General features: G+C 45.5%; 1 protein-coding gene across 1 annotated transcript; it reads left to right on the top strand.

The window, feature by feature from the left end:
- Window positions 1-20462: 20462 nt before the first annotated feature.
- On the top strand, window positions 20463-57569 carry LOC146190577 (phospholipid-transporting ATPase ABCA3-like). The gene is made up of 19 exons (XM_084600196.1): window positions 20463-20652; window positions 22902-23080; window positions 25266-25394; window positions 26813-26930; window positions 27637-27785; window positions 33189-33399; window positions 37935-38187; window positions 38953-39011; window positions 41765-41929; window positions 43576-44026; window positions 46419-46876; window positions 47618-47743; window positions 49104-49346; window positions 51187-51433; window positions 53748-53973; window positions 54767-54954; window positions 55449-55622; window positions 56721-56934; window positions 57378-57569. Exons 1-19 carry the CDS (start codon window positions 20463-20465, stop codon window positions 57567-57569), a joined length of 3972 nt encoding a protein of 1323 aa, XP_084456322.1.
- The last annotated feature ends 6358 nt before the right edge of the window (window positions 57570-63927 follow it).

Below are 63927 nucleotides of genomic sequence, written 5' to 3'. Positions count from 1 at the left end.
TGCAAACCGTTCTGACTGGCTGATTCTGATCACCCTCCCCATTATGAAAGGAGAGACCCGAGTTGGCAGCTCCTGCCCGTGGCATAGGGGTAACGTGAATTCAACTGACATGGCAGGCTGATTTTTTTATCAGGAGACCGTAGCTACGCCTCTTCACGGCAGTTACGCCTCTTCACGGCGTAGCTGCGGTCACCAGCGGTCTCGCTTTGGCTGTAGTAGTATTGCTTTCGCAATAAAATTTAGAACTTCGCTCAAGCTAACTCAGCGGGCTGTTTCATTTCTTTGTTTTCCAGACTTCGAAGCTCAGTGGGCAGACTGGAGTCACGGATGGTTGTGGGTAATAAAAGTCAGAGCCCCAGCGTTGAAAGAGGAAACACAACTCTTCCCAACAAATGTGGCGTTGACGACAGCTGCAGAGTTGGAAGGCTGAGGCTCCTAACAACCACACCCCATCGAAGAGAAAAAAAAGGAAGATATCTGTGCTCACTTATTTTACAAATGGCATCCTTGCAGAACGTACAGACGCCTTTAGGACGCCCATCATGACACTGGCCAAACGTTCGATCGTTTCGTCATGCCAGCTTCAGGCTCGGCACTGGCCTCTGGCTGCGTTCCTCCGCCTCATTCAAATTCCTCGAGGAAGCCACCATGGCGTATAAAGAATGAGATTTCTCTTTCTTTAACTTCCTGGGGAGAAATGACGATAACAGTGCGGGACAAAGCTGCGGCTGAGCTTCTGGAGCTTGGAGTTTGCAAAACTAGCGCCAGACGCTAAGCCGAAAGATAAAAAATACCCCACGACGACACGAAAAAAAAAAAAATGTGCTTGTACTTGGACGAACATTATTTCTTTTTCTTCTGTCTCTTTATGCGCACATACACGCACACAAGCATGACACTCACATTTCATTCTATTCGCTTTTAGTGTCACTTTCTGGCCGCATAACATAAAAAATGATTCCTGAGAAAAGCAGGAACGTTCGGAAAAGAGAAAAACAAAACTGTGTCGAAACATTTGTGAAGCTGGCCCGTCCGTTTCGCTATTACTACGAATACGAGCGTTGAATGAAACTGTGTGGACATCTGGTTAACTTTGGTTTACGGAGTTTAACGTTCTAAAGCGACTAAGGTTGTGAGATACCCAGTAGTGGTGAGCTACGGAAATTTGAACCAGCATAGGTTCTTCAACTTGAACTGACATCGCACAGAACACGGGCACCGTGCTTTCCGATTCCATCAAAAAACGGCCGCCGCGACCGGGACTCGATGCCGCATCCTTGGGCACAGCAGTTGACAACCTTAACCACTACACCATCGTGGCTGTGCCTGTAAAAACATCTGGAGACCGATTCGCTCCATTCATGTTTACAACGGTGTTTTCCCGTTACGACGCCATATCAGCTGTTAGGAGTCGTAATACGCTTATCAATTAAAACTTATTACTGGGCTAGTTAGTGCATAGTTGTTGCGCTATTAACCTTTCCTTTATGTGAATACGCTTCTCAAGTCCAAACGGAAGATTTTTTTTTTGTTTTTTTCCTTCTTCTAGTGGGTCTCCCCTATGAAGCAAAGATTCAAGGGGAATTGAACTAGCCGCGGGCAAAAGAGTGCGCAATTTCGAGGCAAGCCTGCCTGGCACGAGTGAAAAAAAAGTCATTGTGAGGGCAAGAGCTAGCGTTTGTTACCATAAAACATGAAATACAGCCATTGACAAAACTTGCACAGTTTTTTTTCTTTTTCTTTTTGTAAAAAAGCTTATCTGGTGTGGTCTATCGCGTTGCCACTGTAGCAATCATGTTTCCACAAGCTGGTGTTGTCAGCGTTCAAAATTCCGCCTAACGTTTGTCCTTTTGCAACATGATCCCTTACGTGCGATCTGACATCTACACCTAGGAGGTCGTGCATACATAAGATCACGTCTCACATGTTTAGCTGAGAGGCATAGTCCCTCCCATCGTTCCAAGTAAGGCAAACAAAGTAGGCGCAAAAGGTATGCGTGCGTGCAGTCTCCTCGTGCATCGAGAGCGTTCAAATTTAAGCGGCATGGTTTCATGGCGCTCCAGTGCAGCACTTCTACGCTTACGCACACCCATATATAGTAGGAAAAAAAAAATTTAATGCAGTTGCTAAATAGAGGCTGCGATCTGCAGCGTCTTTACTGCGGGGCTCCCCAAGCTCATCAGTCATTTTAACTACGATTTGAATGTTTGACTATATCAAATTAAGAATATATTTGATTAATTCATATTTGTTGTAGTTATTAGCTTCTTGTTGACAACTACTTTTTTGTCGAGGGGATTTCTGTGTTATGGTCACAGCAGACATAAGCTATTTGCGACTATAGTAAGTTTTATATTGTGCAAAATGGCACACCAGTGCATTTATATGTCCGAACTACATCCGTCGCTCCCACTGCTCGTTGTGAGAGACGCCTCTCGGAAGTATTCGCAGGGCTGCAAAAACGGCTCCGAGAAAGTCATCTTCTGACAGGTCGGTTATTTCTCATTATCTGAGTAGCATGCGCATAACATTTTATACAGCCTACAGGCTAAATCCCTAGTGGTCCGAAGTAGCAGAAGTATGAGGCCTTGCATGGAAAAAGTAATATCACGAAAAATTGATTGATTAATTAATTAATAATTATTGTTTAATAATTCATTAGTTATTTTATTATGTAACTAACTAATTGATTGATTGATTGATTGATTGATTGATTGATTGATTGATTGATTGATTGATTGATTGATTGATTGATTGATTGATTGATTGATTGATTGATTGATTGATTGATTGTATTTGACTTTTTGTCTTTCTTTTTCTTTTTGACCTTCTGAAACTTAGCACATACCTATTAGGGGGATTGGACAATGTGTAGTCACATATACATGAAAATTTCCACAGGCGATTACGACAAAAATAATAGCGCCGACCGGCAATTTCGAAAACGACGAGCATTTACAGTAAAAAAAAGAACTTAAATTTCCGTAGCAAAAGAAGATATCGAAGGAATTAAAAACAGCAATTCAACGTATACCGGCTGCAATTATGTAATCATGGAGAATCCCGCATATTGAAACCAATGCAAATAATTTGGCACTCGCACCTAACAATAGTAATACCGATACCGCCATCGCCCCTGGAACTTTTTCTGCGCAGCTGGCACCATATTGGGGTGACGCTACGTGAAAATATTATGGGGCAAGAATCAGTGCTAGCCACGCGCATGAGCACGTTCCAGCGCGACCGCACAAGAAGGAAGAAGCCGTTGTCGCCTATTCGCATCGTTAATTCTCTGCTCCTGTTTTAAAGGTCCCTGGTTTCTCAGGTGAGAGTTACGTGGCTCTGCTGTATAGGGTAGCACCAATATCTTGGCCCACGAACAGGGGCGCAGGTAGACTCATGGGTCATACTGAACTATAGAGGTTTGGAAGCATTCATTTTTCAGTGCTCGCATCGCAGTATACGTTTATGCAGTACCAACGAAATCATGGCAGTATGGTGTAGTGAGTGTTTGCCGAATTTTGAGGTTCTAATACAGTTCTTCTTAATTAACTTTATATGTATTACTTTTTCTCCTTGGCTCTCGATACCCGGTGGCCTAGCTTTCCCTAGACTTTATCACATGCGCAGACACACGCCTTATAGGGTTCTAGCGTGTTCTTCGGACGCCTTCATGCTGAAGCACAACAACACTGGCAGCTGAAATCAGTGACATCGCCCGACGTATTACCTTCATCAACTTCCTTTCCATATATTCCTTGCCCCTAGCAGGTTAAGCCTAACAACTTACTCTCCGTAGGGAAGGGTGTACTGCCAACGTCTGATAGGATCAGAACAGCCATTCATTCAGTGCAGCGTTAGGTGGCTTCTCTGACACTGTCATGGCTGTTGCTTTGAAGAGCCTCAACCAAGGCTCTGAAGTAGACACTTCCATGTCCGAATAATTCCCAGGAATAAAGCAATGGTGATAACATTTTATAATGACGTTCATAGAACCACTTGTGGGCCATCATACTCTAAGAAGAACACGCGCATTCGTGATTTGTCGAACAACATCTTGAAACTGCGCTCTTCCTTAACTAGCCTGATGCATGGATGATGCATGGATCTTCCTGGTGCATGGATTCAGTATGGTTATGCTTGGTCCGTAAAATGGTGAGGGAAAGCAACCTCCAGGTTGTTTTGCCGTGTGCATGAGAATGTCATGTGAACATCCCCCCGCTGTTAGACGGTCACCATTGTCAGCCAGTATACGCCCTCCTTATCTCATTGTTAGCTACACCTTCTTTTCATCGATTCATTACGCCACCGCTGTCCGCCTCGTAACGCAGTTTATTTTAGTACTAAAAATGCTTAAAGATAGGTATGGCTAGAAGTCTTGATACTTAAACCCTAACGTCTGTCTGGGCCAGTCATTTTTCATATAACTCAACAATAATGGCCCGCGTATAGCTATGCAATGTAGAACTCAACAAATTCGATGAATGGCCCCGAATCGAAACAAATGTTTCTTCAACAACGACTGCGGAGAAACCATTGCAGCTTTCCTACACATCAGTAAGGCAGTACTCAAGTTTCCTCTAAGGAGCTATTGCTCTCGTATACTCCGCTCTCTGGCTCGCATTTGATATATTTCACTAATTTTCAATATTGCCTTTCTTTTCTTCCTTATAACCTCCGCAGAGGCCACATTAAGGAAATTACTTTCAGTGTTCAACAGTTCCAGCCCTAGTTCCTTGCGGTGGGGTCTGCTATTTTCTAGCTGAATTGGTCGATTGTCAGTCTACCACACTTATCAGCCGGCGTCATATCCAAATACATTAGATTAACTTGTCAGTAAAAAAACATGAAATTTGTTTTTCCTTTCTGACATAAAAAAAAAAATGCCAAAGCTGCATTTCAAACCATAGTACGGCGACGGCTTTTCGACACAACGAGCCCAGTACGCTTCGCGCAAAATCTCGCCAGAGTAGGGGGTTCTTCTTCCACGCAGTCGTGACGACGTTCTACCACCGTGTCCCCGAAGAAAGAATACAGTGCCTTCGAAGAGAAAACAGTTGTTCGAGCGGGAACTCTAACCGTTACCCTTTAGGTTGCATCCCCACGCGCTATACTTCTGGACAGCTGAGGAACGCTGCTTCAGTGCGTTAGCTCAGGGGCCTTACGCCTGCACCTCATACGGCAGGGAGCAACAACACACTGCAATGACCACTCAATGAAGGCGCACCCAGTGCGTTGCCATTGAACGGTCGTACATTACTGTGCAGCAACACTTACGTCACACTACGATGACTTGTTAACACTACACTTAGGTATACTATGCGGCACTACTAATTAGTAATTAAGACCGTTACTCAGCAACTATGGATAATGAACGCACGGTAGTGCCTTCGCAAAAACTCTACAGCGTAGCTCTCACCGACCATTTTCCTTTTCGGGCTGCAGTGGCTAGCCGAGACTCCATTTCCATTCCCGAATAATTCCAAGGAATAAAGCATTCCCAGGAATTCCCAGGAATAAGAGATTCAGGGAAGATAGAAAACTAGGAGAGAGATAGCTAGGTAGGAACGTAGTATACTTCTGGAGGTACGCATGTCAGCGAGTATAAGAAGGAAAACCGTCGGGACCATTTCTTGCCTCGTTTATTTTTTTTTTCTGCCTGTTTATGACAGCCTCCCACAGGTTTAACCCATATTTCTTCACTTCTTATTGCCCACGACCTTTCTTCCTTATCTTTATTCCCTGGCCATTTCTATCTGTGATCCTGAGCGGACTTCACCGTGAAGGCTGAGGATGGGCTCCTAATACATGCCGCAATATACGCAAGCTCTGCCCCAAAAAAATGCGGCTTGTGCGCTGTTTGTGATCTTGTTTCCACAGCGCCTACAGGCATTGTGCTCCATATCTTTCTGTCGCATAAAATAATTGATCAGTACGTAATCCGCTTCAGTCCTTCTTCACCACTAATCATAGGCACACGAAAGAGACTTTTCGTAAGGTAAAAAATTCAACGAGATTTTGTCTCATATTAGGCGCGTGCACTCACCACTTTCACCGCTTAGCCGCTTAGCTGCCCCGCAAAACGCGGCTCTATACCCAGCACCTTTCAAAGGCAAAACGTCCAATCTCCGTGTACAGAGTAGCTCAGCTTCTGTTCCCACGGAGAAAATCGGCGGCAGTCGCAGAAATTCGGCGTAGTGTAGAGGTTGTGCGCATGACTGGTACAAGGAATGGCAATAATTCAAGTCCTGGCATAGACACTTTTCCATTAGTGATTTATAAGGACACTCTGATGGCACGCATTGGTGACACGCTCTGATGACGCCTCATGTGGCAAGACATGAATACAGCGGCAAAGCTGTATCTGGTATGGTGTGCATGCTTGGACGAGGCCTGGCGGGTAGTGATATCTATATCAGGAAGCCTCAAGGAGGGCGGCTCGGAAGCTCAAAAAAACTGAGCTCCTACGCAGGCCACAAAGCTGGCTTTTGTGTCATGCGTGTGCCTACTGTGAACTCGGTGTGTTCTTGTCTATCATAAAGATTTTGGAAGGCAGCACGTCATTGACTGAAAGGAACTTCAAGACGCAAAACACATAAGGTAACAAAGGGAAACTCTCAAGTTAAAGGCAGCGTTTACGCACTCATTTTTTACCGGGCCATATGTCGAGCTTGGAAACCAACTCAATCATTGTTGACCTTCATTCCCTTGCTCCCTCCCACTACTCTCTACGCGCAGGCCATGGCATGCTTGCCCAACGTGTGGGCAGTGGTCTGGAGACGTCTGCACATCCAGACGTTGCTGCGCCATTCGGTGTTCTTCGTTTCCGAGCTGACATTCGTGATGCTCTGCTTCGGACTGGTGCTCAAGTACGACCAAGTGGACCCCAGCAACGTGAGGAAGCTGAACAAAAGGCAGGAGCTTCCCGAGCCTTCCGATTCTGCTTCTCTCACTCAGCCCAGCAAAACACAAAAATGGACCATGGTGTATGGTCCAGAGACCAATTACACCCGGCGTCTCGTCGATGAAATCCTCAGCAGCGTTGAGAGTAGGTGTTAAAACGGCTAAAAAAACAAAACTCCAATTTTATTGATCTTTTTTCTTTCTTTCAGCAGCACCACCATGCTTTATGTAATGTCCTTTCTAACGACTGCCTAGCACAAACGTGCAAGCTACAGATAGCGCCTTCAAATCAGATGCCGAATTATTGTCTAGCATCTTGCCTACCTACCTCGTTTTGTATTATAACTGTCGAATCGCACAACCCAAGTCAATCTGTGAGCAATCGTTCCTTTGCGTGCGACACTTTCACATTGGTAAATCCGGAAAACCAGTCAGCTGGCTTACAAACGGACGACAGCGTCCGCCAGTTTCCGTGCACAAATAAAGTTGTGCGCTACTCATATTACGTTTTAATGCTTAGAACCGCTTACAAATCTTGCGAAAACATATAAATACCTTATGCAATCAGGAGACAACCAAAACGCAGGCGTTACATCCTTACTTAATCTGTAGTGATCGCAAATCGTAACTAAAGCGAGAGGTGGAACGCTGGTTTCATGTGCGGCCAAAATCTTCCTTGCTTAGCCGATTTCTGCTACGAAACAAAGGAGTATTTCTTGAATTTCGAAGGATTCCGAGTTGCGCAATGTGCACAAAATAAAATATGTTATGAGCTTCTCTCGTGGTTTCAAGCCCCGTAAGAACAAGTGGTTGCGGCTAGACTGTAATCGAGGGGGCGAAATGTAGCAGACCAAGGTCAGAATGCCAGATCGGCGACCGATTACCATTCTGAACAAAAATCACCCCCCTCCCCCCCCCCCCCCGGCCTCCCGCATACCATTTTTGTCGCATTTGGCACCCTTTTGAGCAGTTCGCCCTCTCAATTGTTTAACTGAGTCTCCTCCAAGTATTTCGCAAGTTTAGGTTTCTATATTGCTCCGTATGCTGTAATCTTCTTACATCTCTTTTAAGACTGCCAAACTGGCTTCGCCAAAACTTTTTCTTTCCCTTCCAACATGAACCAGCCAGTATGACTGTACACTCTTCTTGGAGCCAAACTGGCGCTCGATGTTCGAAATATTGCAATAAGAAAAGCGTGCAAAGTAACGAAGCGTATTTCGTACATTGTCAGTTTCTTTATTCTTTCGCTAACGAAATTGCATTGTGATGTAGATCACCGGCGCAGTCAGTTCTGGAAGACCCGTCAATTCCCAAGCCAAGGCGGTGACGGGCAGTGGGCGATGAAAAACAACCAAGTCCGATCTATCAAGAAGAGTAGTGCCAAATCGATGGGAGGAAAAGCCCAGCCGTCGAAAAGCGCTGATGACGTTCCCGAGAAATGTCTGCAGGCAGTCTTCAACGAGCATGACCGAAGTAACATTCGTGAACAGTCTGTCCCCGTTATATGCGTCCAGTTTTGGGATACGGGACCAAGAGGTATCGGTGAAGACGGCAGCCTCTCCTACAGTCTTGTCTTCTACGTGCCCCCTGAACTGCTCCTGGAGCAAAGTTCACCTCCTGATGTGGGTGCCTATCTGGCCAGCTTCGTGATCCCCTCCGGCGGACCTCCTAACAATGACAGCCATCGCCACTTCGTGGGTGAGGATGAAAATTAACTCTTTTGGAGCTGTGTCAACGTTCTAGAGCGTTCTTTTTTGCCTTACTTCAGCGTGATTCGACGTTCTGGAGTCCTGGAATATAGCCCTGAGCTTTCAAAAGCGCAGTTAGCACAAAACGTGACAGCAATTGAAAAGCTAATTAAAATAATTTAATTACTTTGACAATCTTCTTATAATGATTATTTTTTGGGTTCAATAATTTAGTGTAGTAATGAATTACTTTAAGCTAGCTATTCTAGAGTAAAAGTAATGACATCCCCTCCAACTCTCGAAATTGCATTTACTGAAATACGATCTGGATCTGAGCTAGTTGGTTCATATTAAAGGTGGAACTACAGCCTAACAGAAAAACGCGTACAAGGAAGACAACAGGACACGTGAGGCTGACTAACAACTGATCTTTAATCAAGGGCGTAAAAGAATATTAAGGCGAAAGGGAGGAAAGAAAGGGTGTGTTTCGTGTTACCGCCCCTCACTCCCCCTCCCTTTCGCCTTTATATCCTTTTGCGCCCTTGATTAAAGATCACTTGATAGCCTCGTGTCTTTGTGTCTTCCTTGTGTGTGTGTTTTTTTCTGTTAGGTTGTAGTTCAATCATTACTGGGTAGTATCGCCAAAACTTCGTACGTCCGGCAAGGTGCCTATAAAGCATGAAATACATGAGACAATCCTAGGCTAGCGTAAATCATTGGCTAGGATGGACAGAATTGAGTAGAACTGTGTGTCTGTTGCCACCACGTACCTGTCTTCCGTAGTCGAGGCACTGCCTGCGCGTACCCGATGGCTAGGCAGAAGAGCACTACTTGCGACCATTTCTCAGTCAACAAGTTGTGAGCCGCCACAGGGCCGCCGAAGAGGCGGATGACGCGCAAAAGAGTTTAAAACTAGTATTAAGCACGCAAATGGGGTGGCTTATAGGACACACCACTGTGTCTGGTTTTACCCTTCACCACGGCGAAAAGTTAAATTTTTGGGCACATCTATGCAATGAATAATCAGATTCAGAGGCTTTATACGGTGGAGACGACTACAAGAAGTAGAGCGTTCAATTCGCCTTCGTCGCTCGTTTGCATCTTAAGAAGAATAAATGTAACCATTGTTTGATCACTATCTTATTTTGGGTAGTTTTGTTGGAGTTGGCTCAGCTTTGAATGGTCCGTTCTGAATAAAAGCAGAGGGTAGAAATAGTTGCATTGAACAAGTTTGACAGGTACGGCGCCTTTCCTTTCCTGTAAACCAATTATTAATAGTATTGTTTGAGGGAAGATGATAGAATGCGTCGCGTCTGAACGATGTTCGATGTTTTTCTCACTGAGTTTTTTTTTTTTTTTTTTTTTAGTTAGGAGTGTGCACAGAGACTAATAAGTAATTTAAGAGGAACTATGTTACCCTTCGTAAATAGTTATAAAGTGATGTCATCATTTTGGAGAGCAATATTTGCAATTGGAATTTACTTATATTCGGGCGATTCTTACGAAAGTAACCATAGTCTCGTAATTTACTTCCGTTTCAAAAGTAATTCTGCTATATATGGTTACCGCGGGGCATCAAAGGGCGTCTCTATTACTCTCGAGATTTCATTAAAGAATCAATTCGGTGCAAAGCGAAGGAAATAAATGAAAACAATGATTATACAGAATTATATCCTGTTAACTGAGTTCCACCACATCACCCACTCGGAAGTTTTTGTTTAAACAGAAAATGACCAGTTGTGACGTCAGCACCTTTAACTGTTGGAAGTCTCTGTTGCAAACATTTTTAAATATCTAAGTTAGCAGCTACGGATCTTTATCATGCGCAGTCCTTCTGAAAACTTCTTAGCGTACTTGGCAATGACCTCACAGCGGCAGATTCACATTTAAGGCAGCCGCCATGCTAAAAAAATGTCGCGTCATTGATGACCCTCCCTGCCATGTTGAATCTTGGAGAAGCATACATATATCCACTTATATTCTGCAGACCTCATACTTGATGTCCAGACAAAGATTGACCAAGCGCACATCGCACTGCAAGGCTTGCCTGAGTGCAGTGGTACGAGCACTGGACAGCACTGCGGAATACCTCTTTGCCGAGTGAGTGAATAAGTTGCGATTCCCTCTTTAGCGGATACGCTTTCCTCACTGGCAACACCTACTAACTGGCCACGTGACGTTGCTCTGTAAACGGCAAGTTTAAACACTTAATATCTTTTTTTTTTAAATAAACAATCAATAATGACTTGTACCCTGTTTATTTGCCGAATTGTAGTAATTAGCTAACCAGCAGATTACGCAATTTTTAGAGCAGATTCTATCAAGCACCGCAATACAACATTCCATTGCCACCTATGGCAGTGAGAGCGGCCTACTTCGAGTAGTGTGAGAGAGGTCGACTTACAGCGCGCAGATTGGCAGCATAGCAAGCAATGGGAAACAGCTTGAAGAACCATGAAGAAGCTACACTCCCATCCCTCCTAACTCCCTAATTACCCAAACAGCGGCCGAGAGCCATCTCTTCATTCAAATAAAGGCTTCATTCATTCATTCATTCATTCATTCATTCATTCATTCATTCATTCATTCATTCATTCATTCATTCTTATATAAACAATGGCAAGAGAATTTATAAGAGCAAAAAGCACCTTGTTTTGAAGATGTCGTTCCTGACCAACGGAGCACATCAGACAAAGCTGGGAGCGAGCTAGATTGCGTGATTTGTCTCTCCACTTGTATTTCTCAAACCAGCTTTGTTCCCTGTTCAGCTCGTGTACCGAGCAATGCCTCTGCAACCTCCCTTCATGGACGTCCCTCACTATCGCAACGGCTTTTTCTTCGCCCTGACTATCGCTTTCTGCCTGCCATTGGTTTGGAGAATCGGCGACATCACGGGCGAAATTAACTCAGGGCTCAAAGTAAGTGCTTCTGAAAGTCTCGACGGTTGCTTGCTACTCTTTGTGTTTGACGTAAGTCTCCTTGTCCTAAGGAAACATTAAACAGACTCGAGCAAGAGCAAATTGTTTGAACGTTTCCTTTGGACAACCTCATTATGCGCATGTCACGAAATCGGCGCCCATTTTCATCAAGTCGGTACGGCGCGAGGCCCGCGCGGCGTCGCGTGGAGAGCATGGAGAGAAAAGCCCCTTCCCCGCGCGGGAGAGCGCGTAGCTTTGTACGCGTTGCGTCACCCTCTTTCCCATTGCCCGGGGAGGACGGTGGTTCATCGGCCTGGAATGTGCCAGGCCCTTCGAGAAAGTTCTATGGGACCTGGCCAATGGCGACGCGCGGCTCGACGGGAGAAAGAGAGAGCGTTATAACCAGCGAAGCTAAGTGTGTGTGCGCGCTAGCTTTGGCGCGTGTTAACAGACAGACGCGGCGCGCCCTATTTAAAGCGACCGCGCTGCTTGTTGAGTCAGTCAGTCAGCTCGTCAGTGTTTTGCGACGTATTCGCCTGTGCTTCGACTGGGCTCCCGGGGATCACCTGCTGCTGGCAAGCCCACGGACTTTCAAGGGAGCGGCGCTCGTCTCGTATGGCGGCCACATCGTGACTCTTGAGGCGTCGGACTGCAACAGTGCCCGGTGAACAATTTGGTGTTTGTTTATGTACTCTCTCGTGTTTCATCTGTTGTAAAGCCTCTACGTTATTGGATACCTGTGTAATTGCATGCTTAGCGTTTGTATTCTGTGAACCTCTCGTCTATGTATTTCAAGTGATCTTGTGTATTCCTTTGTATCGTCTCTTGCTGTGCATAAATTGTGTTTTGTTTGTTACTTCTGACTCCGATCCTTACTCAGGTTTGAAACGGCGACCGCTGGGCACCAAACGACCACCCCCTTCTGTCACTACAAGGTAGCTGAATTCCGGCTGAGCTTGCCACGCAGGTCGAGGGCATCTCCTTTGCGACCGGAACAGCTACCCCCACTCACTCTAAGGGTGTCTGGGAGTGTGCGCACCGTTAAGGGCGCATCGTTAATAATACCCCCTTAATTATTAACGGGTGACAATAATTCTGGCGTCCGCGACAGGACGTTTGGTGCACTCAAGCTCAGAGGACGGAGAAAGAGTTGGAAGAGTTTACGAAGAGGTCGTAAACGGCGTAACAGCAGAGCGATAGCGAGAGGTACCGCGCTGAAGCGGTTGTGTAAGGTCCATTGAGAGTGCTATGTATTAGCATTAAGCAGTTCAGATTGGAGATGAATCTAAAGGAGATTATTGCGTTGGGCCTAGAGAAAGGTCTGAAAGGAGCTGAACTGCGGGAATGGGTGGACCGAAAAGAAAGGGAGGTTCTAGAACAGGCTAAGAAAGAAAGAGAAGAGGCTGAGAAAGAAAGAGAGAGGCAAAGAGAAGAACGAGAGAAAGAATGGCAAAGGAAACAAGCAGAGGCAAAGAGACAAGAAGAAGAAAGAGAGAAAGAATGGCTCAGGAAACGAGCAGAAAGAGAGAAAGAATGGCTCAGGAAGCAGGCAGAAAAAGAAAAAGAATTCTTAAAAGAGAGAGACATCCTTCTCAAAAAGCTGGCTGAGGTTCGGCGTTTGAAAGGTATTACCGAGCCTCCGGAGGTTACCTTTCCTTATATTAGGAAGTACAGTGAAATAACCGATTCGTTGACAGCCACCGGTGCTGTAAAAAATAGCTCCAGCAGCCAGAATGAGGTTATGGAACAGTCCGTTCCCGCGGCAGAAAGTTCAGAAAGAAAACACTTTTCCGGAGCTAAGATTTCTCAAGAAAGTGAGATTGTCCCCTCCAAATTGACAGGTTGCGGCGAAGCTGTGAAAGTAGTTATCGTGCCAGAAACCTCGGTGTTTTCAAAGCCTGAAGATGAAGAAGGGCAGGATTGTAGCTCCTCATTAAATGACACCATGGCTGAGTGCATGAGTGACCGGGATGAGGAGATTTCAAATTGCAGTGAGCACGAAAGCTGGGATAAAGGTGACAGTACAGATCCTAACCTTGAGGATTCAGGAAGGGAAGAAAGCGAAGACTGTACTGCAATGAAAGGATTCAAGAAACATTTTAAGGAAACTTTTAAGGAACGGGATGTAACTGCAAGTGAGGAGGATGAGGCTCCAGTTGCAAATGAGCTCTGCGTTAAGAAAGTACGACTGAAGGTCGTAAAGAAAAGAAAGAAAATGGAAAGAATTAAGGGAGAACAAAGCTCTCAAAATTACGTTCCTTTCAGACAACAATGTTCTGATCATGCGGGCCAAACTAGATCAAACGTTCCTCAGCCAAAGGTGCGAATAAAAGTGGAAACGAAAAGAAACAAATCCAAACCTGCCAAGTCAGGCAAAGTCAACAGGGAAATGTCTCATAGAAAAGGAAGGAAGAAGCGGCTGAACGACTGGATGCGCAAGCGCATGGAGAGCCGCCCAGACCGAGAAAGAATGAGACGGCCTGCTCGAAGCGCTGCTAGGCAAGGTAGCGTTAGATCTGGCCTAACTTCCGATCGGGAAGCAGAACTCAGGAGTAAAGACCGGAGCGAGAACAACTCGCAATGGAAAAGGCTCTATAGTAAACGGAAAAAGAGCCGAACCCGCGGGAGGAAGAAACGGCAGTGTCTAGTAAAAAGGAGAACTCGGTTACCTGAAAGTTGGAGAGGAACCGATACGTTCCAAGAAGGTGCATCCCGAGTGTGGAAATATAGGCGAAAGCATGCCTTAGGTTTGTGCGCTTCATATTTGAATAACTGTGTGTTTCTGTGTTGTTGATTCCTATGTGTATCCGAGAACAGTGTATTGTTATGTTGTGAATTTCATGGCATTGATGTGTGAATTTAGTAATGTGTTATTATAGTTTGTGTTTGTGACATTTGTGCAATATGCTTGATGTGAACATTTGCCCCATACAATTGTGAGCGCATGCATGTGCGCGCGATGTTCGTGGTTGTTGTGAATATTGTGGGACAATATTCTTTAAGGGAGGGGCAGTGTCACGAAATCGGCGCCCATTTTCATCAAGTCGGTACGGCGCGAGGCCCGCGCGGCGTCGCGTGGAGAGCATGGAGAGAAAAGCCCCTTCCCCGCGCGGGAGAGCGCGTAGCTTTGTACGCGTTGCGTCACCCTCTTTCCCATTGCCCGGGGAGGACGGTGGTTCATCGGCCTGGAATGTGCCAGGCCCTTCGAGAAAGTTCTATGGGACCTGGCCAATGGCGACGCGCGGCTCGACGGGAGAAAGAGAGAGCGTTATAACCAGCGAAGCTAAGTGTGTGTGCGCGCTAGCTTTGGCGCGTGTTAACAGACAGACGCGGCGCGCCCTATTTAAAGCGACCGCGCTGCTTGTTGAGTCAGTCAGTCAGCTCGTCAGTGTTTTGCGACGTATTCGCCTGTGCTTCGACTGGGCTCCCGGGGATCACCTGCTGCTGGCAAGCCCACGGACTTTCAAGGGAGCGGCGCTCGTCTCGTATGGCGGCCACATCGTGACTCTTGAGGCGTCGGACTGCAACAGTGCCCGGTGAACAATTTGGTGTTTGTTTATGTACTCTCTCGTGTTTCATCTGTTGTAAAGCCTCTACGTTATTGGATACCTGTGTAATTGCATGCTTAGCGTTTGTTATTCTGTGAACCTCTCGTCTGTTGTATTTCAAGTGATCTTGTGTGTTCCTTTGTATCGTCTCTTGCTGTGCATAAATTGTGTTTTGTTTGTTACTTCTGACTCCGATCCTTACTCTGGTTTGAACCGGCGACCGCTGGGCACCAAACGACCACCCCCTTCTGTCACTACAAGGTAGTTGAATACCGGCTGAGCTTGCCACGCAAGTCGAGGGCATCTCCTTTGCGACCGGAACAGCTACCCCCACTCACTCTAAGGGTGTCTGGGAGTGTGCGCACCGTTAAGGGCGCATCGTTAATAATACCCCCTTAATTATTAACGGGTGACAGCGCAAAAGCGTGAACTTCCTCAGGTATGAACCAAAAGTAACCGCATAGAGATTTTTAAGGCCACTTATGGTTACTTTCCAGCGTTACAATCACTCTGTCCCGCAAAATCACAAAGGCGCTACTCTAAATCCAAGGTTTTTAACTCTGCTATCACACTACTACCACAGTGACTAAACACAGAATGTCGATTTTAATTAAGTTAACTTGAGGCTCCGTAAGCCACACTGCGCTCCTTCGAGGAAAATTAGTTTCCAACACTTCATGCTGTACAGGTGGTTCGGGTTACCATGTTTCAAGGGGTTCAAAACTGAAAACCAGTGGTGTCCTGCACACGTAAAGACGTAGAAAAAGCTTTGAAGTTTCAAGTGCTAAAAGTTCCAAACAGTGTGTATGTAAGACGCAGCCAACTTGGGGATTTCGGTATAGTCGCCTCATAACACACATCCAACTGACCAATCAGCGCACAGCCATGTTATCTGCCAGCTGCCAGAGCAACTGCGAAGTCTGCTGTGAAATTTTCTGATTGGTCGTTGTGCTGACGGCGTCACATAGTCATGTGAACTGGCCCAGTGTTGATTGGTCGACGGGATGTGTGGCGTCATGAGACCACATGATGCTTCCCGACTACACTTTCTTCAGACACACAAAGAGGCATGCAAAAGTTGCAAAAACAAAGCAGACAAGGTTCACATGATCTCGACATGCCCAAGCGTAACGTAAACGCACCAGGAAGAAAGAACAGAGGTCTCCTGGGAGGCCCTGATGTTCAACTCGTACCCGAAAACACAGCTTTCTCTCATCCAAGGGGAGGAGCTGGCCGTTGCTCTAGCGGTGGTAGCCGGGTATCGAAGCAGCACGTCCCTTACCATTGTTACAGATTCGAGAGAATCGTGCCGTAACTAGATGAACGGCCGCATAGTCCGCGCCGCACTCAGGCTCCTCCAGAACGCGACCCCATCAAAAGTCACACACAACATCTACTGGGTGCCAGAACACACCGACATAGCGGGGAACGAACACGCCGATGAGGTAGCTCGAGGGTACACGAGCCGAGCTTCCTCCCAATCGGACGATCTACCCGAGCGAGTCGGCCCTACGTACTCAGACATTCTGAACTACTATAAGGGGGTACGGATCCGTTATCCGTCGCCTCATCGGGATCTAAAACAGCGAGAGGCAGTGTACTGGCGAAGACTGCGGACAGGAACATTCCCTAACCTGCATATTCTAAGCAAAATTTACCCGTCACAATATCGGGACACCTGCCCATGGTGTGGTAGCAAACCTTCATTATACAACATCACGTGGCAATGTAGAAATAACGATAGCTTTCGTAAAGACCCGAGTACGGAACAGTGGGAGAGCCGGGCAGCGAAGCTCAGCGGAGCACTGGAATAGGGGCACCGACTTTGCGAGAAGACGGAAGATGGACCTTTTCTGCTACTAGTACAATACCTTCCTAGAGAAATTAACGTATTTCCTATCCTATCCTATCATCCAACTGGCAGAAGACGCCGCCCGGACCCAAGAGCTCCGAGCCGCCGTTTAAGCGGATGGGTATCCCCATCCTAATTGGTTGGGAGATAGTTATTTCAAGCAATTGATTTCGAAATGTGGGCTGAGTAATATGGCATTAGCAAGACGAAAAACCAGCGTGTTTGGATGGTGCAGCAGCTGCGGTACAGCAGTGGTGCGGGGGATGCTCGGCACGCTCGATATGGTCGACATCTTCGGAGACTAGACCTTATAATGATGCTCGCCGACCAGCTAGAAGCCGATCGGCGATGTCGCAAGATCGGGGAAGTGCGGGTGACAAAGGCCTCGCAACAGCGAGAGCAGGGCCAGCGTCAGCGCTTGGAGGACGTACCTTTACTTTCATAACTGCCAGCTCGGACAAGGCTCGTGCTAAAGAGGCCACCTCCAGCGAGAGCAGAGGAAGCATCAGCGCGAAGCTGTAGCCGCAGGCTTACGCCAATTGTTTATCGACCCCTAACCCTATACTAGTTTAATCGATTCTTAATCATGAAATGCGTTTAAATCACATTATCGGTGGGCCGCGGTTAACCTTATCGCTTGAATGGAGGCACATACAGCGATAAACGAGCCGCTACCGGTTGCGAAGCAAAGAAGTAAGACGAAGCCAAACATTGCTGACACATTCCACCTGTCCCCTGTTCACACTATCTTTTTAGTCCTGTGGGAGTCGAGGTCAGTTCGGCACAATAAAGCGCAGTTAAGAGCTCGTCAATACTCCAGTTGCGAAACTTCCCATAGGGTCCATGTATCAAAAACCCACGGTTTCGATGGGTCAAAATGCCAGTGTATGGGAATAGTGGCTTCGCCCGTGGCGATTAAAGAAACCAGCGTCCAAGTTTAAAACTTTCAGATTGTTGATAAATGCGCAACCATCTGGAAAAAAAATTTGTTGAAAACTTGCAGTAGCTAAACTTCTTGGAGATAGAGCCGTAGAGTTACTTAGGATGGAAGAGAAGGAAAAAAGTGATTTCCAAAATTCAATGACTGCAATAGCAAAGCGCGTCTATTGACGGCTTCTAGATTGCGCGATGATTCATAAGCACCCAAAAAATGCATACAAAAACAAGTCACGTTTTGAAGTAGACTTTCACAAATGGTATGATTCAAAAGCTCAGAGCGCAGTTCTGTTCTGTAGCCGGAGCGGCACGCGAGCAATGGAGAGTGCTGCGTCCTCGCGGTGAACAGGAGCAATTATATTATAATAAGGACGCAATTACTTCGGACCAAGACGAATTTTGGTTTAACTACTAAGTATCTGAAAAACGTGTATAGCTTTTCTTTGTAGCCTTATGGCTGCGCTTAGGTGGATGTTAATGAGCAATTACTCCCATACTACAGTTATATACTCCATCTTGAGGGACTCCCTTATACACTGAATCAATATCTTTCTGCTTCGAATTATTGATCGATTCCCACTCGTTGTCAAGACGGCCAGCAGACCATATTGGTCAGCTCAGTTGGTGGAGCGACTTCTGCGAACAGGCGGTGGTCCTGTGTTCGAAGCCTGGACAAGGACGAAAATTTCTTTAACTAAGACGTTTCTGAGAAAGCAGTGTAGCTTTCCTTTATAGCCGATTAGCTATAATTCCTTCCATATTACATATAAGTACTCCACCTTGGGGGATTTCGCCTAAACACAGGACCATGCTCTATACTGCAGCAATGTTGACCGCAACCCATTCCGGAGGCAATGTAGCCATTTCTTCTATAAATGGTCACGCTCCTAGCTTGCTCGGGTGGTACTTAATCACTATAGCACTACCGCCTTCACGGTAAACTTGTCTTCCCATTGCACAAAGGGGTTTCTGCTTGCCGATGAAAACACAGCTTCTAAATTGTCGTCACCGTCCGGTAATAATGCTTCATTCTTAAAATGATTCACGAAATGCATTGTGCCCACAGGTGTGCAGTATGCGCCTACACGAAAAGTACTCACTGTTCGCTATGTCCCCTTCCTCTCCAGGAGTACCAGCGACTTATGGGCCTAACCTTAACCCAGTTCTGGACCGGCCACTTCTTGTCCGCCCTTATCGTGGCTCTAGTAGAAGGTGCCTGCGTCCTGATGGTGATGTACATCACAGTGAGTGACTTCCCACCTCCGAAGGACCTCCCCGGAAAGTCGCCCCGCTATTTGTGGCTCGCTTTAAAAGCAGACGAGGACGACCGTCCGGGGGACGAAGATGCGCCAAGCTCATCAGCGAGATACGAGGCCGCCAGCCTCGACTTCCTGGACGTACCATACTTGCAGAATGCGGACGTAACGCTGCTGATGGCCACATTCCTAGTTTTCCACGTTTCACACACCATGTTGGTGCTGCTCGTCACCTGTCTTGTGGCTTCAGGTATGCCCATCGTGCTCTTTGTTATGCTGCTAAGCAACCTGGTCTCTCCTCGAATTGAGGCCTCTGTGTGACATTTGGTAGCTGATGTTGTACCCAGGTTTACCCTGTTTGAAGACGCTTATGAAATTATATTTTGTTACCAAAATATCGAAACTGAGCTGCAAAAATGTCAGTAAAACTTGTTTCAGAACATTTATAACTTCATTTTCTCACGAATGCCAATCGAATCTTTCAGCAACGTTTTAAATCACTGAAATGGTTTAGTGTTGCAAAAAGGCTACCTTGCAGCACGCTATAGCTCTGCATTCAGTGAATATGTAATTAACAGACATAGAAAAACTACACTTTCTTTGTGCACGTTCATTCTAAAAATGCTACTGTGATTGCGTTAAAGACTCCGTTCACCATAAAATGTGACGTCGGTGTTGTCGGCGTGAGTGTTGTGTGCGAAAAGTGACGAGCATGGCGCTGACATGCGGCAGCTGGCAACTGACAAGAGAGCTCACTTATTGGATTTAATGCCTTTGTTTTTGTTTGTTTGTTTTTTTTGCAATAGCTACTAACTCGGGTCTTTCCTTTTGTATAGAAGGAAGATCAGCCTGCCAGTCTGATGAATGAATCGGCCTGCCAGGACTCTTGCATTCGAAGGCACCTTCATAAGGCTTGGTTAAAGCAGGCCTTCATATGTCGGGTGGTAGCCTACGCTATCGCGCCATACCCTTAGCAGCGGAGCTGAAGTTCTCCTATACTTTTTGTATATATATTGAACATCTTTCCATTGTGCTCTTGAAAAGCAATGACTCACGCCTGCACCATGCGAGCGGAATTTATAATAAAAAGAAGGAAAATTGTCCTGCAAAATTACGGAACAGAGGATTAACAAAACCATCACAGACAATAACGATAGTGAGTACATGACGCTAACACGCTCCTTACGCAACACAAAATCAGGCGTGACTCAGAGCTCGCAGGACATGTTGATATCACCAAGTTAGCTCAGAGTAGCGCACTGCTGGCACCGGTCGAAGTAAGATGGCCTTTTCTCCCCAGTTACGTAAAGCTAAGTAGGTTCACGCGTATTGTTTTACACTGTCTCGCAGCTCAATGGGCGATGTTGCTCGGCTTTGGGCTGTACTTCATCCTACCGATCTACGACGCCGACCGCTTCAGCTTCCTCTCGGAAGCTCCTCTCAGCGAATACCTCCTGGAGAGTAGGCTAAGCAAGCTCCGCAAGAGTGTCTATCCAAACTTCGCGACCGCTACTGTGATGAAGATCATTTCCATCTTTGCCGACTTTGACTGTGAGTGCATTATTTTCGCTTTTTCAGGAAAGATTTTTAATGTGAATGGTAGAGAAGTCTCGAAAGTGAGCACTTTCGCCAGAGAGAGAAAGGAGGGGGAATCTCAGTGGCTTTTGTTGCAGCTTTGCATTTCACACTCACACCTTTCGCACCTTAAAGAGTTATAGTACAGCGTGTCTCTTTGTGACGTCTACTCAGTTCAACACAATTGCTACCCTTTCTGAGTATTCGACCGTCCTAACCAGCAGCGTATACTGGGCGCTTTAATATGCAAACCATATTCGCGCTTTGAGCATCGCCGAATGCGCTTGAAGCATTTGACATGCATTGTCTTGCACGTCATGGGAGAGTAAAACTAAAAGAAAGAATAACCAGCTTTGCCGAATTGACTGCGACGGTATCATTTTCATAGCTTGCGCAGAATGACATTGGTTTTGCTTTATAATGGCAAAATTAATAGTTCGGAATATATTATCTTCGAAAATTTCCAGGGAACTCACCAATATGTGCTGAAATTCAAGGACTAGATTTCAAGCGTCATAGAAAGAAACCGAAATTGTGCAATCACGATGCAGAAGGCCTTATTATAAGCATTTCTTCAGTGACTGGAAATAATGGTGCAAACCTTTGATTCCAGCGCGAAATCCTCTCCTGCAACTCACATCTCGAATTGCTGGCCCTTTCTTGAACGTGTACGTTGGTTCCATCTCACCCTCCCGCCTAAAGGTTTATTCGCGAGTTGGTTCCATCTCAAACAAGCTTGTTCATTCGTGCTAGCTTTCCAAGTCATATTACAGCTGTTTCCTGTACTTCTGCACACCTTTCTTTCATCACTACAATTATTTCAATTTTAGATCTTGTAACGTGCGTAATTAGCTCTAACTAATAAGAATTGTTGTCCAACGCGGTAACTTAGGGGCTATGATGTAGCTTGCAGCCAAATACAGAACAGTCCTCAACTTACATCTCATATTTGCCACTCTTATATGGGCACATCTGAAGGAATGTTTCATTTACGAATAATTAACATAGAGTTTTGAGGTGAATCACCCGCGTTTTAATCATTTTTTTCTGCTCAGTAAGGATCTTCATCATGTGCAAAACAAGCGCCATTAAATCTTTCAGGATAAGACAACACTGACTTTTTAATAATCTAAAGAAACATATCGCCCCCAAGGTCGAATAGTGAATATCATGCTATACATATAACAAGATTTCAGCTGGATTCATTACCGCATAGTTACGCTTCATGACATTAAAGAACTGCTCGTATACGGTTAAGTGGAGAGAACCGGGTTAAGTCGAGAAATATGGGAGAGGCCTTCGCCCTGCAGTGGGTATAGTCAGGCTGATGATGATGATGATGACGTATACGGTGCGCAAAAAAAAATTCCTTTTGTAAAGCATTTGCTTTGAAAAATTATTTCGTCTAGACTTTCGGTGTAAAATCGTGTCATCTTTGTAACTAAATGCGATGCTCCCTCTCCTTGTGTGCTTAAACTGGCCATTTTCATTTCGCTTTCAGGCAATATCGGGTTGTTCTCCGACTAGCCACAGTCAGCGAGATAGGGGAAGGAATGCTCGAATTTCGTCTCGGTTCTTATCTTCCGACCGCCAAAATCTGCTTACTTGGACGCCGTGCTAAATATTGAAGTATCAAAGACCTAAGAAGGATATACAAGAGATGTGCATTGTATTGAGGTTAAGCACGAGCTTTTTCTTTTTTTTGTGGCGTCCGATTAAGAACGCACGTATAAAAATCTAAGCACGGCACAGCAGTTTGTCCGAAAAACTATTAACATTTAGCGCGTTGTGACGAGCTATTCACAGCCCTCGAACAATGATTCGACATCGATATTATCATTAGATTCACCCTCTTCGTTGTTGACATACCATTGCTCGCCACGTATGAAGCCGCCATTTACCGTTTCGTCGAGAGGCACTTCGTATACATCATGCCCCAACCTACGATACATTGCCTTAATTTATTATAAACATCAGTAACAGCAACGTCCAGACTATAGCGCGGAGCACACCTGTCTGCGAAACAACCAATGGAGCACTGAGACAGGTTCAACTTAATGCGCTATGACAGGTTCGTTCTCAATGACGTTTTTGCTTATCTGGGGATGTTAATGAGACGACGTTTCCCAAGGGTAATCAGAAGCCCACAGCTAACGCCGTCAATCTTGCACAGCTTCTTATGGGCTGTCTGTGCCTTTTCCCTGCCCTCAATTTCCTTGTTGCAGTGGATGGTGGCTGGAGCGTGGTCAACAGTTACGCTCTGCGATGCGACACCGTAAGAATCCTCGACGTTTGGATTGTAATAGGCACTGTTACGCTGGGGGCAGCCGGGCTCCTCGGATACCTGTCCAACGTGCTGCCCTGGACTACGGCCACGCCCGAGCACCTGCTCTTTCCTCTGCTGGTATGTACACCTTTCAATCCCTTTCAATCCACGTGCTTTGTTAAGCGGGAGACATATGCTGGACTGAGGGCATATGGAGGAAACGCAACGTTTAAAGACGTGGGAGATGCGAGGCAATGTCGGGCGTTTTAGAAGGCCCACTTCAGTGTGCACGCGTCAACGTTTCAAAAGGTGAGGTTTAAGAGAATTTTACCGCAGATAAGAGCAATAAGCACCCCGGTTGCCACAGCCCTAAATGAAAACGCTATAGTCACAGTAGATGCATTTTACGAGGCAAAAAACAATGAATATAGTGGCCGTCTATTAAAGTGGTCGCGTGCACAAGGTGTGCGAACAATTACAAACGAATTCTATTCATGCAACCAGGCATGTTTTAGCAACATACAGGGCCCTCTGTATGAAAGGGAGCAGTCAGCTTCATCAAAAATGGCTTTGATGTTAAGCGCCAGAGGCAATCCTAGTTGGCATACAGAAGAAGTATGCTTTTTATTCCTTACTGCTGGGTAATGATTAATGAATGATCAAATATATATATATATATATATATATATATATATATATATATATATATATATATATATATATATATATATATATATATATATATATATATATATATATATATATATATATACTAGCTACTAGCCCGGCAGACGCATTTTCGCAGTTCTTCGCTCGCAACGTTGGTGATGACGACAGCACAAACAACCCCGGGTTTTCAGAATAGCGTGGCCTTAAACGCTATCTCGCGTTTTATCATTCGATAATATCGTGTCTCCACAGCCGGAATCATCGCACATTTTGTACGCACCATGGCCAGGAACTATATATATCCATGACCAGGAACTATATATATATATATATAGTTCCTGGTCATGGTGCGTACAAAATGTGCGATGATTCCGGCTGTGGAGACACGATATTATCGAATGATAAAACGCGAGTGTGGTGTCGCCATCATCAATGTTGAGAGAGAAGAACTGCGAAAATGCTTCTGCCGGGTTAGTAGCTGGCAGTTCAGATGGCCGGGCAAGGATGGGTCGGCTGATGGATGCCGCGAGTCATCATGGCAAGGCCAACATGGCGAGAACTACCTACCGGGATTTCTGCTGTCTGAGACGAGGACGAGATGAGCATTGAACACAGGACTCTTTGGTCACGAGTCAGAATTGCCACCCTTCAACCACGCTTGCACGTTGGCTCAGCTTGCTTAAGACGTAGCTTTCTATCTGTGCCGAATTGCCTTGCACATAAAGTGGTAGCTCACGTCTGCATGCAAAACAATGTGTCTCAGATAACGGAGACACGAACTAAGGAATTAGTGATTGAATTAGTAGCAAAGTTCATCTGTACCTACGAAGAATCCAAAATGGAGCCCCAGCCAGATGCCATCAACGCTGTAGAGAGTTAAAACAAAAGCTCAAAGGTCGCAAATTTTTTTTCCTGTGTGCGTTATACTTTCTTCCCATTGAATATGACAGCGATAACTACGGTCCACATAAGACTGTCTTCATATCATACTTCATTTGATCGAATATTTCTCTCCCTACGAAAGAAAATGGAAGATGTTCTTTAGGCAATGTTGTCGCATAGCTCTTCTGTGTAGCAACCGTAATATGGGGCGGATGGCAGAGTGTTCAGCACCAAAACAATGTTTTCGCGGTTGTGGCCTCTTATTACCAACGCTATAAGAAATGTTTATTCATCACTGTTCTCAAGTACCCTTCAAAAAATAAAACGCCCAGTACTGAGAATTGAACACTGCTTTATTGCACGTCCTGTAGATACGGTTAGATTACATCCTCATCCGACACAGAGACATCGACGCTTATTTCTACGCTTGCACAACAGAGGCTGTTTCAAAGACATTTCGTCTCGAAACTGCGGAAGGAGATTTTTACGCATAGCAATCATGCAAAACTTGAACAACAGCCCATATCTGACTTGCAACCTGGCTGGCGTATATATTCTGGGACACGTTTTGGTGCATGTAGACGACCGTGTGTATATTTTTGTTTTGTGAGAGGCGTATGAGAGGAGTGTGAGCGGAATGCATTAAAATGGCCAATAGTACATAGTTTGGTGTTATGCGAGGACGTACTAATATTCACTGGACAGGATGTAAAATACTGAGTAAGCATCATATTACGTTTATTTCTACTAACCATTGGTTCTTTCCTCGCAGCCCAGCTACTGGAGTCCCAGCCGCATTCCGCAAAACTTGGAATCTCCGAAGGATGAACCACAAGTGAACGAGCGCTTCGAAGCGCCGCCGCAAACCCCGGTCATTGTACGATGCAGTAGTTTAGCAAAGGTACCGATTGAAAAGAGACTTTTATTTGCCTGTGTCACGTACCAGTAGTCAATGTTTGTAGGTTTTTCTCTTCTGGAGTTTTTGTCATTGGCACTACATGACAGTGCCAATGACTGAGTGATTGCCCTTTTCGCCTGTGGTTCCATATTTTACATTGCGGAGGGCATTACATTGCATTCCAATTTTTCGCACTGCATGAATTCACTTGAAGAAAACTGCCTGCAGCTTGCGCCTTATAGAAAGCCGCATTCAAAAACTTTCAACAGGCTAAAACCTATGTAGCAGGGGCTCATGGGAGAGGAAAAGTTGTAAACGTCAAGTAATTTATTCGTGAAACGCCACCAAGAACAATATGCCACTGTATCACATTATTCGCGGGCCTCCATTATGATATAAAGCAGACCTTATCCTTAGCATTTTTTTCCCCAAAAAAAATCTGTTTCGACGACTCGCTTTATCGACAGTTATGTGCGGGGACCAAAGTGTCCGTATTAAAGAGGCACGACTTATGTATATATGTACGTATTTATGTATGTATGTATGCATGCATGCATGTATGTATGTATGTATGTATGTATGTATGTATGTATGTATGTATGTATGTATGTATGTATGTATGTATGTATGTATGTATGTATGTATGTATGTATGTATGTATGTATGTATGTATGTATGTATGTATGTATGTATGTATGTATGTATGTATGTATGTATGTATGTATGTATGTATGTATGTATGTATGTATGTATGTATGTATGTATGTATGTATGTATGTATGTATGTATGTATGTATGTATGTATGTATGTATGTATGTACGTATGTACGTACATACCATGGTAGATGGCAAATAGAAAGATAAATGTCTGCTTGGAGAAAAAGATAGGAAAGAAGGCATCCTAACAGTGACTCGATAAAAACGAAAAGCAACAAAAATATATTTGTAAAACTTGTTACGGGCAGAAATGGCATACAAATAAACTCACAATTGAAAAACAAACCAAAATTGAAACAGAATCGGAGCTGGAATATAGTCTGAACTCGAATAAATTGGAGAATAAAAGTCAATGCAATGAGAATTGTAACAGAATGGCGAGCGAAAGCATAATAGATTGACGCACAATGTAAATGCAACTCGTTGTTCCTACTTTTTCACAAAAACTCGAGGTGTTGCGAAGCTCTAATATATACAATATATTGCCAGTGATCCAAACGTCAAACTGTTGACAATCAACTTCATTGTTTTTGTACTATGAAGAAACCCTATTTTTCCCTCACCTGCGACCGCCAGTCATACTGCTTCAGCTTTAGTTTGGAGATATATGTAATGTTTATATTGTAACTGTGCCAACCTTACGGGACATATCTGTTTATGACAAAGCTCACGCTGTTGTATACTCATTTTTCTTTTCTCCGCAGTACTTTGGAAGTGTAACTGCTCTAGATAGTGTCGACTTGACTATCCATTCGAAACAAGTTACTGTTCTACTCGGTCAGAATGGCGCCGGGAAAACTACGCTCATGAGCATACTCACAGGTAAGACAGGTGGTCGCCAACCATTCGTGTTACTAGTTTTGTGGTACCTTATGATATGTGAAGGCCATGTGTTTTATAACTGCGCTTCCACCTTGAAGATTAAATGCTTCGTTCTGAGTCTAAATATTGATTTTAGAGCTAAGCAGAGGACCTCAAGTCCTATCAGATGATTGCGTTCAGTTCCCAACTTTAGACAAACGACATGTTTACTACAGTTGAACGAAACACGAGGATGCACTGGTCAATGGCGCTTCAAGCAGGCGCTAATCAGGGATGGAGATTGTCATGATATATTTGTCATTCACATCAAAATGTCAAGCCACCTGTTAATGCATATAAGCAGCATTTTTAGGGAGATCATCATAATCACATTTCTTCCGTTCGCAGTCAGAATAAGACAGGGGCTCTGCACTGTCTTGGTAGCGGGAGTGCATCAGTGTGGCGGTTGCCCTATACGAAATTATTTCCAAACAGAGCGACTCGTTGAAGTTGTGAAAAGTGCAATAAAAGGAATGTTAAGTGAAATGATTCTATTAAAATATGTCCTAAGCGTGGTGTGTACTTGAGTCTGAAGCTTGTGACTGATTCTTCCGTTATTCGTTTCATCACCTGTTACCAGAACATTACATGGTGACGCTTATAATTCACTTCTAAAACAGTTAGATACTAGAAACACTCTTCTTCGTGTCCATTGTTCTTACTTCAGGATTACTTAGTCCGAGCAGTGGTACTGCGACTGTTGCTGGCTGGTATGTTAACACCGAGGCTGCACGACATGCAGTGGGTTTTTGCCCTCAGAAAGACGTCTTCTTTGAAGAGCTGACTGTAGAGGAGCACCTCCAGTACTTTGGATATGTGAGTAATATGAGCTGCCGTCTTCGTATTTCTCTAACTGCATCGCTCCTTTTACGATTGCTGCCATAGCCCGAGTGTACACGGGGTTGTTGTTAGTCTTTCACATCTTCAGAAATCCCGGAGAATGCTCAAAAATGATCGACACGACTTCAATAGAAGGCGGTGCACAAAACCACTAGAATACGTGAATTGAAAACTTTTGACACTGCTTTTCACTTCGACAGCGGTTAAAATACGTGTTTGTTACATGGTACAATATTACCACCCGGGCGCTTTATTAGCAAGGCCTCTCTTGCACAGCATTTACAGTGCGGCATGATGTCGAAACACGATCCTCGAAAAAAAGAATTAACAGCATGGAACGTGTGCACAGCATTTGAGAAAGGGGGGGGGGGAAGAGAGCAACTGCCACTTTTTCTTTTCACTAGACTCACTTCTAGTTAATATAATGTGTTACCTTTGTTGCTTAAATTTAACCTCAAGTCCCACAGGAATTGCTTTAAGCTTATAGATATACCAACAAAGCTTCCGGCTGCCATTACGGAAGTGCATGCTAATATGCCGTGCCATATGATTGTATGTTAACGTGCTTGGTATTTTGTACATACATCTAACAAAATATGAGGATGGAGGACGTCAAAGTTTCTTGTTTTGACTGCATAGTTTTTTCAGGCAGTACATAGAAAACAAATGTTCTTGTCAGAAATGCTAGCCATAGCAACAAGATGGCTAGTTTTCGGCATAAAAAAGGTGCTATCAGAGTCAGTATCACGAGTTGAAAACCCAGATGTCCAGACTCTATCATTCGGCTTGAAATTCCCCTTGCAAAGGACTCACCGAGGTTACCCTATCCGCAGTCCCAGATCCCTCTACTTTAACGCGTTTCTTCTAATGTAGCGCGCTTAACAACTAAAGTGACACAAGGATAATGGGCGGACTTCCAACCCTCTGCAAAAAGTATAATGAGAGAGAAAAAGAGGTATGAATGTGACAAGAAACATTCCCTGGGCCTTATGAAAGGTATGCCACCTGCGGCTATGAAAACAGCACTTTTAAATACTTTGATAGCATTACCAAAATTTCTAACATCAGTTTCTCAGCAATCTTTTTTGAGCAAGCAGCGAGGAATTTAACCTCATGTATTCAACCTCCCACTGAGATTCGTTTCCTCATATTTTACTGCGCACCCATTGCGTATATTTAACTAAGGTCGATTGTGTTTACATGGAAAGTTCAATATTAAATAAAACTGTCTTGGCACGAAACACAAAAGGTGCACAACAGCTACAGATATGTTTCTCTTGAAAGGACAGAAAAAACAGTCATCAGTATTTTTTTCCACATATATTATTAGAACAAATTTGTTATTTTAGCACGGATACGAACCTTGGAAAAACACTTATATCTTATTGTTGATAACATCAGCACAATTCATGATATTTAATGTAACTTTCGCTGGCTGAAAGAAGAAAGGCTCTACAAGCGACCTGTAAGCAATGGAATATGCTTCTGAGCTCAAACATAATACAGCTAGAGCCAGATGAGCAGCATGCCATCCTACCGTGCCATTAAGCACAACAGAAATCGCATATTAATAGTGTTTGAGTGATGGTAAGTCACTAGTTCATCTTTTTGAGGGGCCTACGAAAACGTGATATCTATATCACTGCAGCTAAGAGGAGTTGCTGACCCCACGAAAGCAACGAACGTGCTGCTAAAGAAGATGAACCTGAGGTCGAAAGCCTCCAATCTGCCTGATCAGCTTTCTGGTGGTCAACGGAGGAAGGTCAGCGTGTGTCTCGCCCTCCTGACATCCCCGCAGGTAAAAGTTGCGTGTATAGCAGGCTATAACCACGAATACGTTCATTCTTGTCATTGCTATTCAGCGTCATAAACTACGAGAGCAATGCCTTGGAATTACTGCAGCGTCATTAGCCTCGCCTGCTGGAGCACTCTGCAGTCTCTGATTCGGCGTCACCATAAATATGGCTTGCTTTTTTTACTTTCATTTTTACTTAAAGTGCAAGCCACTTCCTACATTGCTTTGGTCCATCGCATTCCTTTGCTGAGGTTCATAAGTGCCAACACTTTATTATTATTATTATTATTATTATTATTATTATTATTATTATTATTATTATTATTATTATTATTATTATTATTATTATTATTATTATTATTATTATTATTATTATTGTTGTTGTTGCGTGGAATCCCCAGTCGCGGTGTCTCAGTGTTTAAGACGCCCGACTACTGTACCCGGATTCAGACCCGAACGTCAGTGCCTGCGTTTCGATGGAAGGGAGACGGAGGGGCGTCCGCATGCGCTGCGATATAAGTGCAGAACCCCTGGTGGTCGAAATGTCCGGAGCCCTCCACTACGGCATCTATAGCCGTAATAGCTTTATGACGTTAAACCCCATGTACCAAGCCAATCCAAACTGCGTGGACTATATTCCAGCAGTGACTCACACAGATTGAAGGGCTTCTTGTAACTCCGTTTTCAAGCCTAGGAAGCTCTCACGACTGCATTCTACCAGCTCAGTTATCGTTAAGCACAACAACGGATCGCTATGCTTCCCTGCCCATCTGAATATTTATTCATTCATTTTTTTTAGTCTTTTTGTGGATATTTATTATTTATTTACAACAGTAAGAACGAAGGGCTGGGCATTACAGGAGGGTGAAGGGTCAATGTTTAAATCAAAACACCGACCAATTATAATTAATAAAATACAAACAGAATCAAGAACTATGTAAAACCAATAGTTCATCAAACAAACTCGGGCAGAGTTTAGCATATATCACAAGCAATAACGGAGCATAAACAAAGCAAAAGTTGCTAGCAGAATTAATTTATTAGTATTCACAACGCATACAGGGATCAGACACTCTACGATGCATTTTCTGTCTTTTAAATATGCTAATAACAAAAGACGACAGTTCGATATGGCTGATAATGCTGGATGTAACGCATTCCATTCACATTTTTGCCAGTTCAATCGCTGATCTCTGATATTTTAGTGTGCGGGCGAAAAGCGGGCAGAAGTACGTGATCAAGGTGAGCTGAGCAATGGGGAGCAGGAAAGGCACGACTAAAAGAGAATGGCTGGTTGCCATAGTTTAATGGAGGATGGCAACTGAGCAAATTTTCTACGCGTAGCAAGAAGCTGAAGATTCGGTGCTTGCTTCAGTAGTGCTGATATGCTTTGATGACGTAATTTAACGGTATGAATCTGGCTGTTTATTTTGCATTGCTTCTGGAGCATTTGTATATGCGACCCATGAGAAGGCTGCCGTATAATAGAGGCGTATTCAAGAGATTACACGACCAGCGCTGCGTGAGGGCTGTGCCTCGTTTTAACACTCGCAAGTGGTCTAACTTCTTTGTTAGTTATGCATTCTATGTTAGTTATGCATTCTTCTTTGTTAGTTATGACTTATGATCCACGTACAAGAAGAGAGTGAGAAGTCTGGGCTTAAACTGAACATTAAAAAGACAAAGATCATGGCGTCTTGCCCTATCAAGTCCTGGAGCATCAATGGACAAGAAGTGGAAGCTGTGACAGATCTTCTGTTCTTGGGCTCCAAGATTACCTCGGAAGGAGACTGCAGCCATGAAATTAGGAGACGCCTGCTTCTGGGAAAGAGAGCAATGGTTAGCCTTGACCGCCTAGTAAAGAGCAGAGACATTAGTCTGCCGGCCAAGATCCGTATAACTCGTGCTATGGTCTTTCCAGTTGTGATGTATGGATGCGAGAGCTGGACTGTGAAAAAGGCTGACCGCCGAAGAATTGACGCGTTTGAATTGTGGTGCTGGCGAAGACTCTTGAGAGTTCCTTGGACTGCCAGAAGATCAAATCAGTCGATATTGTCGACCATAAACCCTGACTGCTCATTGGAGGGTCAAGTTTTAAAGTTAAAGCTCAGCTACTTTGGTCATCTAATGAGAAGAGAGGAGTCGCTGGAGAAAGATTTGATGTTGGGAAAGGTTGAGGGTCGCCGGAGATGGGGTAGGCAGCGAACGCGTTGGTTAGATGGCATCCTCGAGGCACTGCAGATGAAGTTATGTGATGTTAGGAAGATAGTGAAAGACCGGAAAGCGTGGCGTGACATGGTCCATAGGGTCACGAAGAGTCGGACACGACTGAACGACTAAACTGAAACTGCATTCTATGTAAGAATCGCAAGTTAGATTGTATGACTGAAAACTAGTTCCAGGTGTTTCACACTTTAGGCAGATTCATATTCGCTATTACCTAATCTGCAAATATTTTGCGACGTTTCTGCTGCTCAGGAGAATTTTGCATTGTTATCCATCTGCCACGATGAGCATCATTCCGTTAGTTCTTGTAAATCAGACTGAGGTGCTAGAAAATCCACTGAGGTAGCTTTTTGCCTGTAATTTACGCAACTCAATTTACGAAACGGCGTATAGACGATTTGATATTAGAGGTTATGTCGTTTATATAAGCCAATAATAGCAATGGGTCTAATACTAAACCATGTGGTACATTCGCTATTACGCGAGTGGGTTTCGAAATGTATTTATAGATTTTGACCGACTGGTAACGATTGGTTAGAAACTGTCCAATTCATGTAGATGCTTTATCGGCTAGCTGTAAATTACGGATATTTAGTAGCAAGCGTTTGTGAACCAACACGGTCAAAAGCTTTTGAAAAGTCAATGAATGTAGTGTCCGTAAAAGTCGACATGTACCGGAATTGAAGATGGTCAGACACACGTTAATAAGGTTGCGAGTTGCATGACAGATTTTGTTGGAACCCGTGCCAGGTATTAAGTTGAATGTAAGCTCACGTGGTTTATGATATGGGTAAACAAAATATTATCTAGTAGTCAGCACCAGCTGCAAACTTGTATCAAGGTGCAAGTAAGCGAGTGGCATGTAGCTGTTTGGATCGGTGCTAAAACCTAATTTAATATAGGGATTATGTGTGCTTGTTTCCAGTCGACCAGAGCAAATTCGATAATGATTCGTGGGATGTTAATAACATAATTTTGATGCTAACAGAATTGGGGTGCTGGGGCATTTTTAAATTACCAGCTTGTCGATAGCGCTGTCAACGCCCTTTGCTGTGATAGTAATAGGTGCGAAATAAAACGAATTTTTGGGAGATATATAGATGATTTCAATGCTCATATGCAAGCTCCAAGCAGACTCAATTTTATGAAAACAAGCTTGCTTTTTCTTTTTTCTTTTTTGCGCAGTCAGTGAGCCTAAAATCAGGGGAAAAACACATTGCTTTAAGATGCTAATGAGTTTTCGACAATTGTGGAAGAGTGACATCTGAGAGGAGTTTGCCTTTAGTTTGTCATATGCCTGTGACCGCAAAAGTGTACGAATTTGAAGAAGTTTGCCTTGGTGGTGTCGTTCGCCGCAGTTATTGATTCTGGACGAGCCCACATCTGGTATGGATCCGGAGACGAAGAAGCAGTTATGGAAATTAATACAACGCTTCAAAGGCAAGAAGACCGTGCTCATCTCGACGCATGACATGGAGGAGGCAGATATCCTCGCGGACAGGATTATCGTCATGCACAACGGCAGGATTATCTGCAATGGATCACCAAGCTTCCTGAAGGCGGCTTGCGGTGAGACAGCCGCTTCCCGGGCTAATCATTTACAAATTTTTAACGACTCTTGTTGTGGGTTGTTTGCTATTTTGTTTTTTTGTGAATATTAGAAGCTACTTCATTATCACTTTGGAAGCTGTCTTTAAGAACGCGGAATTTTTTTTTTTTTTTTTTTTTTACGCCTTCTTTCCTGGAGTTTCTGAAACAAAGATCCCTCCGTTCATGGTGAGCCAGTGGTACTGAGGATACGAGCAAGCAACAAAAAATAATAATTCGCCCCGCCAGCCTGCCCCAATGGTTAGGGTACTCCACTACTGAAACCTGAGGAGGGGGGTTCGATCCCATCTAGATAGGATTTTTTTCGATTGAAGGAAAAAGCAAAGCACCCGTATACTGTGCGATGTCACTACGTGCTAAAGTGCCCCATGTGGACGAAGTTCCCGAAACCTTCCACTACGGCGTCTCTCTTAGGTTGAGACGTATTGGGGAGTTAAACCCTATAAAACCAAACGAAATAACATTCCGAACCTACCGCTTCTATTATCACTTTCAGCAGCCCTGTACAATCAAGGCATCTCCCGATGAGCGTCTGTCACGCCAAATATGCAGCAACAGCAATGAACCGGTTCAAGAATATTCAATAACCTCACCATGTGCTACCGGCACCTTCTCCGTCGCGGCTATGTTATATGTTCCATAATTTATAGCTAATCGGTGACTGTAAGGTATCTATAGGTACCTGTTGTGGGGAGCGGCGCGCAACCTTATTTTCTCTCCTCCTTTCATCTGTGCTCATTAACTAGCACATACTTGTATGCCCTATCACTCTCAATGGGAATATAAATTCGCCAGGTGTAACACACCTGCTGTTTCCGCTTTCTATGAGACCATCCTGTTTCACGCAGACCATCGATGGGCCTTGTTCCTATAATCAACGACTGAATACATGAAATGTATAGCCCCGCCAATTAACCTCGTGCTGCTTCTTAAATGCGACTCCTACGACACTTTATATCTTCTAGTTTATATTAGGGACAATAGTACATGCAATGATAGAAAGTTGCCTTCTGTCTTTTGATCGTGCACTTGACGTTTAATTCAACGTGAACCTTGCACAATGCACTAATGGCACTTAGTCGTCGTTTATGCGGTATACTACGATAGAAAATCCTGTCCCAAGAGTTATTCAAAGGCCCATAAAAGCCTAATTCGGCCTGAATGTAGTTTGCTTATTAATTATTTATCTCATGTATAGTGCTCATACATTGCTTGTGTTTATGCTTGTGTTTAGCGGGCACTATTGCCGCTCGTACAAATTGCGTCTCGTTCACAATCACGGTGGTGCCACTAGTTCGCAATATATTTTGTTGCATGCATAGTAATTCAGCCATTTGAATTAACTGTTTAATATCTGTTCTTCAACCGCTTGTGATTAAACAACTGAAAAGTGGTTCAACGAAGTTGTACAGCTTTTGGTCCTTTACCGAAACAATGAAAAAATTTCGCACTCAGCACAACAAACAGACCGTGAAAGGTGTCCTCGACTTTCTAACGCATTGAAACCTAACACGTGCATCACTTGCTTTAAATGCAGTCAAGATATAAAGGCTTCCTCAGAGCGACGATTTAGGAAATTGACATGGCTGTTATGAAAGAACGTCCACAAACGCATCGTGCAAATCAACGCGAACTATAATTTAGGCACTTAATATAGGCACTGTGCACATGAGCTGAAAAAAGGGAAAGAATAAAAATCAAATCTGCTCACAAGTCAACAGAAGCACCACAAGTTATCTGCGTTGTGCAGCACGACGCAAGTTTCACTGATGCATTTGTCGCCCTTTACCTTAACTCAGTGCTCTTTTAAAAGCTCTCGTTGCATGCAATGCAATGAGCGGGCAAGTTTGCTCCTTCTCTACCCCAAACTGATCGTGCTTGCTCCCTTGTGCGTACATTCAGGAGGCGGCTTTCCTGATCAAAATATACTCGTACACACTTGAGAAGGATTTTGTATATCATGCCCGTGGCACATTTCACGAAATTTTGTATGTGTTTTATACATGTATCCACTTCGTCGAGCTCTTTTACCCCCGATCCTTGGACTGAGATGATCTTGCATGGGAAGTCAGCTGAAAGTATCCTGTAAACGTAATTATGGAAAGCTGGCCTGCATTGCATGCGTGCATGACTTTGTCAGAGCAGATTCTAGGTGCGAGCTAGCTATTGCTGACTGAACTAGTGCGCAGAATCATTAGAGCAGAATCATTAGACGCAGCTCTTTCCCAGCAGAGTGCCGGCAGATACCATGCATAACCATGCAAAGATATGATGCATAGGCGCATAGTGCCAGCACATAGATGCAAGTCGAACTTCAGGTTAATGTCTAAAAACTGCAAAAAAACATTATTGAAATTTTTTTGCGTAACGCCACCCCCCCCCCCCCCTCCCCATTATGTTGTCTAAAAATGGGTGAGGCACTTTGGCAAGGCTTTGCTTATATAAAAGAATTAAAAAATTATCAGCACGTCTAAGAGCCTTATGCACTCATTGGTTAATGAATTCATGCTTAATGGGTGATAAATAACATGCATATATAGCAATGCCAACGGGCGTATTTAATGCACCTTCTCCGTTGATGTAGATTTGTTTCTAGTACCTGACGGTGAATTGCTTGTAGCCGCCAAGGAATACCTTGAAAGGAGCGGAGAAATAATGTTTCAAAACTCGGCTAGTCTGCCAGCAGACAAACTCAGTTCTTTGTTTGAATTTTATTTACAAGATACTTTTATTTCTTTTTACGATGACCTTTACATTCAGCGATATAGCATTTACATTCGTGTGTTGTCCCAATCATGTGTAATATATTCGCAACTGCTATTGGCTCCCTCCTGAACAATGAGCTTACTAACCACTATATGTACGCTTTTAAGTAATTTAGGATCTGTAATTCGTTCATCTAAATATAAACATCAGCGCGCACTGATTCAATGAAAACTATTTTCAGCCTTTTTAGACAACATGAGAAATGTTTGGCTTTTACACATCTTCCAAACAGCGAATCGTTGCAGTTTCTGGATCCTAACTGGCAGCTTACCTTGCATTATATCTGCCGGCGCTATGCACCGCAAGTACAGAAAGAGCCGCTTCCAATTATTCGAAAAATAGTTAACAGAGACAAAACTGAACAACTAGCTCGTACCTGGGATCTGTTCTGACAAAGTCATGTCAACGTGCAATGTTCACCCGTTTCTACAGTCCGATTAACACGCTGCTTTCAGCCAACTTCTGTTTAGAGGGCATCTCACCTGATGCTGAGAATCTTCTAAAGAGAGCAAAAAAAAAAAAAAAAAAGGCGGGGAAACCCGGCAGTAGCAATCAATAGCAATTAGCATAAGCTCAGAAATAAGGCTGCAGTTGCACGGCATATACACAAAGTCGCCCATTGCATAAAAATGGGGACTGACGTTCATAGCGTCTCTGTGCTTTTTCAACACCACGAAAGCTCGTGGGCTTATGCCCGAGGATCAGTGGCGAAAGAGCTCGAAGAAGTGGGTGCATTATAACACATGACGAGGTCTTCGTAAAATTTACCATGGGCGTGGTATATGAAAACATTACTTCATCTCAACTTCAATTTTGAGTATATGCAAGCATGAAATGGTTACGGCAATAGCACGTTGTTTGTATATAATGCTAGCCAAATGGGCGTCAGTGAAATAGAGAACGCTGGAGATGCGTACGTAGCCAGGAAGAGATGCTGGTCTGAGAAGACTCTAGACTGCGTGGAATCGTGGCGTCATCATTGAGGAGGGCGCGCAAGTTTAAAAGAGTGAGCTCGTCTAGTGAAACCTCTTTCAGTGTCTGGATCTCTGTGTTCCCAGATTTACAGAAATCAGTGCCCAAATGAAAGAGAATCTGGGCTCGAATTTTGTATCTCGGTTTTGTTTCGACGTCCATTGAAGGTCGCTAGCAACGCTGGATAAAAGCGTTTCATGCTTATTATCCCTCAAGTGTGGACGTGCGTACGGTGGCCAGACAAGCCGCTTCGAGATTTAACACGCAAAGGAACATCGACACAGTAGCGAAAAAGCGAACTTGCTCCCTCATTGCATTGCATTCATTGGTTGCAAGCGTGCCTCATCAATATAAAAGGCGATGACTGCATCAGTGGCAATTATTACACTTATACTTACTGCGTTGTATAAAGCGGAAAAGAAATCCTGAGCGGCTGCTGTCGCCCTGTGCTTGATTTGCCTGGTCTCTACCCCCCTCCCCCCCCCCCCCCTCTTTTTTTTTTAGTCATGTGTGCACACTGCCTGTACAAGCTCCAATGGAATAATAAAAGCTAGTTTCATAGTTCGCTCTCTTATATATTATTAGTTTATTTAAAAACTGTCATGCAGCAAATTGCCCAAGAATATGTTCTAAAATGTGTCGCTCAGCAGTCAGGGCACGAAGCTATTTCTTGGCGCTGCATATGCAATACAACCCACGCCAAGCAAAACGACACGAAATGTTGTGTGTGTTTTTTTCTTTTTTTTTTTTTTTTGCAGGAGTGGGCTACAAGCTGAATGTGGGGAAGGCGGAAAAAGGCTTTCAAAAGGAGGGCCTCCTAAGCATCGTGCGTCAGGCGGCGCCACTGGCAGTCATAGAGGAAGAGCGAAACAATAACGTCATTATCGCCCTGTATACCTTCGAAAGCGAGGCCTTCCCGAACATGTTCCGGCAGGTCGAATCTGGTGCTCAAAGGCTTGGCATCACTGGCATTGGAGTTACTGCTGCCACAATGGCCGACGCGTACATAAAGTAAGAGTCCTGATATCACCGAAGATCGACAAATAGCATTTGCATTGTATGTAAGAGGAGGTGAAAGCTGAAGTTAGCGTGGTTGGAACAACAACAAACCAGAAGGCACGTGGCTTTTGGTTTGTTGTTGTTCCAATCAATAAGGGAATAAAGGAATAAAGAACTAGTAATTGAACTGCACAGCTGTTAAGTATATGGCTCACCAATTAACGTTAGTGCTGGCGAGGTGCGGGGTTCGAACCCTAGTGCCGCCTGGTAGTAACCGGTAATGCAATGAGTACAAATAATTCTCCTGTCTGGTGCTCGGCTTTGATAGGTGTGTATTAAAATAGCTTTAATCCAACGTTTAGCGAAGAAATGTTTTGGACATAAAAAACATCACATACAGCATGTCTTCGCACATATGCGCACTCAGCGCGCCACCTAAGCTGCACAAAATTCTAGAAATTTTCATATCGCGCACTCTATCAGCGAATAAGATTTCCTCGTGGCTTTGTATTGGTCGCTGCTACAAGTTTTCAGGCCTCCAGTCAATACCCATTACTCGCCCTACGGATCTCTACATGCCCGCTTCAGCCGAAATATGTAACTTCGTGTTCAAACTGCTGCATAAAAAATATAATGTGATTGGCTTTGAAAATATGACTGGCGTTTTTCTATTGCCACTATCAGTTCTACATGATAGCATATTTTCAACGACTAGCGCATGAAACGCTTCTGATTGCTCGAGAGTTCCTGTCTGCTGACCTGATGTTTTTCTTTCAGAATACTGCAAGAATGGGCCCTAGAAGAAAAACAATTTCAAAGCGAAGATAAAATTGCTGGTAAGTGAAGAGCAGTCTTATACAAGAGGTACTCTCAGAAATACTAACGCTACTTAATACGTTAGCATAAGGGTGGAGGTTTTGAAAAATGTGTTCGTTCTACGCTTTGAAGACTTATATTATTTGTCATGAAGCAGTGTTCTTAATCGACAAGCTAATGGGGTTCGTTGCTTTTCTACCTCTGTTGATAAGTGTCCAAGTGGAGAAAGACAGAGAGAAACAGACATTTCTCTCTCAAGTATTGAAAGGAGTTGAGGCAAGGAATGCGACGAAAGGGAAGCAGGCGGCGGATTACGGTTGGCAACTTGCTTGAGGGTACTGTTTCTACGGTGGGAATACTCCATTGGATCAGAAAAATGGAACGGGAGAAGATGTGTAACACGGGTATTGACGAAGTTGGTCGCGCTGCCCGCTCGGTACACTAATCGCCTACAATTTTTTTATGCATTAGCTTCAGCGGCAAAACAAATTCCAAGAGCACTGCAGAATCTGCACTGGAGAAATGCGTAAGCTTGAGCGTTGCTGCTGTACGCGGTATATCGCACGCCCGTTGCAGAGATTTCACACTGCGGGAATTATACGCAGTAATCCCCACGGGGCGTGACGTTGCGCTACACTAGACCACGGCGACAACGTTTTTTTGTACTGTCCGCTCTCCATGACGTCACTGTAGCTAGGTGCGCGCCGTGGCGGCGTGCGGTTGCTAGGGATCACCATGGCAGCGGTCACCACGCAAACGTCACCGAGGCGACGTCACCCCATACTTGTCTCCATTCGTGCTTTTGCTTTATCCACCTCGCCCTCTTTTGCCCTAATTATATATTTAACTGACACTCATAAATCACATTTTGATCAATTTCAGCCATTTATTAACACTTTGACATCACTCTGATGTCGAAACACACGTCGCCTCCCGGTTGCGTAACGTCACTTTCGTTTGGATGTCGACATTAGCTCGCCCAACTATTTCGATGTCTGATCGGCTTTTTTGGCTACATTTAATTAACTACTGGCTCCACTTTGACCGCATGATTTTATGGCGAGAATCTTTGGTCTTCTTTCGCGTACAATTTTTTGTTTTTTGTGCAGTCGGGATTACAAACTGCGGGGACAAGCTCCTTCGAACATAGCACTTAAAGGGCCCTTGAAATGCTGCTTGGGGTAAACTTCTACTGCAAAAAAAAAAAAAATCCATACAGTTTGTCTTTCCGAATATTAGAGCTAAACTTAAAACTGCACGAAATCGATAATTTGCCAATATTCTTTAAGTGCTCCTATCGACCGCTCGCAACGAATTGGGCTATATATTTCCGCGCGCATACCTCACTACTGACGTCAGTAGGACTGCTAGTCGTGCCCGCTCATTGGTCGCTCCCAAGCTAAGCGTGCGGGATCAGGCGTCGTCATCGCTACTTGTTTTCTTCCTGTCCAGCGCACCGGCGCGGGTTGAGTTGAGGGGGGAGAGGAGGCGCATCATTTTCGATTGCCCACATGTTGGGTGCTAACAAAACTAGATAAAAAATATTTGTGCTGCCGAGAGGATTGATGGGAAACCTATTGCTGGAAGGCGTTTTTATAATTTTAGTAAATATCTTTTCATTTGTCATTTAATGCTTACGCATTAAACATGTGGCGACGGTCAAAAACCTCCCCACTGGCTAAAGGGAAGCGACCTCGACAGAGTGGATAATTCCCTTCGAGCGGAAGGAAGCAATGTCATTTCACAGAGTATCTTTATTTGGTCCGTGTTATCACCTCTGAACATCTAGCCAGCCACTAGATGACCCCAAAAGATGTCTGTCCGGGTGCAGACAGACATTCACGGATCCACAAATGCAAACGTAAAAGACCAACACAAAATTCGATTGAAAGACATCAGCAGCTTTCAGTCCATCACACTGGCAGTAAATTATATAATTAGGTGTTTCTATGAAATACTTATTCTATTCTTTGATTTCTGCGCATCAAACCTGGGTCTGTGACAATGTAGGATGTTGTATAGCGTGCAGCTGCGGTATAGATGGCCAACTTGGCATGGGTAGTCAGCGGACGTATTTTATTCTGCATGTCCTGCACGATGATAATCGGTAGTTGGTATGAACTATAGAAACTGAATATAAATGTGATAAGCATGATAAGAACGTACATGTAGTTCCTTTTGCTGGCCTGTGGCGGTGGCTCAGCATACAGGGCGCTCGAGTGCCGAGTCCGAAGAAACACCCAGTCCACATCGGCCGTGTATGAGTTGAGGCGTATAGTATGGCGCCAGTATACTGTACGTTGTATCGAACTTAATAAGTTCTTCACTCTGGCGTCCCTTATAGTATATGTTGCTTTGGAACCGTAAAAACGCACAGCAATCTTGTACAAACAGACCCTACAAAATCACTCATGTGCGCCGTCATATTGTCAGGTCTGCCGCTATTATCTGCTCCACAAGTTAACGACGAAGACAGCGTGTTCTTTTTCTTTATTGGCTTGAAATCGGACACAGAGTCTCCTTTTTACCTCGAAATGTTTCAAATTGCATTTTATGGCATAAAAATATGAATCGCTCCTCTTTATATCGATGAATAACACTCCAGCAAGCATGGAAACATGTTTGCCAGCTAAAATATTGAAGTTTGTTAAGGTACCCTTCAAGATACGGGCGCACTTTAACCTCCGAACACTGCCTCCTAGCAAGCTTCGTACAAAAGGGTGAAAGTATATGCTTGATTATTCGTGTATTCTTAATGCATTTTGCATTGAAGCAGCAGGGACTTCGGCCAAGCAACCTGGACTGGAGGCGGCGAAGGAGGGCGCCAACGTGGCAGCTGCCAAGGGAGTTCCTGTCCCAGCACCTGCTGCAGATGTCAAGCCGTCTGCAAAACTACTGCCCCAGAAGGAGGGAGAACCGGCTCCTGTCGCGATTGCTCGTATGCATAAACTATTTGCTTGCTTTCAAAGAAACAAAATATGTTCATGTAATGTTGGCATTCCTTACAGATAAAGATGCTCATGGATTGTCCCATTGGACGTCAAATGTATTGGCTTAGATCATATCATCTTTATTCTAAATTCTTGTCACTTATTATATCTACTCATCTAATCATGCTTTCTTCCCAACCCTTCTAAATATTTCAATAGCGCATTAGTCGTTTTATCGATTACATTGACATACTGAGCATTACGCCCTGGAACTTTCCTTGTCCATTTTCTGCAGTTTATTTGCTCCACTTAGGTAATGTCATTCCGGTTTATAAAGGTATAATAAGTAATACAAATAATAACCGTTACCCGTCCAGAACAGCGCAAGCGCATATAAAACGCCTGGCACGATATGGGTGCTTTTATCTGGCATAAAAAACAACTACCGAAACCGTGATCTTCCCCTTCACCAAAAACATTTACCGCGCAGCTCATATCCGGCATTGAAAGACACAACTATTCATCTCGCCATCTCAAACTCCCATGTTCCGCACCGGAAAACAGCAAAAACAAAAGTAATAACCAAGTGATGAGAAAATAAAATTACTTGCGTCCCACTTCGTCTTTCACCCACTTCTGGAAATCGTACCCTATTTTATTGCCCTCCTTTGGAGCGGCTATAGTTTCTCCAATGCTATGATGTCTTCTGCGTCCCACATGACGAAATGAAGGTAGTTAGTTCTGTGATTAAAGGAAACAAAGTGTGGTACACCTAAACTCTGGATTAAGAGCACGATTCGATAGCGGCCTGTTGTTCTTACTACCATACTCATCCGCATACACCCGTAAAATACCCTTTTAAAAGTGAATTACCACACGACATACCTATCAAACTGGCTTTTTCCAAACATGTTCAAGTGTACTTTGCGCGGCCCGTTCGGTATCGCGCCTGGTTCACAAATCTAAGATAGTGGATTCTAATCCCGCCTAAATGGTATAATCTGTCTCTGAACGAAATCAATTACTTAAGAAGTTATATGATCTGGGACATGCAACGACCTTCAATTCACATTACTACATGAACGCTTTAACATTTCTTGCTCGATCTTTGAGGTTGCTTTGTGACTGCCGCGTGGTATATGAAATTTCAGAGCGATGTGATGATGAGGCCACGACGTCACGACTCGGCCAACCAATCGGGATTACTCGCTCAGGGTCATCTACACCAACGCTGACGATGGCAACGCCGGCGTTTCGGTGACATGGGACCACTAAAAGATTACGGAAAATAATTAAATAAAAAACAGCGCATAATTATCCAAGGATTGCTTGTCGTGCATAAGTGCACTTTTCACTTAGGCCCGATGTCCTGGCCATAACTAGTGTTTGTAATGTGCCTTCCTAGGAGAAGTTTCAAAAGAAATAGAGGTTTTGTTCGCAGCATATCAGGCACCAAATATCTCGGTATAAATCAACCTTTTTGATTAAAGATATCACTCTCTACTTTCTCACAAACCACTCCAGAGTTTGTTCGTTTGAGCCCCGTACGTTCGCAACGGTGTCAAAGATGCAGTAGTAAACAAGATATTTCACTTTCTCTCAACCGGTATAACTACTGAGGCCGCAGCCACTTATTTACGGTACTCTCATGCAGAACAAGACAAACCGACGCAAGAACCTACGACTAAAAGGCTCCGGAGAGCAGGCTGGAATCGTGACGAGTGTCAACAATTCCTGGCACTCCTCTCCAAACGCTGCTCCTACCTCCGCCGCTCTCTCTTCCTTCTGATCACTGCGTGGATAATTCCTGTCGTCATCGCCTATATGGCCACCGCAACGCTGACGGCGCGCCAGACGGACACTGCCACGCTTCCGCGTCTTATCAACGTCAGCGCGATTGCACAGTTTGGCTCAGGTGGACGCGTCTTTTTGAGCGAGTTAAAAAAGAGCAACTGCTCCTTTTACTACCGGGTACTGCTGGAGAGCCAGGACGCAACCATCGACCAACTTTACAACACCGGGAAGGCGTTGCTCAACAATTTGGAAAGCAATTATGTGGAATACGCCTCGAAGTACGCATTTGGCACTGTGCTCTCCGACATAAGGTTAGCATTGCTCGTTAAAAGGGCCTGGTAGCGCAACATAAAGACGCGAAAGGTTCGGTACGCATTCGCTTATGTCTAAACAACGCTGATGATGTGTACATTACTTTTTTTTATTTCCATAAACCATGATACCCCCATGCGCCGACCCCTTGACAATTCTTTATTATCAGCGTATTTGCAGCACCAAAAGTTAATATGTAGGCTCCTGTTTATCACTTGCCCGCACAGCACCCAACAAGCTGACAATTCTTTCTTTTTATCAGCGTATTTGCAGCGCCCAAAGTTAATATTTAGGCGCCTGTTTATCACCTGCCCGCACAGCACCCAACAAACTTTTTCTACTATTGAATATACATAACTAAACAGCTACATACTCGTTATTGCTCAGTAAGAACAATAGTATGACGATGGCGCATTCAGTTCATTTCAACCACGCGGTGCGTATGACAAGGTGTACTTTGGACACTATCTTCAGTTGTATCCTGATCAGAAATTTTATCAAATCTACCTATGCGACGCAACCACCTAACAGCTTGCGTGATGCGCCTCACTTGACAGCAACCTATGTACCTCTCAGCTCCGTAAGGTAGCCGTTTGTCGCCCGCCGTTCGTCAGCATGAGATGAACGGAACCTCATCCTTAGTTTTAAGTAAGAGGTAGTACACGTGCGCTTTCGAGTCTTCCTGGGAGCCACAGTTGCATTAACCGCTTGGAACAGGGGTTTATTGGCGTAGTCGAGGTGTCTCAATACACGTAGAAAGAGACACCCTATGTGGAGCGGCAGCGACCAGGCACACTTTGGATACGCAAAAGTTCGCACAACGTGTGGGAAGCTTGAGCAGTTAATTTTGAAGCGCCATGCAATAGCAGATAGATGCAGTGAAGCGGTAGGGCGAAAACGACTTCAATAGCATCTTATAAACGCTCCTATAAAAATCGCAAGGCTTAGTCCTGCTGCTTCTGTCCTCCGAATCACATTTTGAGGGATCGTCTGCATCTTGTTTTCTGTCGAACTCTCTAGCACTAAGAACGACGTCTTGGTTTCGCCGCACTGAGAGGCATGCGACATCGTTGGAGTTGGTAGGACATTTCTACGACAGCAAGCTACACCGTATCGACAGCCATTGTTTTACATGATGGACAATTTTTAACCGCTGGGCGCAATCTTGGCGAACGCACCTCCACCACAGGGATTGATCTTGAGCAATGTCGAACATACTCACCACTGACTTATTCTATCTACAGGCCCCACAGCTTTTCATCTGTTAACACCTCCAGAGCGTACAGTTGAGCTCCTATCCATGCCAAACCGCAGAATTTCACCCCATTGTGCACACCTTCAACGCATTTACTCAGTTACTTCCATCCCTGTTCATCAGTACAAACAGAATACATAATTCGCATGGATTTCATGGATTCCATTTACTTTCTTCAAAATGCTACACTCCCTGCAGATTTCCACGGTGATTGCGCTCGCGCCCTTCATACTCTACCCTCCACCCCGAGAATATTTAGATGGATCCCTGGCTATGCTGTATACGAAAGCAATGTTCTAGGAAAAAGCTGCGCACCAGCACAAACACCAGGGAGGAAAGGACAAGACAAGTCTCGTCTTCCCTCGTATTTGTCCTGGTGCCCTGTTTTATCCTAGAATGTCGTACCAACTCACCCATCAATCTGCGTTACTGCGGAGGCAATCACTTAAACTGCAAGATCGCTCTCGAAGCTCTCATCTGGCGCCTGCAATGCCATGGTTAAGCCCTCCGATCTGTGAAGAAACTTTTCCACTACACGCCGGTTCACGACGCCGTCCAAACACTCCTTAACACTGCCCCCAGCTGAGCAGCGCCGAAGCTACCCACCGACATATTTCTCGCCCTAGCGATCACATGCACCCCTTCCACGTGCGGTGTGACCAGTACTGCTCCAACTGCCCTTACCCTACGCCGATCTAGGGAAGTGTGTTTCGTTGCCTAGTATCCAAACCCCTCGCCCCCTACTTCGCCTGTCCCTCCTACCTGAAGCACATGTCTGCCGTCCGACCAACTGCACCTCTGCAGTTGATGTTTCTGATGTTTCAGGGGCAAGAGCCCTTGAGCACTTAATGCGTTGCTCAATAATAAAGTGTGTTTTCTTTCTCTCGCTCTCTCTCTCTGTCCATATTTACTGCAAACCAGAAACTGCACCTTTACTAAAAGGGGAAAGATTCCTTCGTGACCTTTCGAAACCTGGAAAGCGCATGTCCCTATCGTTTTTCGCGGCGTGCTCTAATCAAGAAACAGGAACCATATAAAGCTACAGTGCAACATGCAATGCACGTAAAATGCCTTCGAAGGCAGTGGAAAAAAGCATCCTTGAGACAACGAAACTTAATGCGTCCCTTTTTTCGCAGCACTATTGAGGGCTGGTACAACCCGGCAAGCATCATGAGCTTGCCGGTGCTTAACAACCTGATGCATACGGCCCAGCTTCGGAGGGCGTCCGAAAAGCGTGATTCACGAATCACCACAAGTTTGTTCTTGGACCTGTTACCAGACACCATCCACAAAGCTTCCAGCGAAAATGGTGAAGAAGGGACGTTGCAACAGTTACGCCTCGCCGTGGAGCAGAACTGGACCTACTGGGGCTGCATGGTGACTGTCAGCATGGGCCTGCTGCTGTCTTCTTTCGTCGTCTTTCCGGCCGCAGAAAATCAGAGCGGGGCGCGAAATCTGCAGCTAATGAGTGGCGTGTCTGGCTGCGTATACGTCACGGCGCACTTCACTTTTGACTTCCTCTTCTACTATGTCCCAATGTCCGTCATATACGGAGGCTTCATATACCTCCAGGAGCTCTCCTTCGAGACTGGCGGTAAGCAAAGATTGGCTGCGTCTCAGTACATCTGCGCGAGTTTCTATCAGACATATATCTTAGCAGCTGCCGTCTCATCAAACCACACCGGTGTATTCTAGATGCTTCCACCTTTTGCATAATTCTTGACAGAAACCATAGCAGACATTGGCTAAATATTAGTGCAGAAAGATACAGCTTTAGCCTACTAGAAACGATTTACCTAACGAAGTTCTGTGCACACAAGATAAAACAGCTCTGACAAAACAGCTTGCAGAGCGCTGAATGACCTTCAGAAATGCAGTCCTGTCTCCCTTGTCGTACCCTCAGGATACGTGGACCATGAAAGGAAATTTAAGTTCTCACTCACAGATGCATGTATTATTCACAACGGGGAGCGGGGAAGGGGAGCAGGTCTTCTAGAAATCTATCAACATCCCGCAGATCCGACCAGGCCATCTCCTACAGAGCTCGGCTTAAACGTTTTTTAAGTACAAGTTACTTGCATCGTACAAAACCTGCACGCTGCTCTGATTGACTTTCGGGGAATTTTCGCAATTCGTGTGATAAAGTATTCACGTGCAAAGTATAGATGCTGGATGCCACCTGTAGCGTCTCGTGCTTTCACCTTCATATTCAATTATTTCTAGCAATACTTCAGTCAAGAAAATTTTAATTCCAGTACTCTCCTGTCGTTTGTGACGCTCGCAGATGAAATCTAGCTCTACGGCGCTCATTTTTATGCTAAATTTACTTCTGCAGTGGCCCTCTTAACGGTTGTACTGGCGTTCGCCCCAATCGGCATATTGGTGCCCTACATAGTGGCCGAACACGTCCCAGCCGAGAGCACGGCGTATTCCATTATGATGGGAACATACGGCCTGGGAGGTGAGTTGATATCGACCTTTTTGCTCACCTTGATCGTGCACTTCGAAGGGCTGAAGGCATCTTCTCATCACTCCGCGGACCCACGTCAGGCTAGGTGCCCTTTGAATAAAGCAACAAACAGCATTATCTCGCGAACATACCGCTCGAACATTGCGCTTGTGACTGGTCACGCTACTCGAGGGACTCTACTTAGCCTAGTGTCTACTTAAGTGTTTTCGTGATTGTTCTTTTTAATCGAACATTTGAATGTCCCGTCGGCCATTTTAATTTACTGCACACTTTCGTTGAAAACTGGTCCTTTATAGGAAGGTAGTAAGATTAAATCTCGTTCGGTGTCCGGATGTTCCCGTTTCGGCTGTCATGTGAAGGAAAATCAGTGCCACGTTAGAAATCAAATCGGTGCCCAGATGATGAGAGTTCGGTTCCCAGGTGTTAGCTCTCTGTTGCTGTCTTGGCGTCACAGCACGGTCATTGACAGCGGGATATTAAGCATTTCATGCTTAAAACGTTAACCAGAAGTCAAACATTAGCATTGACCATTGGCCCCCCTGCCCAATAACTGAGCAGCGAAGAGTTCGGGAATGTGGGTAATCCTCGTTGAATAACAATCAGCCTGCCAGTACATTTGAAATCACTTTACCCTTAGGCCACGCTAGCACATTCATATGGCTTGGTTAAATTATGGCTCTACATGTGAGTGGTAGCCTACGCTATCGCGCCATACTCTAAAGGCGCCGCTAAAGTGTCCTCATATTTTTTATGCAAACAATGTACTGAATAAGATAAAACACGCAGTACGCTTTCTTTCCTAGCCTTCAAATTAGGCTCAATACACCTTCAGTCCAGCACCTCAATCACGTGCTAGAGTGCGTTCATGGTTGTTGCACACGGGGCGCAATCGAAAAACAACGAACGTAAACGTACAAACATTGCAGTGAGAACTGCAAGATGGCTGAATTGAGCCTGATAGCGAGAAATCATGAAGAACGAATCTCGCTGCAGTCTTAAATGTATTCGATGCTTGATTCAGCCCACGCTATCACAAAATTCCAAAACCGATCATTGTGATCATGTCAATTAAAATATAACTTTTGATACATGACAGGGGCCGTAGTGTCTTCGTGTATATGCGTAACAAATTTAGGCAGTTCGAGCCCAGGCTTCGCACGCGGGAGTTTCACGCAAACATCAGCACTTCACATGTCAGTTGCACGCTAAAAAAATGCTTTGATAATGTAAATTGAACCCGGACCCTACGTTTCTGCGCCCCTCGCAACTTACGGTGTTGCTTTGACATGTACGAGTCCACTAATAATTCACTCCCGAAGTCTGTCACACATTTCCAGCGCTTGTATTGCAGGGCCTGCTTCCTTTCTGTTCTTCCTGATGTTCGTGAAGGCGTTCCGCACCCAGTCACTTAGCTTTCCGCTACTCTTGTTCCCGCCATTCCTGCTGGGCGCCGCGACAATTCGTGCCATCAACCTTGAGTACGAGGCGGCCATGTGCCGAGACTTGCGCTCTCGGCCAAGCACGGACCATACGCTCGTTAACTTCTGCGATGAGATGCGGATGCTCGGATCGGGCATCATTTACTGCTGCAAAAGTAAGAATCTTCCTCATCCTCCGTTTAGTCCTACTTCCTAATTCTCACAATGGCACTCATTTTACTTCCGCAGAGGGAAAAAAATTCAAAGGGCGATTACGATCATTTCTATTCAGAAATTTGAGCGTAAATTCTTCAGCATTTTTGCTATATATTTAGGCAAACGATTTGAGATACTTGTGTGTATGTGCAGGTACAAAGCGCTCATTTTCTCAAGAGCCAAAATAAATTTTTCAAAAGAAGCGAAATAAGAGCTGCGAGCGAGCGACGCAGAACTTTTATTTCTCTTATTCTTTCTTCATTTTGTCTTCGCTCTTCTTTCTCTGCTGAGAAATTCTCGTTGGTTCGTGACCCTCTTTCGCTCGTTTACACCGGTAACGTATGGTACCAATGACGACGCGGCTCAACCGCCGAACGGTCGCATAAAATCTACGCTCTAATATACCCACAAACAATTTGCTGTTGTCCTTAATGAAGATGTGAGCGCAATAGTTTACCGCACCCCAAATCAAGTGATTACAGGCGTAGAAAGGTAAAGAGCAGACGGCTCTGGGCTCACTTTTTCTTCCGGAATCAAGCCAATACGAATATCTTTTTTGTTCGTCAGAAGATCAAGGTAGCAGCCTTCAGATACGCTGCTCACTCTAGGCAACGTTCCTTGCTGAGCTGTCCTTGTAGAACGAACACACCCGTCCCATCTGCGCCCTTCCTACTATTAGCCCACATCATAGAGCTAACGACACAGCTTCCAATGGTACTAGAAATACTCGTTTTGAGCCTGGTCGGTTTATGTGCAGTCAAGTTAACTACGCAGAAGTCTAACAATGGTAAACGATTAGGGCGACACCTCGTCCGCACCAGCCGGGCGCTTACACACGTGGAGTCGTATCTGCGAATCTCTCTTTCTCCCTCGACACATCTGCGATGCCATTCTTTAGGTTGCAACTTATGCCGAAAAAATGAACTGACAAGAGCTAGTTTGTTCAATTTTAGTCACATACCGAGAACGCCCCTTAACACACTGGACAAGTGAAAGGACAACAGATTCCCTCATATCATGCTCCACGAAATATCATGGTCATGCATCCGAAACTGTACAATTGCCTGCTCCTCGATGGCCTGAAAAAGTGGATATACATTGCATGTATCTTCGCACTGTCCTCCGGCGTCCTTTCATTTGAGCTCTCATATCAATAAATCTGATAGAAATTTTCCGGTTCGCTTATAAATCCCGCTATTGTATAGGGTACTCAAATTATTGTGCGCGTAACATCTTAAAACCTTACTGTCACAAAAGAAATCACTGCCGGACAGCCTCGTCGCGTGGGTGCAGTGGTTACGGCTCTCGACTGTTGTGCCTGAGGAAGCGAGATAGAATTTCGGCCGCAGCAGTCACTTTTTGATGGAGGTGAAAAGAAGGCGCCCGTGTGCTGTGCGATGTCAGTACATGTTGAGGAATCCCAGCTGGCCGAAATTTTGGGAGCACTCCACTAAGGCGTCTTTGTAGCTACATAGAATCTCTGTGGGACGTCAAACCTCATAAACAAAAACAAAACCTATCGTGACAAAAATACCATCTCACTCAGCCCTCTCGCTTGTAGCAAAAACCAGTTCTGTGACTACAAAAGGCGGGCACGCAGTACGGAAGAAAATTGTATTTGGACATAAAGACGATCGACAGAAAAATTGTGTTCCAGGTTGGTCATGACTACGCTTATTTTTCATAGCAATGGAATAGCTAACCACGCGCATGCGGTGCAGCATAGGTCGGAAAATTTACGCAAATGTCGACTACCCCATGCTGAGCGTTCGAATACATGGCTCTCTTGTATGTACGCAGTGCTGACCTCTGACACAAAGGACAATACCTGGCAAGAAACGGGGCCCTTCTCGTACTCCTGGTACAGCATCCAAATACCACTCTTACTCATGGTGGTGATGGGCGGGTGCCTATTCGCCTACGCCGTGCACAAAGCGTCAGGCGACTTCTCGGATGAAGAAAAGCTACGCGACCTGCACACTCCGGCGCTGGACGAGGACGTGGACAACGAGAAGCACCTAGTCAACACTATAGTCCGCGAAAAGAAGTACTGGTTGAATAATCTTTCATTATTTAGTCGTTCGGGCCTGGCCCGCACAAGCCAAGATTATACCGCGTTTATGCACGGAAGTTGTGTATGGCGCAAGGATGATTGCTACTCTTTCTTTTTCTGTAAACATCACAGCTGATAGGTACACGAGCCTGTGTGTATCACGTTTAGAATATATGCCATTGTCAAGGTGCGTGTAATCAAAGATTCATCTGTTGAAAGCCTATGTTACTATGGTGATGCCGTCGCGGTGGTTCAATTGTATAGGGTGCATGACTGCTGAAATTAGGGACGCAGTTTTATTCCCGGCACCGGCGGCCGATTTTTGATAAAGGATAAAAGCAAAGCACCCGCATACAATCCGACTGCGGTATAGTGCACGAGTAGGAACCCTACGTTGTGAAAATTTCCGAAAGTTTCCACTGCGGCGTCTGTCATACCCTGGTTCATTTTGGTACAGTAAACCTTAAAAAAACAAACTGACCATTGGCGATGAAAGACATTTCAACAGCAGAATGCGTTACCATCGGCACAGTTAGTACAGCCTTAGACTCTGCGCAGCATACAGCGTCGAGCGTTAGTCCGAGAATGCGTGTCCTATAGTCCGATATGACTTTGCTTCGACAGAAATAAAAACCGGACGGGTTGGTGAACATTCGGCAGTTTGTAAAACGCGAAAGACGAGGACACCGTTAGTAGCCGGTCGTCGTTTTTCTCGCTATACGCAATCACTTCGCTGCCACTATACGAATCTTCGTTTTCAATTGGTGTTGCCAACACGCTATATATCTGTTGCGGTAGCATTTTAACTCATCGCGTGTCTGTGTTCTGATAGAGTACCGTAACTGGCCAGTTAGTGGTATAGTTTCCTTGTCATTATGCCCGTCAAGTGAAATATTCCTTGAACTTTCTTTGTGTTCTGGCGACTTGCGTACTCATAAAAACTAAACTAAAGCCAGAGGAAGGGGCGTAGGCAGATGAGATTGTGGTCGTAGGAGCCCAAACGTCAAAGAAAGAACACTTTTATGTAGACGATATACCTGTTGGAAAACGCCCTTTATTCAGTTTAGAGAACGTTTGTACGTTGCTTGAAATGTCTTAGGTTTTTCTGTTGCATGAAGGTTTAATATGAAAAATTGTGCCGATAAAACGCAGATCCGGCTTACAAGGTTTACTAACATATAACGTAAGGTAGAAATAAATTGGCTCATTCATAACTGAAACTTGGAATTCTAGAGGATACGGCTTGATTGCAGCTATATATAGCTTTGTTTCTTCGGTAGGGTACATTCAGTCATGAATAGGATCTCATGTTCTATGCGAAAGGCTAATGTCGCATATTTGGCCGGTGGTCAGATAACAGGTGCTTGTTAATCGCTACAGCCGTTCTGCCTTTTTTAGAAAGCAGCGGTTATCACGCGGATCCGTGGAGTGTCCAATAAGCCCCCCTAATTCCTTGTTTAGCGCAAAGCAGCATCCTGTCTTCTTGGCAAGCACTTGGATCGCCACGCGAAACGTCAACTGACATGGGCCTTCATGAATCGAGATAAACTATATTTGACTGAAAGGCCTTTTTGTATGGTGGTGCTAAGTCTCGATAGGTGAGAGGATTACAACTTTCAATAGTAGGCTCGTGAAAGGAATTTCTAGTGTTATTTCGTGGCCCACATCGTCAACCGGACAGCCGTGAGGTCGTTGTCAGTTCGACAAAAGCCCGACATATAGCTTCTTTTTTTTGTCAAAAGTTGGAAGCCCAACTAAGGATTTTGCTTGTAAGCTGTGTATTGGTGCTCCTTTAGCATTCGTGGAACACCAACCCATTGGAGGGGGTAGGGCCAGAACTGTTATCGGCTCCAAGGGGCTTGGACCGCTGGAGATGCATTACAACCTACGGTGGCGGTGTGGCTGAGGAACAAACTCACTTAGCCTCTATACTTTCGTCAAGGGCTCCTCCTACTACTAATGGGATGTTCTAGCATTGGGTGCTCTGGTTCCCCTACAGTGCGCTGCAAGCGCCAGTCGGTATTGCACATGCGCAGAGTCGCCTACAGGTTATGCGTGGGTTAGCTGTGTACTCATTCGTCACCACTGAGCTCACCTGCGTCTTCGATGACATCTGCGCATGAGAATTCAATACATGTGCAGCTGTAGCGGTATGGGGTAGCGGGCCAATGTTTGTAGCTGCAGCAGCACACCATAGGCATAAATACTACAATGATGTATACACCTATAGCGTAATCGAAACAGAAGTGCGTTAGTGCGGGTCTTAGTATTGTGCAATACGAGCCGATGGGACGCTTCCTTTCGACAGGTTCGCTGAGTACACCCTGGTGGCGCGCAACCTGCACAAGTTTTTCGCCGACTTCTACGCCGTTCGGGGTATATATGTGGCTCTTCGTGCGGGCGAATGCTTCGGCCTGGTCGGCATCAACGGCGCCGGAAAGACGACCACATTCCAAATGCTCGCGGCGCTGATTCAGATGACCGATGGCAACGCGTATATGAAGACCCTCGTTCTCAACAAGGCGCCTCGGCAGGTGAGAATGCCTCCAGAATAACTGCATTGCTGAGCACGAAATACAATCCCAGTATGTAGACGCTGCAGTCAAAAGACTTGGACCGTTTTATCATGGAGCACTAGGAGCCTAACGCTGCCCAATATGTTGAAGCAGAATGTGATGTGTAAAAGTCATAGCGGGGTCCCATGTTTTGTTACGTGAAAATCGGTTAATAGGCTGATATTTATTTATTTATTTATTTATTTATTTATTTATTTATTTATTTATTTATTTATTTATTTATTTATTTATTTATTTATTTATTTGTTTGTTTGTTTGTTTGTTTGTTTGTTTGTTTGTTTGTTTGTTTGTTTGTTTGTTTGTTTGTTTGTTTGTTTGTTTGTTTGTTTGTTTGTTTGTTTGTTTGTTTGTTTGTTTGTTTGTTTGTTTGTTTGTTTGTTTGTTTGTTTGTTTGTTTGTTCATACTACAGCTCCATCTGGACCTATAGCATCAGAAGAGGGCTGATGTGTCACCTGACCGATGTGTGGGCACATGGCTCAGGCCTCGATGCGTAACAGTTCGATTTATTAAGGCGTTAGAATAGACTAACACGCGTGTCCATGCGTGAGAATGAAGTCAGATGTATCGACGTGTCAGAACAGAGTCCGTTCTTTGAATGTGTGAAAGTGATCTACGATGTCTTGATATGTCACAACAGGCTACATTCACGACAAAGCAGGTCGATTTTATGGTTACTGGTCCCGCAACAGAATTCATCTTAACGCTTTCACGACTTGCCCGTCACTAGATGCTACTTTTGTGTGTGCGCAGTGGCAAGCGCACATCGGCTATTGCCCTCAAAGGAACTCGCTACTGGGTAAACTGAATGCCTACGAGACCCTCTTCTTATTCGGCCGACTGCGAGGTGTGCCGGAGAGGCTCCTGGCCGTCATGGTGCGTGATCTGATCGTGATGGTTGGCCTGGAAGAACACGCAGCGAAACCTTGCGAATATTACAGGTAAGTATACAGATTTCTAAAGCGCTTTCACAGAGACTGAGTAACTAGAGACGCGTTTTTTAAGGCTGAACCTAGGAATTTTTATTTGTGTGTAGTATTCTCGACACCGACATTTTGGCTCTGTATTTTGATAATGGGCTTTCCTCCGTAGTGAGCGCAGTCAAATTGCTCTGGTGGATACCCTGGGAAATTAGGTAGTGCTGCAGTGCTCAGAAAGAGCTGTCATAGATTGGCATACTGTGAAGGGTTGCACCAAAAGTGCGAGGTATGGGAACGCTGTAGCGGCCGCGCAGATCTGGGCTGCACCCCATTATGTTTTCGAAAGCAGATCACCTGCTTAAAAAGGCATATCTGCCAAATATTATACTCGACGCAGCGGAAGATAAACTGCAGCTTGTTATTCCAAGCTCTGATGAGGTCAATTGGTTCGATTCGGCAGCCCTAGTCCACTGCGTCTGTTTGATCCATTCACGCGGACTTCTCCGAATGCACAGTGGGGGAAACAAGCGCAAGCTGTCGATTGCCATGGCCATGGTGGGTTACCCTCCCGTCGTGTTCCTGGACGAACCCTTCGCGGGCGTCGATGTTGCATCGAGGAAGCGCATCCAGCTTGCCCTGGCCAACCTCAAGGTCGCCACTAAAACCACCTTCGTCTTAACTACGCACGAGTGAGAGCTTTTACCGTTGTGTAGCATAGGGGCACGAGCTTTTTTTTTTTTTTTAAGAAATGGCTTAAATATCATTTTTAGTTTTCGCCTGCTTATATCAAACTGCACGCAATGGTCACGGCTTCTGGGTACAGTTCCTGCTTGGCGCTTAATTTTAGAATTTCATGTTGACTCCACTTGCAAAAAGTCTGTCCTTCTGACCTCACAGGATCAGTTCCGCAATCATCAGTAGAATTCTGCATGCATGAACTCAACGACACTAGACACCAGGACACCGTTATGGCGTGCAAGCTAGCTCTAAGCTACATTTTTTTTATCGTTTGCATTTATTCGGGCATGCATGAATGGTGCACATACGTCCAAGAGGCGTGGCAAAAAAAGACGGCAATGTTTCCTGGCAGGCATGTCTACCTCGTCATTACCCACCACGCCAATAGTTTGGCTCTCCGAGCATTATATATTTTATAATTCTTTGTATATCTATATGCTCTGCTCGCACCGCCACATTGTGTCGGTAAAGTAGCATCTGGTGTCCTTTTTTTGTTAAATAAACTGCCGAAAGCTGGCAACTCAACTCCTTCTTGTAATGAGAACTTCAGACGTGCAGAAGCAATGAAGCAGATGCACTTCCTTTCATTTTTGTTCAGTGATGTAATTTACAATCAAGTTACCATGGCGACATTAACAACCACCTTATAACTATTTCTGCTGTAGCCTGGCCTGTCTACTCGAGATAAAAGGTTCCTTTAAATCTGCCTGATACGGTTTGAACAGTGAGAAGTCGCCCCCTAAGACTGCTGAAAAGTACTGTTTTTATCACTGCCAAAACGCTGATAGTGGTACTTAGTGTGTTGCACTGTAACAATCAGTATACAGTTTGGTTACGACGTATCTGTCTATGGTGACATGGAGTCATTAGTAGTCATACGTAAAATGGCTCCGCAAGCAGGCACGTAAGCACTTTCACGTAACGAGATAAATGTCCGTGCAACCACCAGAGTCTTACTGAAATATTGCTTTCAGGCATAATTAATCCCACTTCGTGCTTTATAGTGCGCTGCTGTGCCATCCCTTCAATGTCTCTCATCGTTTCCACAGCATGGAAGAGTGCGAGGAGGCGTGTGACCGCATCGGCATCATGGTTAAGGGCCAAATGACCTGCCTCGGTCCCTTGCAGCACCTCCGGGTAAAGTTCGGCGGCAGCCTCACGCTCAAGTTCAGCCTGGCCAAGGGCACTAAGGTCGAAGACGAGCAGCTGGATAAGGCCGTCTTCCAGGCTTTCCCAGGAGCGAAACGTCTGGAAGATCAAATCGTAAGCACGATGACTCACGTAATTATAGAAAGCCATGCACTTTTAGTGACGTCACGGACGTGTCAAGGAGAAGGAACAGTTTATTCTTTTGGTCAGATTTTGCAGCTTCTGTCACATACTTGTGATAAAGGAGCAATTACTCTGACATCCGCCCAAGCGCAGTCATACGGCTACCAACAGAGCTAACCAAGACGGTCATCAAAACAGATGGCAGGGCGAGAGCGAATTGATCACTAACTCGAATTGGGAATGATTCTGGTCGGATATTTAGGGAAATTCTCCAAAGTGAAGTAGATTGGCCATAAGGGAGTAATTACTCATTGACATCCACCCAAGCGCAGCCATACGGCTACAAAGCTCTACTGCTTTCTCAAGAACTTCTCAGTTAAATAAAAATTCGTCCTGATCCGAGGATGCTTGCACTTCCTTCTCGCTTTCCGCAGAGCGTGCAGAAGGTTGCTGAATACCGTCTGCGAGACCGCATTCCCTGGAGTGTGCTCTTCCAGAAAGTGGCAGCCCTGCGAAAGGCGTTTCCTTTCGACCACATCGTCGTCAGCGACGCTAGTCTGGAGCAGCTTTTGGTCGCATTCGCACAGAAAGCCCGTAAGGAAGCAAAACTGGAGCCGAAAGACTGAGCTCCTCCTCACTACAAAACCACCCCGACAGGTCACAACACAACCAACATACGGACACTTGTCGAAATTGAAGCGCCTCGGAATTCGCAGGACTAGAATTTTGTCCTGCGGTGCTTATGAACAAAACTGCAAGTCAACCAATCCTCTACAACGCGAATAGTTTCAGCCACTATAGTTATCGATTTCCAAACTTTTTTTTTTTTTCATGTTACAAAATAACGATGATTGGAGGGAGTAGTTCTAGTTGGGAGCAAAACTTTTTTCGGGAGTAAACCTATTAGTTTCATTGATACGTTTACGACGCTTGCGCCTGACATATACACATTCATCTTCTGGGACTGCATCTGTCATGACTGACTTTTAAAAAAAAGTAGTATAGTTCCCCGGGTGACATGTACGCCTAAATTATAATCAAGGTCTAACACAGCAAGTGCGCTGTTAGGAAAAAATATTCCCCGATGTAATAAATCATTCGTCCCCTACTGCGTTCGATGATGGGAAAATAATTTACTCCTTCAAACTAAAATATTTACGCTCGCCCAGTGAAGTTTTTTCATTCGCTATAATGGTATTTGGAGACGTGATCCCTTCAGTGCTGTTCACCAGTCCGGTGGTGGCAGCTCCAGTATTTTTTATTCCCGTTAATGAGTTATACCGGGGATGAGGAAGTTGTTTTCTCCTGAAAACCGGGAAGGTCTAAAGGTGGCATATGAGAAATCATTTCACGGGATTTAAGTGCATAATGAGGACATCAAGGCAGCAAATTTTACTTGCTCTCTGAAGTGTTAGTTTTGTTCTCTATTATGAGCTTTTTTTTATATATTTCTGCAATATGAGAATCTTGAAAGAAAGCCGAAGCAACGCCGTCCAAACCTTTTCGTCATCCAAACATTGCAAATTCATCATACTTCGGTAGGTGCTCTCGTGCGCTCATTATGATGGGCCCAAATGCTAGGCCAGGGCCCTAATCTCGGGTTCATGTTACATGTGAGGTAGGATGGAAACAATAATTATACGAAATATGCTACTAAAGTAAATGGAGAGTATATTGCCGCGACACCTTCAAAACAGTATTTGTTGTTTTTTAACAGCCGCCGGCATACAGGCTTATCACTCTGATTCTGGACCGCGTATCAGTTCCGTAATCTTTGTTTGTTACTGCTCGATGTCGCGCGTCACACCTTTATCAGTTTTGTTGTAGCGCAAGACGCACCGAGATCTGTCTCGAAGGTTCCGGCCACTCGGGTGTCTTTCCACAATGTTCCAGCCCGTGCTGGTAGCTGTTTGCGACGTTATCTAGATTGTTCGCTGCAGCCTTTAAATTGAGCGTTGCCGAGTGTGACGAGCATTCTTTGTTCGACGATCGACGAACACGTTTGTTTCTATCGCCGCCGCCGAGTTGCTTAGTTCTTTTGCGGGCGCAAGTCAGCCCGAATAAAGAGTTTCTTTAGTGCAATCATCGACCCCTTCATTTGTGTCGTCGACCTCGTCACCACTACGTGACATCTGGTGGAGGTGCTGCCTTTGATCCTTCAAGCGAAGACCCAAGCCGTGTTCCTGCCGCCCTGGAAGACCAGCCTACAGGTCACCGAGCCAGCCGCCGACTTCAAGGCCTACAACCCGAACACGGTCTGCTGCTTGACCCCAGTCGATATCGGAAGGCATCGACGCTGACAATGGCCCAGCCTACAGCACCGGTTATTTTCGTCCAACCCCGGGAGCCCCCCTGCTTCCATGGACTACCGGATGAAGATGCGGGAGATTGGATGGACCTTTTCGACCGTGTGGCAGATTTCAACGGCTGGGATGACGCCGCGAAACTTAGGCAAGTCTACTTTGTTCTTCAAGGACATGCCCGAGTTTGGTTCGAAAATCATGAGGCAACTATGAAGGATTGGGAGACTTTCAAGGAAGCGTTTCTGACTGCCTTTTCAAGCATCGTCCGAAAGGAAAGAGCCCAGGCCCTCCTTCAGTCAAGACTGCAACTTCCTAACGAGTCTGTCCTGGCGTACGTTGAGGAGATGAAGCGCCTCTTTCGCCGCGCCGACCCTAACGTGACTGAAGGTGAGAGAGTCAAACTTTTAATGCGAGGCGTCAAAGAATCGCTTTTTGGAAATCTTGTCCGAAATCCGCGAAAAACAGTGGCAGAATTTGAAACGGAAGCGTCTGCCATCCAGAAGACGTTGACACCCGGATGCGCCACTACGAGCGGCCACTTCAGCCAGACTACTCAAGCCACTATCCCAGCGCATCTACAAGGGGAGAGAACCTTCGTGACCTCATCCGGGAGATTGTGCGAGAGGAGCTCCGCCGAATGCAGCCATCATCGCAACAACCCCAGGTGGCGACGCTCGCGGACGTCGTCCGCGAAGAAGTCCAGCAGGCGCTGGGCGTTCCTGAAGCGACGGCTGCGACTTTTCCAGCACAAGAGGCAACAGCGATGAACTACGCTGGTGCATTACGTCGCCCTCCGCCCCGACGTGATGACTTTCCGAGCCCTCGCCGCTACCGGCCTGTTCCTGAAAACCGCCCCTTGGCTCCCGTCCGCCAAGCCTACCAACGACCAACAAGCCCTAGGAAGTGCGACGCATGGAGGACAGCGAACAACCGGCCATTATGCTTCCACTGCGGTGAGGCCGGCCACATTCTGCGGCACTGCCCGTACCGACGAATCAGTCTCCGCGGATTTGCAGTCGACGCTCCACGACCACGCCCAGGTGAACGACCGCAAGAAATCGACAACTATCTGCGTAGCGGTGAGATTGCGCCACCAAGCCGTCGATTCAGGTCTCCATCGCCGTACAGGGCCCGCTTTGCGTCGCCGGGACGTAACTATGATGATAGTGTGCGCGGAAGGTCCCCAACCCCCGTAGGGGAAACTAAAGGCAGCAACCTTTGGAGGTGAGGTTGCTCAACGGCGAAAAGACGAAGATCCTCCGCCGCCGACGACCACTAACGACGAAGCAACCATTTCATCGCCGCTCCACACGACGACATCGACGACAACACGACCAGAGTGCAAGCAGACACCGCCGCCCAGCGAAGTAACAACGGTATGCCCCGGCCATGACCTGAAGAAACGACGGAGCCGAGATCGGACACTAAGGCCCACGTGCAATGCGAGGACGCGAACAAGTGACCTTGAAGTTGATGTCGACGGTCGCAGAGTCACTGCCCTAGTAGACACCGGAGCTGGCTATTCAGTCATTAGTGGACCGTTAGCCTCTCAGCTAAGAAAAGTTACCACCGCTTGGGATGGCCCGCTGATTCGCACAGCAGGTGGCAACCTGATTACTCCATCGGGACGATGCACTGCAAGAATAACCGTAAATGGGCGTACTTACCCCACCAGCTTCGTGGTCTTGCAGCAGTGCTCCCGCGACGTTATTTTAGGCATGGACTTCCTAAATGAACATAGGGCTATCATCGACCTGCGATCCAAGCTCATCAAGCTCTCTGCAGACAAAGCCATTCCTGCTACGACGACGTCGATGCAACACATCCCTCTAAACGTCCTCGACGAAGAATTGAACGTCCCGCCCCGATCAAGTATCGCAGTCTGCGTAGGTAGCGCCAACATCGAAACCGCTGAAGGTATCGTCGAAGGAAATATCCAATTGCTCTTAGAACGAGGTGTCGGCATCGCAAGAGGCATCACGAAATTCCGGAGAGGTCAAGCTAAGGTTCTGGTAACAAACTTCACCGAAGAATATCGGCATCTCAACAAGGGCACGACGATCGCCTTTCTCGACGAATTAGCGGACCTCAAAGATGTATTCACCCTCCACGACCAAACGCTGGAAGACGCACCGGACCTATTCCGTCAGCCCACATTTGACATCAACCCGGCATTGACCCACAACAGGAAAGACCAGATTCTCAGTCTGCTTCGAAGCTACGGGGAGTGCTTCTCATCGTCATCGAAGGTACGACAAACACCACTGGCCAAGCACCGCATAACAACGGACGAACACGCCCGACCTCTGCGCCAGAGACCTTATCGTGTATCTCCGCGAGAACGCCAGGCCATTCGCGATCAAGTTGCGGAAATGCTGCGTGATGACGTAATCCAGCCATCGAGCAGCCCCTGGGCGGCACCAGTCGTTTTGGTCAAGAAGAAAGACAGCACACTTCGCTTCTGCGTTGATTACCGCCGCTTGAATAGCATAACGAATAAGGATGTCTACCCGCTTCCCCGCATCGACGACACTCTCGACCGGCTCTGCAATGCAAGGTACTTCTCATCGATGGACCTGAAGAGCGGATATTGGCAAATTGAGGTCAACGAAAGAGATCGCGAGAAGACCGCATTCATCACACCGTACGGCCTTTATGAATTTAAGGTGATGCCATTTGGCTTCTGCTCCGCACCAGCCACGTTTCAACGAGTAATGGACACAGTCCTGGCAGGCTTGAAGTGGCAAATTTGTTTGGTATATTTGGACGACGTTGTTGTCTTCTCGTCAAACTTTGAAGACCACCTAAAACGACTACAGACAGTGCTGGAAGCCATCAAGTCATCGGGGCTAACGCTAAAAGCAGAGAAGTGTCACTTCCCCTACGAAGAACTCCGGTTCTTAGGTCACATCGTTAGCAAGGACGATATTCGCCCAGACCCGGAGAAAACAGCTGCAATCGCACAATTCCCACCGCCTGCCGACAAGAAAGCTGTGCGCCGATTCCTTGGGCTGTGCGCTTATTATCGACGATTTGTCAGAAACTTTTCGCGGATCGCCGAACCGTTGACGCAGCTTACAAAGGCTGACGTACCTTTTAAATGGGAAGCGCCGCAAGGAGAAGCCTTCGACGAACTTAAGCACCACCTGCAATGCCCTCCTGTACTTGGCCACTTTGATGAAAACGCCGAGACCGAAATTCACACCGACGCGAGCAGTGTAGGCCTAGGAGCCATTCTCGTCCAGAAGACTGCCGGACAGGAAAAAGTAATCGCCTACGCTAGCAGGTCTCTCACAAAAGCCGAAGTCAATTACTCGACGACCGAGAAGGAGTGCCTTGCGATCATCTGGGCTACTTCTAAGTTTCGTCCATACCTATACGGCCGACCATTCAAGGTGGTAAGCGACCATCACGCGCTCTGCTGGCTGGCTAATTTGAAAGACCCTTCCGGCCGCCTTGCCAGATGGAGCCTACGACTTCAAGAATTTGACATGACTGTAGTCTATAAGTCGGGCAGGAAGCATTCCGACGCAGACTGCTTATCACGCGCTCCCGTCGGTTCTCCCCCGAAGGGCGATGACGATGACGCCTTTTTGGGACCGGTAAGCGCCAGCAGTTTCGCAGAACAACAGCGATCAGACCCTGAGCTGAAAGCGCTAGCCGATTACTTGGAAGGAAAGACCGCTTCCCCTCCTGCTGTGTTCAGGCGACATTTATCATCCTTCACGTTAAGCAATGGCCTCCTCGTGAAGAACTTTGCACCCAACAAGACCGCGCAGCTTCTCGTAGTGCCTAAAACCCTTCGGCAAGAAATTCTACAGGCGTTGCACGATGAGCCCACAGCAGGCCACCTCGGATTTGCGCGCACGTTGCGTCGAATCCAGGAGAAGTATTACTGGCCGAAACTGCCTGCCGAAGTTTCCCACTACGTGAAGACGTGTCGTGAGTGCCAACGACGCAAGACGCCGCCGATCAGACCAGCGGGACTACTAAACCCGATTCCGCCCCCAATCCTACCCTTTCAACAAATTGGGATGGATCTCCTCGGCCCCTTTCCATCTTCGTCTGTGAGTAACAAGTGGATCATCGTGGCCACTGACTACCTTACCCGTTAGGCCGAAGCAAGAGCACTACCAAATGGTACCGCGGCAGAAGTCGCCAAATTTTTTGTCGAACAAATTCTCTTGCGACACGGCGCCCCAGAAGTGCTCATCACGGACAGGGGAACGGCGTTTACGGCAGAGTTGACGCAAGCCATCCTGGAATACAGTCACACAAGCCATCGACGAACAACTGCGTACCATCCCCAGACCAATGGCCTTACGGAGCGCCTGAACAAAACGATCGCGGACATGATCGCTATGTACGTCGACGCTGAACACAAGACCTGGGACGCCATCTTGCCGTACGTGATCTTCGCGTATAACACGGCAGTCCAGGAGACGACCAGAGCGACCCCGTTCAAGCTTGTGTACGGCAGGGAGCCCACGACGACGCTCGACGCAATGCTGCCGCACGTAACCAACGAGGACAACCTTGACGTCGCCGCCTACCTGCTGCGTGCAGAGGAAGCTCGACGACTCGCACGGCTGCGTATTAAAGACCAACAGCGCACCGACAGCCGACGATACAATTTACGACGACGCCACGCAGAGTGCAATCCAGGAGACCAAGTGTGGGT

Source organism: Amblyomma maculatum, chromosome 4 (assembly GCF_055883805.1).
Source record: "Amblyomma maculatum isolate TAMU_Amacu chromosome 4, ASM5588380v1, whole genome shotgun sequence".
NCBI lineage: Eukaryota > Metazoa > Arthropoda > Arachnida > Ixodida > Ixodidae > Amblyomma > Amblyomma maculatum.
The sequence above is the reverse complement of the archived record's forward strand: the minus strand, read 5'-3'. Positions and strand labels throughout refer to the sequence as shown.

Excerpts from the sequence above, each read along its gene's own strand:
- LOC146190577 (XM_084600196.1), top strand. The coding sequence starts at position 20,463 with ATGTTGCTCGGCTTTGGGCTGTACTTCATCCTACCGATCTACGACGCC. Across the intron at positions 25,395-26,812 it reads GATGCAGTAGTTTAGCAAAG|TACTTTGGAAGTGTAACTGC; the intron begins GTACCGATTGAA and ends TTTTCTCCGCAG. Across the intron at positions 26,931-27,636 it reads GCTCATGAGCATACTCACAG|GATTACTTAGTCCGAGCAGT; the intron begins GTAAGACAGGTG and ends TTCTTACTTCAG.